This window comes from Lactuca serriola, chromosome 1 (assembly GCF_051521515.1).
Source record: "Lactuca serriola cultivar US96UC23 chromosome 1, Lser_US96UC23_V15, whole genome shotgun sequence".
Classification (NCBI taxonomy): domain Eukaryota; kingdom Viridiplantae; phylum Streptophyta; class Magnoliopsida; order Asterales; family Asteraceae; genus Lactuca; species Lactuca serriola.
Window position 1 is genome coordinate 145552900 of NC_136408.1, and position 72089 is coordinate 145624988.

Consider the following 72089-nt stretch of genomic DNA (forward strand, 5'->3'; position numbering starts at 1 on the left):
ATGACTGCCAACACCATAGTTAAAACAAATATGTTTATTATTTGAGCTTCAACTGCATTTTTCAGAGTTATTTTCTTGACAGACACTCTCACTTTTTTCAGAAGAACATGCATGAGGAATAGATTGAGAGATAAGTGAGGGTGTCTCAGTTGTTGTGACTTGTGGAATTGATGGTGTTTCATGAGTATCACAAGCATCAAAATTACCAAACAGTTCATCAAACATATCAAAGAAATTAAATTCAACAGAATCAGACGTGGAAGCATCACAAGAAACATTATCAGTCTTAACATCAGAAACATAAACATTTTCATTTGAAACACAAAATTCAGAATTAGAAACAAAAACAGAAACTGAAACAGGTCCTCCGACTCCATGCTTTGCCTGGTCTAAGGGTTGATCTGCAGGGGAAGTAGACATGTTAGTAGTTTCAACGTTAATAAATCCCCCTGAAACAAAACCAGATGGCTTGCCATAAACCATAAATGGTTCGTTGGCAATCTCCTCCTTAGACAGGGGTTGATACAGACATGTATGATTATAAGGAGGAGGTACACTATCATATCCTAAACCCTTAGACTAATTTCGTTTAAATTGCATGCAATGATCAATCATGGTGTTAACTACCTTGGTTGATCCATCAAATTTTTGAAAAGCAAAGTTTGCAGAGTCAAAATCCCTTTTTAATGTATCAAGCTTAGTAATTAACTCATGATTTTGTCTTTTAACATAATCATACAATTCACATTTTTCACTGTATTCTGTTTGAATCCTTCTAAAATCTTTTATTTTAGTTTCTAACTGGGCCTTAAGTGGTTTTTGTCCTTTCCTAAGTTGGTAGCCCTCATATCTAAGGTCCTCTACTTCTCTACGTAATAATTGAATTTCATCACGAAGAATTTTAACATATTCTTTACATGCATGAGAACAAGATGTTAGGTTTACCTTGCTTTTCTTGGGCTCGGAAGAAGTAGACACCATTAGGTCAAACTACAGCTCCATCATTTCTACTTTGGGATCAACATCATCATTCTTCAAGGTAGCATCATCAATCTGAGCTAGGTGAGCATTTTGTGGTCCTGAGATATTTAAAGCTTGAATCTGGTCCTCCCAGTCAAAGGATTGAGCGACCATAGCAATCTCACCATTAGCTACAGCACCTTCATGGTTGTTTACCACTGTTACCATATGCCTATTGTTGTTGATCCTACGATCTGGCTTAGGGCATTCACAAGAAAAATGACCCGACTCGTGGCAGTTGAAACATCTCAGCATGCCCTTGTTAACTCCCACCTTCTTATCAACATTCATGCCCTAGTTGCTCTTCCCTGTCTTCTTAGCAATCTGTTTGGCCCTGAAAATAGCCATAGCAATCTGCCAAGTAATGTCCATCTCTTCTACGTCTTCAGGATGAATTTGATCCAAATCAACAAATGATAGCTGAGGTGGAAGATCTCCAACTACAAAAGCATTGTAGCAATTAACTAGGCCAGTAGCTAGAGCCAGATTTTCATCAGAGTCTTTAGAGTTTGAAGAAGAAGCTACATCTAACACATTTGGAGCAGGGACAACTTGTGGAGCGACATATGGATGAGTTTGATGGTGAGGGATGGATGATGCAACAGTGAAGGTCTGAATCTGAGGTTGTTGAGCTGCAAAGGCTTGACCTGAGGAGGACATGATTGATGAGAAAGCATTGTTGGATGAGATTCCAAGATTTGCAGTAGAGTATGAGTTCACATGATTAATTTCTCTCTATTTGTCATCAATGTCACAAGCTTTGATGATCGCCATAACTTCAGCAAGAGTGAAGCGATTTAAATCCTTGGTTTTCTTAATTACAACAACATTCATATCCCATGATCTAGGAAGAGCATTCAGAAGCTTCTTCTTGATTTCTAACTTGGTTAAGAAAATCCGAGATATGTTCATGTCACTCATAAGAGTTGTGAATCATTGTAGCTGAGCCTCAAGAGTGTCTCCTGGAATGTAGTTGAACGTATTAAACTTTTGTCTCACATGTCCTGTCGACTTTCCTTCATATCTGCATTGCCCTCATAATCCTCAATTAGGGCTTCCCACAGATCTTTAGCTGAAGTGTACTCACGAAAACCTTGAGCATTATCGGGAGATAATGCCATGGTTAGAGTGGCTAAGGTCCTTTCCTGCTCCTCAATTTTCTCAAACTCCTCATCAGTGTAGTTTTCAACAGCCTTGTCAATCACTTGGCCACCAACTGTCATAGTGATTCTAACAGGGCCTCTAAGAATGCTTCTCCAGACATTAAAATCTTTCATCTTAATGTATTTTTCAATTCTGTACTTCCACTCGGGAAAACCATCTGCAGACATCAATCTTGGAATACGCGTAGTAGTTCCCATGACAGTATCAAGTTCATGAAAATGATTTTAACTTTGAGAATCCATTTGAAATTAAAGCAATTTAAACTCGCAAATTTAAAATCACAAAAGTATTTGTAGTTGATGAGTTTACAACCGTAAACTGGGTTTACGGTATATGAGATTACAGATCTTAATGTTCTTGAAGCCTTGTTTGCGGTTTTTGAAGATTCACAGTTTACAGTTGATGAAGATCTTGAGTTTAGAACCGTAAATGGTGTTTATGTTTGGCAGAAAATTCCATAAAGCTCTTAAACACACATTTTTGCAATAGATTCAGATCCTTTAACCACTTAGAATACAAAAACCAATGTTCGAACAATAAGAATATCAGTTTTAAGCACCCCAAATCTCGATTGAATGATGCTTGACACCAGTTATTGCTTTGATACCAATTGTAAGGTCCAAATAAGGATCTTTACCAGTAATCAAGCAATAAACAATCACAGAATAAGAACAAGATGAAAAGAAACCAAGTTTGCACACGATTATATTCAATAAATCGTCAGGTACAACTCGATGGACTGCTCTGTAACTCTATGGCACCAACAACTACAAAAGACGAACTCCTCTACTATTTATACTTGACTTAGACCGCAAACTGTGCTTGCGACCGTAAACAGGGTTTACGGCGGTATACTCTGTTTACGGTCGTGAACACACAAAATGACCAAATTCACATAAAGACCACATAAACTGTATTACAGACTCTTGCCAAAACAATATACACTGAAAGCCTAGACCAAACCATTAACTGGACTCTTTAGAAGATAGTGTCAATAATGGTCCTTAAAGGAAATATTTGGCAAAGGGGTCCTAGGCACGCATGGAGTGATGGGTTTTGAGCACTCTAACACTTCCTAAGTGTACATGTAACCCTAATAACCCTTGGATCTATGTTTGACTAAGATACATGCAAATAATTATTTTCCAAGGTTGTTATCCTATCTAGCATGGCATGGGCAACTTGAATCAAATAATGCAAGTAGAATTACTTACCTTGTAGTTGTAGTTGATTGCTTGGAGTTCTAGAGCCTAGCACCAATAGTGTGGATGCCTCAAATGGAAATCACAAATCACCACAAACTTTGGAACCTTGAGAGAATAGTCACAACTATCTGGAAATCGGCCCTCTACTTTACTCACCACAACTAGTGTGATTTCAAGAACCAAAGCCTCCTTTATATAGTGTGGTGGATTAGGGTTACATCCATGTAAACCCTAATACCCATGTCTCTTCATTTCCATGAGATCCATGGGTTAAAGCTCCATGGAGTATCCATGGACGTTCCAAGCAAGCATAGCCCATTCCAAATAAGCATTAGCCCACACTATATAAATATAAGAGCCTATATTTAATTAGTAATACTTTTGATCTCTAAATTAATCCTAGATTAATTATAGATCAATAATAATTAAATAATATGATCTTATATTAATATATTAGAACTTATAATATATTAATAAATCATATCTTATAGTATTCTCAAAAGATTATCCATAAATGGTTCGGGTGAAGTGCAACCCAAATGTACCATGTCAGGTCGGGTCAAGTACATACCAAATATAGTTATGGACTTAGACACTATATCCAACAGTCTCCCACTTGGACAAGTCTAATAACTATAGTTGCAAGTATGACTTCAGGAACCGATCAACAATCATAGCTCTTTAAACTCTGTTGAACTAGAACGCGCCATTTTAGATAAGTGATCATATAATCCTCTGTTCTAGATATCAGCCGGACAAATACATGGAACATGGTCTTGCTTATTGACCAACATTTGTTTCCCGATTTCTGATTTGTTTGACATAGAACTTAACTGAACACGTCAATTTAGTTCTGACCGGGCCCGGTACATAGGTCAAAACAAAATCATCGAGGGCCCAGATATCGCTTCTAATCCTAGAAGGAACATATAAACTTCGACTCATATGTTTGTTCTACTACTCATTGAATTATACACAAAAGCACGTTTTATAACATCGAGTTACCAATGCGTTTTCATACAATAAATGCATAACCAACTCGTAATTAACAAATCATATCTCTAGGTTTGAAGACTTATATGATATTACCGTCTCACGAGCACTCGAGATAAATTCCATGAAGTGATTCCAGTGAGCGTGGGTTGAGTCCAATGCTCAAAACATATGAGAACTCATGATTGTTGTAGCCATGTCCAACACCTTAGACCTGTGCAGCCAATCATAACAATCTTGATTCATACCTACTTCTGACATATGACCAACTGTGGAGGTTCGAATAATATGATATACCAAACATAATTATTCTGGAAGTCACAACATGCAAAAGAAATATAATAAACGATCGACAAGAGATAGCAACACTTTACTCATAAATAAAACACATCTTATTCATCATCTGATGTCAATTACACTTTACAATTTTCGAGGTTATCTAACTACTAAATCTAATATCTGTTGGATTAATGTCTAAGTCCATAACTATAGTTGGTAAGACTTGACCCGACCCGGCATGGTCCATTTGGGTTGCATTGCATCATGCATTTGGATAGACTATAATGAGAGAAATAACACTTAATGTTGATTAATATATTATAAGTTCTAATATATTAATAAGATTATTTAATTAGTATTGATCAAGAATTAATCTAGAAATAATTAAGTGATCAAAAGAAGACTAATTAAATATATGGGTTGATTGTGTAAATCATGCATACTTGTATAGTGGGCTAATGCTCCATGGATTATCAAGTTGGGCTAAAACCCATATGATGCTCCATGGTGTATTTGAACCCATGGATCCAAGGAAATGGAAAGCCATGACAATTAGGGTTTACCCTAATTGTAACAACTATATAAGATCATATTATTTGGCAAAAATCGGCCACTAAGTGTGTGAAGAAAAAGGGCTAGCCGATTTCAAGTGTTCAAGTTTCTCTCAAGGTTATTCCAAAAGCATATGATGTTGTGTGAGCCATTTGAGGTGTCACACTTGGGGCACTAGGCACTCAAGCTTCTTGAGAACATTCTACACCAAAGAGGTATGTATTCTATCTTATCATATTCATTGTTTTATATGCTAGATTAGGATAATACCTTGGATGTTCATATTTGTATGTATATTAGAGAAAACATAGATCCAAGGTATTTAGGGTTACATGTACACTTAGGAGTGTTAGAATGCTCAAAACCCAATAGTGGTATCAGAGCCTAGGCTTGTTTTCTTGTTATACTTGCAAAACTGCTCAAAAAATCAAAACTGTTTGCTGTCTGATCATCAGACTCGGTGAGTCCATCAGGAGACTCGGCGAGTCCATGACTAAAAGTGGTCAAAATCGATCCAACTCGCCGAGTTGGTTCATGCACTTGACGAGTTGGAACCCCAGACAGCATAAATTCGACTTTTTTGGCTGGAATTGGACTAGGAACATTACCCTAAGATGTTTTTGGACTTATAAACTTGTGTTTTATGTGGTAATGTGCATGCTAATCCAATTTCAAAGATAATTGTCAATAGATTCATGTTTTGTATTAGTTTAAGTGTTCTGCTAATTACATGAAAAAGTTTGATACTAATTATCTTGTTCATATGAGTTGCTTAGATTAATAGAAAATTTGTGTGAAATAGTTGATTTCAATCCATTTTAATCTAAGAGTTGATTCCAAAGTGTGTTTTTGTAACTTGTCCTCAAGTTATATGAAAAGTCACATTTAAGAATCATAAAACTCATAAAAATTGGCAAAGGTTACAAAAATGAAGAGTCTAGTTCTAATTAAATGGTTTTATGTCTCCATAACTTGTCCTCAAGTTATGGAGGTTCAAGAGTCTCTTCATTAAATAATAAATAAATAAATAAGTGTAACCTTAATTAGTTCCATAAGTTATAAAAATAAAGAAAAGTTACATTCTTTATTTGTTTAAAGTCTTCCATAACTTGTCCTCAAGTTATGGAACTTGAAGAGTCTTTTAATTAAAACTACTTTAAGCACCTAAGTTATGAAATTAATTAGTTTTGAATAGTTTCAAAACTTGCCCTCATGTTTTGGAATTTGAAAAGTTTTCTCTTATGAATACTTTAATTCCAAGTTAAGCCCTTAGAATTTTAAAGAGTTAAAATTCAACCCTTATAATTTATAATATTATAAGTTAATAATATATATATATATATATATATATATATATATATATATATATGTATAAGAGTAAAAGTCAGTCTTACCGTTAGTAGGCCTCATTCACGAAGCCGGTCTATAAGGGGGGTATAAGGTTACTGCCTATAAAATAGCAGTTTAATGCGTGTCCACTCTCACCCACTGCTTCCTTGACTGGTGGAGGGTCGTTAGCCGAACGGGTAGGACAAAGACTATAAGTTCTCCCTTCATTAAAAGTATTAATGATAAATACTAAGTAACTAAACCTTTTATAAATTCCCAATCTTAGTTACTTAGGAAAAATGTGAATAAGGTGCTAACCCATGAAATTACACTTTGTACTTTGCTTAAGTCAGTCGGTGGAGCGTGTGTGGTTTACCAGCACACTGGCTTGACTTAATCAACTATCTTGAATATCTCCCAAAAGATGTCTAGTTCAGACATCTATGATCTTACCAAATCTCTTGGAACTTCACTTCCTCCACCTCCTCCAATTATTCTCCCTAACCCACAAGTTCAAGGTCACTCAAGCCCTTTTGGAAAGGCAATGTCTAGGTGTGATCACGTCTTGGAGATGAAGTCACATATTGACAAGCCGGGAGAGTTGGGTGTCAAAGTCTTGAGAAAGTTGGTGGCTCAACTACTTTCTAAGTCACATAGGAGTTCCATTCAGACTCCTATGAAACAGACTATGACAAGACCCTTAATGATCATATCTATTTGCTAAGATCAACTTCCTAAAACTTTATGGACATTGACAATGATGACACTGGAAATCCAGAAAAAAAACATTCTCTTCCTAATGGAAAGGGATTGACCATAGTCAACTCGGTTGACCAAATGGTAAAGAGAAATACTAAGTCTGTGATAGTCCCATGTACCATTATCAAAGAGCCCATATGTTAAATTGCCAAAGGAAGGGGCATTGGTTACGAAGCTGCCAAACTTACCTAAGGATGGTAAAGTCAATGAGTTTGACTTTATTTCAGGTAAAGTCCATTGTCTAAATCTATTAAGTTCCTATTTGGAGAGTCTTATTACATGATTTGACTAGGTCACATCTTGGTGTTTTATGAATCAAAGAATAGTAAAGAAACTTAAAGAATGAATATGCTGAATCTAACTGCATAGATGGATTTCTATCGCATGTTTTGAAGATTGGATTCTTGAGCTAGTTCTTCGGAGTTATGAGATATTGCTTAGGAATAGATAACAAAAAGTTTTTCATAAGGATTGTAAGGATAAGTTCTTCCGCAAAGGTTTTTGAAATTAAAGGAAAATTTCTGATTTTATTTATTTTAAAAATATCCTTACGATGGAATTTGTGAAAAGTTGTTGCTTATAAGATTCCATTGATAGCAATATTGGAAAAAAAAAGAAAGGAAAAAAAATGGATTTCATTCTTTCAGTTGTGGTAGTTTATAATATTACCAAATAAGGAAAGATTCTCATCACCCAAGTTTCAATTGGACAGAAATTTGGAATCATGCAAGTTGTATAGTATGATGAATGAGAACTTCCAAGCATTGGTAAATTAAGACTAATTACTTGTTCACATGGATGTGTGAGTCAAGTAAAGGACTAAGGGATCGAGTACACATTCATGTGCACTTGTCAAAGTCCACCACAAAAGACGGATAAGACTATTCGTCATGGCTTACTATGGTTTAGTAAATATGGTTATACTTACAGGCTTAAGTGTAATTCTGATACATTGGAAAATTTTCAATGTATGGTAGAGCGAATAAGAAGAATCAAATTAGGCAGAAGGATAAAAGTTTCTCAAATCTGAAAAGATGGGAGTACTTTAGTATCATGTTATATGATCATCTTAATGATTAAGAGACCTTATCATAATTCATCCTCTAAGTGCATTCTGATAGCTAAGAAGAGGAGTTATGAATTGTTGAAGTGGTTAAAAATCAAGAAGATGAGTCATACTTCGTTCCAAAACAATCCTTAGAATTAAACTCTAAGATTGTAACTTGAGTGACATATCTTAAAGGAAGGTTTATTAACACTAGTCAAATGTAAGAGTAAAAGGTTATCTACTCTTGTACATTTGAAATTGGTAAGTTGTGATGTTTTGGATAAAACAGAGACCAACTTAGACCAATTGTGTGAAGTGTTTGTCTTGATAAAGAATCCGCACTATCCCTTGAATATTTGACAAGAGAGTCTTATATGTCAAGAGGACAGCGGGAGTCTTGAGGACTTGAAAAATCTCAAGATCTAATAAAACCTGGAATTATTCACTAGCACACGACTTGAGGTGTATAACCTCTCGTGTTGACATTTCTGTGCCCATTCCAGTTAAAGTTGGCTTTGCATATAAGTTCTTAGAGTCCTCAATTGGTTGCACAACTACTTGGAAGCAATGGCAGGCCCTTGTGCTGCCAAATGGCAAGAACTTAAGATTGCACAAGTTCAATCCGTATGAGTTTAGATTTGTCACTAACCTTGTCTTGTGATTATGGTTTTGACAAATTCATTGTGACAACCCGAAATTTCCATTTGTACGAACAATATCTATTTAATAGAAGCCAAACCAATTTCAGTGATTTTCAGACTTTTCTGAACAAGTTTGTGTACATTAGGGTTTACACTTTAGGAGATATCAGGAGAGTGGATGCTCCTGAGTTTGTGAAATTTGGACATTTCAAGTTTCATAATGTTATAGTCCAAGTTCGAGAATAGAAATATTTTCTGTCAAAATATTTCAGGACTATAAATAGTTTTCTGAATTAAATTAAGTCATTATTCACAATTCCAGCTAGAGAAAAGCCATTTTCTCTCTGACAGATCTTCGGGTTTTCATCCCAGATTGTGAGTAACTCTTTCTAGTAGTGTTAGAATACATGTTAGATGCTTAAAACATGATTTAGTTGGCTAAATCATTAGATCTAGGAGTTTACTCCCCAAGGTGTTCTTGGGCGGTAAACTCCCGAAACAAAGCCAAAACTGACATTGGTGCTAGGATAAGGCCTTAGAACATTAGGGATACATGTTAGAGACATGAAAACACACACAAAACCACCCAATATTGGGAGTTTACGGCCCAAAACTCTCTTAGGCCGTAAACTCCATTTCATAGGCCTAAATGGTGATTTATGGACTTAAGGACTTTAAGGCTTGCATCTAGGTTATTTTCCCAAGTAGCATAAGGTCTTAAACACATCAAATGACACAAATGAAAGTGAGTTTACGGCCCAGAACTCTCCTAGGCCGTAAACTCCATGTAAATGGTCACAATGGGTGTTTTCATGACACCTAAGGGCCTAGACCTTTACAAGAAAATGTACCCACTAAATGGAAGGACCAAACCACACCAAAATAACCTAACCAAGTGAGTTTACGGCCAAGACATGGTTCTTGGGCCGTAAACTCCTAAAAAGGGCACTAAGGTATGCCTAATGCCTTCATATGCTAGGATTAAAAGTCTAGAACACATCCCACTAGTACAAGAGACTTGAAAACAACAAAGGAAACACCCCAAGGGAGTTTACTGCCGTAAACTCCAAGGGGAAATGTCCTTGAGGCCGTAAACTCCTATTTGGAGTACTTCTAGGCCTTAAACCCTTCCAAGAACATAGCCACTAGGTTAGAATAATACTAGAAAGCATATTGGACTTCAAAACACACCAAACACACATGTTTGGGAGTTTACGGCCGTAAACTCAAGAGTTTACAACCGTAAACTCCATGTGTGATGGTTTATGGAGAGTAAACTCTCATATGGGGTCCTTTGGAAACCCTAAACTCAAGTACCCTGTCCCACAATAGCTTAGATGAAGTCCTTACGGCTTAAAACACTTATATAAAGTGTTATCTATGTCTAGGATGTCTTAAACATTATCAATTAGTCTTTTGTGTCTAATTGAGTGCATATATGTGTGATTATATGTTCATTAGGATCGTAGTGTGTGCACAAGTCCTCGCTTGACACCTAGCAATCCGATACCGTTCAGTTCATTCCAATCACCAACCACAGGTGAGTTCATACCCCTTAATCAATGTTTTAAAGGATTTTAAATGCTTTAATAGGGGGGGAATACAAGTAGAAAACAATATGTTATTAAATCAATTTTATGTATTTTATAACTGCGTTTTCACTCAGTAGATTTCACATATTTCAAAAGGAGTCACATGAAATGGTTTTCTATCTTAAAATACTTGGATAACAGAAGTATTAGTTTTGAAATGTATAAATGACTTCAAGTCACTTTAAATTATTGTTCAAAACTCCTAGATATCTTGCAAAACCAGTATATTTTACCTTTTGAATCAGACTATACTTATACGTATATGTTCATTTATATGTTAGAGATTATAGTTTTCATCCTTCGTTCAGTTTCCCGCACCCTGGCGTTGCGAGGGTGCATAAACTTACTAGAACAACCACATACTTTCCAGTTAGCTATCATAGGGATAGTCAGAAGATATCAAACAAGAGTCAGTTCATTCATGAGTCTATACTAATGCTTTACATGATACATGAGTACACGTACTTAGGATTATATGATACATGAATATGTTTACATATACTTACCCGTTACATGAACACACTTACATGAATACCATACAGGGACACTTCTTCATAGGTGCGTTATCCTGTATTTACTTACCTTGGATACTTGAACTTAGATCTAAGAGGACGATTTATTAGTATTTACTGTGTAAATTGTCTTTCATATCCCCGTTCAATGGGATGTTTCGGCGGGACTTACCATTCCGAATCTCACTGATTAGCACCAGTGGTTGATGACGTCTACGGATGTCTAAGGTAGTCACTTGATTTGTAGTCAGTGACGGGACTAACTATCCCTTTGTCCACTGTTGCAACAGTGGATGAGATGTGAATCTTCGGAGGATCATTAGGTTGACGATCTGCATCAAGAGATCGATTCAGGGACTAACCCTCCTTCCACCCTGCTGCTGCTACAGAGGATGAGGGGACACTCTTCGGATGTTCCTTAGGGTCTATCTTTCGCTTCAACGATGTCGTGTTTGTCCTGGTAATCCAAGACAATAACACTTACATGATTATATTTTCCCTGTTTACTTTATGATGTGATTACTTTCACATAAACTAGGAGTTAGACTAAGTGCTTTAGTACTAGTCAACACAAAGGAAAAACTACATTTCATTCATACAGAACATTCGAGTCTTGGTAGAAGACTACACTTTCATTCATGCAGAACATTCGAGTCTTGGTAGAAGACTACACTTCATTCATACAAAACATTCGAGTCTTGGTAGAAGACTACCCTTCATTCATACAAAACATTCGTGTCTTGGTAGAAGACTACACTTCATACATACAAAACATTCGAGTCTTGGTAGAAGACTACATTTCATACTTATAGAAAATAAGGGTTTTTCTAGGGATTTCATACTTACCTCAACATTTTCACTTAAAGGTTTACATGGCATTCATAGCAGATTTTCATAAACAAAGCAATGACACTTATATACTTATGAACTCACCAGCTTTAAAGCTGATACTCTCTTTCAAAATAACTTGTGTTCTCAGGTCGCCAGTAGACAGGTACGGAGGACAGGTTTTGAGAAGACGGAACAGTCAAGTCTCGTCTTTTATTTTGATTGTATATTTTTGGTGTCTTATTACAATGAAAGAACACACATGTATAAAACTTTACTTATAATGCAATGGATGATGTTGTTGCTTGTTTATTATATTACACTGTTGTGATACTGTACATGACGTCCTCCACCCCTGAACGTTTCCGCCGTTCGTGGTTTTGGGGTGTGACAGATTGGTATCAGAGCATTGTTTATAGTGAATATAGTATATCAACCCATAAAAGATATACTAACTATAAATACATGGGATTAAAACACTCTGTCTAAGAGTTATACTTTTAAATAATAAAATATTTAACAAAGTATACGTGCCTGCATTCATACTAAAATCAGTGTCACAACGACAAGAACAAAAGTATTACGATTGTTGAATATCACAAGTAAGCCTACGGATATATAGTCAGTCTTGGGAATGGCATAGCCTGATCAACTATGCTGGTCCGAGGAGTGATTAGAATATGCCCAAGAATGGTTGTGATATGGCAACAAGTCTAAAAACTTACCAACACAACCATAAAGGAATACCATATGGGTATTTGATCTTACTATAATTATCTTAGCTAGTTCGTCTATTTTAGCTATTTCTTATATCCCTTTTCTCGTGTAGATTAAGATGGCTGGATTTCACCATGGCGATCCGTACTTTCCGAACCAAGGCAATGCTGGTTGGCTAGAGGCAGAGCCAGAAGATGATCACCCAATCCCTTTGGATGATCACCATGCCGAGGGCTTTTCCGATAGTTCTGACTCGGAGCCAGAAGTCAACAACCTACCCCCGGCTGCTCAAAACCCAAACCTGAACCCTCGCCCTGTGTTTCAAGGACCCACACCTCTATGGGCCACTAACTTGATTACATGGAGTCATGAACAGGGTCAGCCCATTCCCTACAATGGCGACCGAAGTTTCTACAACCTCACTGAAGGAGGTTCTGCTGATAGAGTCCTACCAATCATGGTGCGTAGGATTTCTCGGAACACAATAATGGCTCAAGCGACTATCAATCAAGTTTTGGAAGTTGACGCCAACTCTGGTGTTAACACTGTCCACATTCGCCAACTAGAGTCTGCTCATGAAAGGACTCTGGTCCGCAATGCAAATCTGCAAAGGGAACTTGTTGAAGCCCGAGCTGAAGTTAGAGAACTTCGAGCTCAACAAGCAAGGTCGGACAGGCGTATAAGGGACATCGAACGCCTACTGACGGGATCGAGGACTCATGCTAGTAGTTCTCGTCGCCGATAGAATATCGTCATCTCATCTTTTGGATATAACCTAGTTTATGTAAAACTTTGGTCTAATTTCCTGTCTGTACAAATCTTAGACCTGTTAGGTCTTTGTCTAATCTTAAATCTGTCAAAATTTTCCATCTTGGTTGATGTAAGGCCTACTTCTAGGTCATTTTTCCCGAACTAGTTACATCTGTAATTCCAGTATTATTGACAGATGTCTAATCTTATGGAAACTATTATCCAAATGCTATCTTCTTCATTTAGTCATGCTATTCTTTCTGTTGTTGGACTATGGCGATTTAGTCCATGAGACACATTCATTTACCATTTATTCTTATCCATGTCGTCATCTTTTAAACGTATAGTTAAAGATGCCGCCACGCAAGAATCCTAGGAGGAACCCAAACAACGAAGCACCAATACCACCACCTCCACCACCACCTGTACCTCTTCAACCGCCAAATCCTTTTGATGCCACTATGTTCCAGGCAGCTTTCACAGCAGCAGTTGCAGCTGCTGTGTCAGCAATCAACGCTCCTGCCCCTAGTGGATCAGGAACAGGTGCACCACCCTCAAACCACGGCGAAAGCCATGGACACCCTCGGGAATGCACCTACAAGGATTTTACTAACGCCAAACCCCGCAGCTTCAATGGGACTGGGGGTGTTATGGTGTTGAGACAATGGATCAAGAAGATGGAATCTGTCTTCGAGATCTGCGCATGCCAAGAAGGCAGCAAGGTCAAGTTCGCAGCTTGTACCTTCTCTGACCGAGCACTAACATGGTGGAACAGCCATGTTAACTATCTAACTCTGGTGGTGGCGTATTCCATCAGCTGGGAAAAATTGAAAGAAATGCTCATGAAAGAATACTGTCCTCGAGGCGAAGTACAAAAACTCGAACAGGAATTCTGGGGTCTACAAATGGTGGGATCCGACATCACTACCTACACAAATAGGTTTTGTGATTTAGCAAACTTATGCCCCGACATGGTTGCTCTCCAGAGCAAAAAGATCGAGAGGTATATCTGGGGACTGTCACCCCAGATCCAGTCAAGTGTGATCGCTGCCAGGCCTATTACTTTTGATAGTGCCAAAGAGCTGGCACAATCTCTTATCGATCACCGGAAACCCCAGAACATAACAATCCCTACCCTTGTACCACAAAAGTCCAACCCCGACCACGACAAGAAGAGGTGGAATAAGAGGAAAAGAGGGGCCTCACAAGGGTCCTCTAGGAAACAACAACTTGTGGCAATCAATGCTGCCACAGTTACTCCTGTTGCCCCTGCCAACCTCTTACCAGCAAGAGCATATGTTGGAACCCTCCCGAAGTGCACCAAGTGCAACTTCCATCACCTCGGACCTTGCAGGGAGATGCAGTGCTCTAACTGCAACAAGAAGGGACACACTGTCCGCTTCTGCAAAACTCCAACAACTCAAGCTACTCAGGTTCCTAACGCTGGTATGGGCCAAGCTTGTTACGGATGTGGCGAGGTGGGCCACTACAAGAGGAACTGCCCTAAAGCAGGGAGGGCTGGAGGAGTCGGAAGAGTTATGGCTCTAGGCCACGAGGAAGCAGTAGCTGATCCAACGATAGTTACTGGTACGTTCCTCCTCGATAACTCTTATGCTTGCATACTTTTCGATAGTGGGACCGAGAAAAGTTTTGTAAGTCACAAATTTTCACACCTGCTTAAACAAAAACCATGTGCATTAGATAGTTCATTCACAGTAGAAATGGCTAATGGGAAAACAGAGAGTACAAACTGCATATACGTAGGTTGTACCTTAACTTTAGATGGCCATACTTTCAAGATAGATCTCATGCCAGTTACCATTAAATGTTTCGACGTCATCATCGGTATGGATTGGTTGAGTCTTCTGCGTGCCGACATTATGTGCTTCGAAAAAGCAGTTCGTCTTAACCTTCCTAACAACGAAACTTTAATTATCTACGGCGAAAAACCTAGTACGAGCCTTCGCATCATTTCGTGCATTCAAACACAGAAATGCTTGCGGAAGGAGTACCATGCATTTCTCGCACACGTCGTCGATACCAGCCAAGAACAGAAAGACATCCAGAAAATCCCAGAAGTACGCGACTTTCCCGACATATTCCCAGAAGAACTTCCCGGTTTACCACCACAACGCCAAGTCGAGTTCAGAATCGACTTAGTGCCAGGGGCTACCCCAGTAGCCAAATCTCCTTATCGTCTTGCACCGGCTGAAATGCAGGAACTTTCCAGTCAACTTAACGAACTTCTCAAAAAGGGATTCATTCGACCAAGCTTCTCACCATGGGGAGCACTGGTCTTGTTCGTCAAGAAGAAAGATGGATCGTTTCGCATGTGCATCGACTATAGAGAACTCAACAAACTTACCATTAAAAATCGTTATCCCTTGCCCCGCATTGACGATTTATTTGATCAACTTCAAGGAGCCAACTACTTCTCGAAGATAGATCTGCGATCCGAATACCACCAGCTACGAATGTTAGAGGAAGATGTTCCCAAGACAGCCTTCCGAACTCGTTATGGGCACTACGAGTTTGTAGTGATGCCATTCGGATTAACTAACGCGCCCGTAGTATTCATGGATCTGATGAATAGGGTGTGTCGTCCTTACTTGGATCAGTTCGTCATCGTCTTCATTGATGACATACTCATCTACTCTCGAAGTAAGGAGGAGCATGGTCAACATCTCCGTAAAATCTTAGAAACATTGCGAGCGGAGAAGCTCTACGCAAAGTTCTCGAAGTGCGAATTTTGGATTCGGCGAGTCGAATTTTTGGGCCATGTGGTTAGCGAAGAAGGTATACACGTGGACCCTTCCAAAATTAAAGCCATCGAGAACTGGTCAGCACCAAAGACACCTACTGAAATTCGTCAATTTCTAGGTCTAGCTGGCTACTATCGCAGGTTCATTCAGAACTTCTCCAGCATAGCAAAACCTCTTACAACCCTGACCCAGAAAGGCGTGGCCTTCGACTGGGAGGAGAAACAGGAAAGAGCGTTCCAAACGCTCAAACGAGCCTTGTGCACCGCCCCGATACTATCCCTTCCCGAAGGAATAGAAGACTTCATTGTCTATTGCGATGCATCCAATCAAGGACTCGGATGTGTTCTGATGCAGCGAGGTAAAGTCATCGCCTATGCCTCGAGACAGCTGAAGACACATGAGGTTAACTACACAACCCACGATCTTGAACTAGGAGCAGTTGTGTTTGCTCTGAAGATCTGGCGACATTACCTATACGGTACCAAAAGCACGATCTTTACAGACCATAAGAGTCTGCAACACATTTTCGACCAGAAAGAGCTCAACATGAGACAACGACGGTGGGTCGAGCTACTTAGTGATTTCGAATGCGAAATTCGTTATCATCCGGGTAAAGCCAATGTAGTAGCCGACGCCCTAAGTCGGAAAGAATATACTAGTCGTAGGGTCAAGTCTTTGACTCTAACTATCCATTCACACTTGTCCACGCAAATAAAGGAAGCTCAGCTCGACGCTTTGAAACCTGAAAACGTGGCGGGTGAATTCCTTAGAGGGATGGATAAGAACTTGGAAGTCAAGGGTGGCGAAGCCTTATACCTCATGGATCGGATCTGGACACCGAAACACGGTGGCTTCAGAGACTTGGTCATGACGGAAGCTCACAACACTCGTTATTCCATCCACCCGGGTTCAGATAAGATGTATCTGGATCTTAAAAAGCTATACTGGTGGCCTAACATGAAAGCAGATATTGCTACCTTCGTGAGTAAATGCCTTACTTGCGCAAAGGTCAAGGTCGAATACTAGAAACCCTCCGGTCTTCTACAACAACCGGAGATACCAGAATGGAAGTGGGAGCGGATCACTATGGACTTCATAACGAAGTTGCCCAAGACGACGGGTGGACTTGATTCCATATGGGTCATCGTCGATAGACTGACCAAGTCTGCACACTTCCTACCGATCAAGGAAACAGATAAGATGGAGAAACTTACCAGAACGTACATTAGGGAGATTGTAAGATTGCATGGTGTTCCTTTATCTATCATCTCAGACCGAGATAGTCGATTCACTTCGAGGTTCTGGTAGTCATTACAAAGTTCCCTAGGAACCAGGCTGGACATGAGTACGGCCTACCATACACAGACCGACGGGCAAAGTGAGAGAACTATCCAAACCTTAGAAGATATGTTGCGCGCTTGTGTGATAGACTTTAGAAAAGCTTGGGATACTCATTTACCCCTTGTTGAATTTTCCTACAACAACAGTTATCACACGAGCATCAAGGCAGCTCCATTCGAGGCCCTCTATGGCCGAAAGTGCAGATCCCCTCTGTGCTGGGCTGAAGTGGGTGATACCCAGTTAGCTAAGGGACGAGTTCCCGAAAGCACTCTCACGGGTCCGGAGATCATTCGGGAAACGACAGAGAAGATCGTTCAAATTCGTGAACGACTAAAAGCCTCTAGAGACCGACAGAAAAGCTACGCTGACAAGTGTAGGAAACCATTGGAGTTCCAGGTGGGTGACCGAGTCCTACTGAAAGTCTCACCCTGGAAGGGCTTGATACGCTTTGGAAAGCGTGGGAAGCTCAATCCAAGATACATAGGGCCTTTCGAGATTCTCGCAAGAATCGACCCTGTGGCTTACAAGCTCAATCTACCGAAAGAACTCAGTAACGTACATCCTACCTTCCACGTGTCAAACTTGAAAAAGTGCCTATCTGACGAGACTCTTGTTATTCCACTCGACGAGATCGAGATCAACGAGAGCCTCAACTTCGTGGAGGAACCAGTAGAGGTCATGGACCGAGAGGTCAAGCAAACAAAGCAGAGTCGTATCCCGATAGTGAAGGTGCGCTGGAACGCAAAGCGTGGACCGGAATTCACTTGGGAACGAGAGGATCAGATGAAATTGAAATACCCTCATCTTTTCGCTTAATTATTTGTAATTTCTTACTTGCTTAAATTCTAATTTCGGGACGAAATTCCTTCTAATGGGGGGATGATGTGACAACCCGAAATTTCCATTTGTACGAACACTATCTATTCAATAGAAGCCAAACCAATTTCAGTGATTTTCAGACTTTTCTGAACAAGTTTGTGTACATTAGGGTTTACACTTTAGGAGATATCAGGAGAGTGGATGCTCCTGAGTTTGTGAAATTTGGACATTTCAAGTTTCATAATGTTACAGTCCAAGTTCGAGAATAGAAATATTTTCTGTCAAAATATTTCAGGACTATAAATAGTTTTCTGAATTAAATTAAGTCATTATTCATAATTCCAGCTAGAGAAAAGCCATTTTCTCTCTGACAGATCTTCGGGTTTTCATCCCAGATTGTGAGTAACTCTTTCTAGTAGTGTTAGAATACATGTTAGATGCTTAAAACATGATTTAGTTGGCTAAATCATTAGATCTAGGAGTTTACTCCCCAAGGTGTTCTTGGGTGGTAAACTCCCGAAACAAAGCCAAAACTGACATTGGTGCTAGGATAAGGCCTTAGAACATTAGGGATACATGTTAGAGACATGAAAACACACACAAAACCACCCAATATTGGGAGTTTACAGCCCAAAACTCTCTTAGGACGTAAACTCCATTTCATAGGCCTAAATGGTGATTTATGGACTTAAGGACTTTAAGGCTTGCATCTAGGTTATTTTCCCAAGTAGCATAAGGTCTTAAACACATCAAATGACACAAATGAAAGTGATTTTACGGCCCAGAACTCTCCTAGGCCGTAAACTCCATGTAAATGGTCACAATGGGTGTTTTCATGACACCTAAGGGCCTAGACCTTTACAAGAAAATGTACCCACTAAATGGAAGGACCAAAGCACACCAAAATCACCTAACCAAGTGAGTTTACGGCCAAGACATGGTTCTTGGGCCGTAAACTCCTAAAAAGGGCACTAAGGTGTGCCTAATGCCTTCATATGCTAGGATTAAAAGTCTAGAACACATCCCACTAGTACAAGAGACTTGAAAACAACAAAGGAAACACCCCAAGGGAGTTTACGGCCGTAAACTCCAAGGGGAAATGTCCTTGAGGCCGTAAACTCCTATTTGTAGTACTTCTAGGCCTTAAACCCTTCCAAGAACATAGCCACTAGGTTAGAATAATTCTAGAAAGCATATTGGACTTCAAAACACACCAAACACACATGTTTGGGAGTTTACGGACGTAAACTCAAGAGTTTACAACCGTAAACTCCATGTGTGATGGTTTATGGAGAGTAAACTCTCATATGGGGTCCTTTGGAAACCCTAAACTCAAGTACCCTGTCCCACAATAGCTTAGATGAAGTCCTTACGGCTTAAAACACTTATATATAGTGTTATCTATGTCTAGGATGTCTTAAACATTATCAATTAGTCTTTTGTGTCTAATTGAGTGCATATATGTGTGATTATATGTTCGTTAGGATCGTAGTGTGTGCACAAGTCCTCGCTTGACACCTAGCAATCTGATACCGTTCAGTTCATTCCAATCACCAACCACAGGTGAGTTCATACCCCTTAATCAATGTTTTAAAGGATTTTAAATGCTTTAATAGGGGGGGAATACAAGTAGAAAACAATATGTTATTAAATCAATTTTATGTATTTTATAACTGCGTTTTCACTCAGTAGATTTCACATATTTCAAAAGGAGTCACATGAAATGGTTTTCTATCTTAAAATACTTGGATAACAGAAGTATTAGTTTTGAAATGTATAAATGACTTCAAGTCACTTTAAATTATTGTTCAAAACTCCTAGATTTCTTGCAAAACCAGTATATTTTACCTTTTGAATCAGACTATACTTATACGTATATGTTCATTTATATGTTAGAGATTATAGTTTTCATCCTTCGTTCAGTTTCCCGCACCCTGGCGTTGCGAGGGTACATAAACCTACTAGAACAACCACATACTTTCCAGTTAGCTATCATAGGGATAGTCAGAAGATATCAAACAAGAGTCAGTTCATTCATGAGTCTATACTAATGCCTTACATGATACATGAGTACACGTACTTAGGATTATATGATACATGAATATGTTTACATATACTTACCCGTTACATGAACACACTTACATGAATACCATACAGGGAAACTTCTTCATAGGTGCGTTATCCTGTATTTACTTACCTTGGATACTTGAACTTAGATCTAAGAGGACGATTTATTAGTATTTACTGTGTAAATTGTCTTTCCTATCCCCGTTCAATGGGATGTTTCGGCGGGACTTACCATTCCGAATCTCACTGATTAGCACCAGTGGTCGATGACGTCTACGGATGTCTAAGGTAGTCACTTGATTTGTAGTCAGTGACGGGACTAACTATCCCTCTGTCCACTGTTGCAACAGTGGATGAGATGTGAATCTTCGGAGGATCATTAGGTTGACAATCTGCATCAAGAGATCGATTCAGGGACTAACCCTCCTTCCACCCTGCTGCTGCTACAGAGGATGAGGGTACACTCTTCGGATGTTCCTTAGGGTCTATCTTTTGCTTCAACGATGTCGTGTTTGTCCTGGTAATCCAAGACAATAACACTTACATGATTATATTTTCCCTGTTTACTTTATTATGTGATTACTTTCACATAAACTAGGAGTTAGACTAAGTGCTTTAGTACTAGTCAACACAAAGGAAAAACTACATTTCATTCATACAGAAGATTCGAGTCTTGGTAGAAGACTACACTTTCATTCATACAGAACACTCGAGTCTTGGTAGAAGACTACACTTCATTCATACAAAACATTCGAGTCTTGGTAGAAGACTACCCTTCATTCATACAAAACATTCGTGTCTTGGTAGAAGACTACACTTCATACATACAAAACATTCGAGTCTTGGTAGAAGACTACATTTCATACTTATAGAAAATAAGGGTTTTCTAGGGATTTCATACTTACCTCAACATTTTCACTTAAAGGTTTACATGGCATTCATAGCAGATTTTCATAAACAAAGCAATGACACTTATATACTTATGAACTCACCAGCTTTAAAGCTGATACTCTCTTTCAAAATAACTTGTGTTCTCAGGTCGCCAGTAGATAGGTACGGAGGACAGGTTTTGAGAAGACGGAACAGTCAAGTCTCGTCTTTTATTTTGATTGTATATTTTTGGTGTCTTATTACAATGAAAGAACACACATGTATAAAACTTTACTTATAATGCAATGGATGATGTTGTTGCTTCTTTATTATATTACACTGTTGTGATACTGTACATGACGTCCTCCACCCCTGAACGTTCCTGCCGTTCGTGGTTTTGGGATGTGACATTCATATGGGTAGGAACTCATACACCATAAAAATCTAAGTGTCATAAGGTTTCTCTCCGATTCATGAAAATGATGGTGAGGAAACACTTCCACTAAGTAGATTTGTAAGTAGATAGTAATCTTTGCATTCTCAAAGTTGTTAGTAGGCACACTAACATGGACTTATGAGAAGTAGCAAAGGTCTAAACAATTAAGACTATGATTACGGAATCCGTTTTCATAGTTCTGAAATTGGTTAGACACACATGTGAGCTATCTAAGATAAGGTGTATAAGTTTAATAAAGTCTTATCAAAGCAATCTAGTATTAGAAATCTAAACCTTAGTAAAAAAAAGTCAATAGTTGATTTCTGAGAACACGTCAAAGCTAGTGGGAGCATAAGTGTTATGCTATTAATCATCATGTTATTGGGAGCATGATAATTATGATAAGTATTGCAAGTTTGCAATGTTAATTATAGAAAACAAAAAGTTTCAATTCGTGAAGTTGCAGGGGTTGAAAAAGTTGTTTAGCTATAATTAAGGGAGAGGAAATTATACTTCATTTCAATTATGAAAAGCTTAGATTGAGTTTATAATCATTCTAAAGAGCTTATATTGAGATTTTAATTACCTTTAGTCAAGAATATATATATATATATATATATATATATATATATATATATATATATATATATATATATATGAATTTCATGTTGGATTGGTTCAACTTAAGAAAATTCTATATATTGCGTTCTCAAAATTCGATTATGATTACGGCATCCCTTTTCATAGTAAAATTTTAAGAATATGGCAAACAAAAATTATTATGGCAAAAGAATGGTCTAGAACCATGTCTTTATGTGAGACATCATGAATCATGTCCCATTTACTTTGGGTACAAGACCGATTACATGTGCTATAATATTTATTCTTTCTGATTTTTCCAAATGCCTTGGGGCATTAAGGAGGAAAATGTCTAGAATTGGATATGACTAAAGTGATTAAGCAATTGTCGAGGACAATCTAAGGTTTACCAAAGATTGGTTGCTCAAGGACAGTTGGAAGTATAGTGTGAATTTTGGAAGGGCCATATTGACATAGTCTGAAAAGAGGCAACTCTTGTTCAGAAGTAGTAGTCAAAATGTGAATATAGAGTTGTCTCTATAGATGGAAGCAATCTGTGTAAGATTATAAAAAAAAACTTAGTGCAAAAAGCATGTTCAAAGCAATGCATACTTTGAACGTAAGGCTTTGTGTCCATGGAGTAGTTCTTCATTGGAATACTCTATAATGGTTGTTGACAAGTCTTTGTGACTTTGTACACATTCAGTGCAAGAGGGTAGTGAATTTAAGTTTAAAGCGAAACAAGATTTCAATTTGGGAGTGTGAAATTAGAATCATTGAAAGTTTGGTCAATTGGTTTATTTCACAAATTAAGGATCATAGATAAACATAGAGTGCATACTTGGTGTATAGAAAAGCTATTGTTTAGGAAAACATAGTGTACATGCTTGGAGCATGGGATACCTAGTGTTTTAATTCAAGTATAAATTTGATAAAACTGAAACAATGAATAATGAGTAATCAGTATGGTGACAAATAGAAGTGGTCTATTATATTCATAGGGTTTGATACCATATTTGATTCATTTCTTCTTGTGTTTCACTTTGCAAGTTTTGACTTCCATAATAACTAGGTTATTCTTCCGGAATGACTAAGTTATTTAAAACCATCCACAGTTGGTCATATGTTCGAAGTAGATATGAATCAAGACTGTCATGGGTTGGCTTGTAGAGGTCCAAGTTGGTGGACAAAGTTGTGCTACAATGCTCATGAGTGCTCATAAGTTCTGTGTATTGGATTCAACCCGCGCTCATTTGAATCACTTCATGGATTTTATCATGAGTGATCATGAGACGATAATATCTTAAATTCTTCAAACCTAGAGATATGAGTTGTTACTATGAGTTGATTATACATTGATCGCACGAAACCGCATTGGTAACTCGATGTTATAAAACGTGTCTTTGTGTATGATAAAACAAGTAGCAGAACAATCCATATGAGTCGATGTTTATCCATTCCTTTTACTTTCCGGATAAAAGCGATATCTGTGGGCCCCTCGATGATTTAGCGATGACACATGTGAGTGCTTGGCCAAGCCAGGACTGATTTGATTTGTTCAATCAGTCAGTCGTCAAAAATCGGAAATCAGGAAACAACAGATGGACAGAGAGAATGATTTACAATCCATGTCTCAGTCCATATGATATCTAGAATGGAGGAATATATGATCCCTTATCTAATGGACAAGTCATTGACAAAGGTCAGAGATCATCGACAAGGTCAGAGTTCGATGGAAGCTTTTGAGAGCTACGATTGCTAGTTGGTTCTTAAAGTCATACGCAATAATAGTTTTAGACTTATCCAAGTGGGAGACTGTTGGATTAATGTCTAAGTCCATAACTATAATTGGTAAGACTTGACCCGACCCGGCATGGTCCATTTGGGTTGCATGGCATTATGCATTTGGATAAACTATAATGAGAGAAATAACACTTAAAGCTGATTAATATATTATAAGTTCTAATATATTAATAAGATTATTTAATTAGTATTGATCAAGAATTAATCTAGAATTAATTAAGTGATCAAAAGAAGACTAATTAAATATATGGGTTGATTGTGTAAATCATCCATACTTGTATAGTGGGCTAATGCTCCATGGATTATCAAGTTGGGCTAAAACCCATATGATGCTCCATGGATGCTCCATGGTGTATTTCAACCCATGGATCCAAGGAAATGGAAAGCCATGACAATTAGGGTTTACCCTAATTGTAACAACTATATAAGATCATATTATTTGGCAAAAATCGGCCACTAAGTGGGTGAAGAAAAAGGGCTAGCCAATTTCAAGTGTTCAAGTTTCTCTCAAGGTTATTCCAAAAGCATATGATGTTGTGTGAGCCATTTGAGGTGTCACACTTGGGGCACTAGGCACTCAAGCTTCTTGAGAACATTCTGAACCAAAGAGGTATGTATTCTATCTTATCATATTCATTGTTTTATATGTTAGATTAGGATAATACCTTGGATGTTCATATTTGTATGTATAATAGAGAAAACATAGATCCAAGGTATTTAGGGTTGCATGTACACTTAGGAGTGTTAGAATGCTCAAAACCCAACAATATCATCCTTCAGCCCTATGTTTCGAGCATGCTGGAGATGCTTAACCCGAGTCAGTCCCTTCGTGAGGGGATCTGCCGGATTCTCATCCGATGATACCCACTTCGCCATGGGCATTCCTTCTTCTATTCGATGTCTGATAAAATGATATTTTTTGACAATGTGTCTGGATCTTCCATGATCTCTTGGTTCCATGGCTAAGGCAACAACACTATTGTTGTTGCAGAAAATCTCCATTGGCTCCTTTATAGCTGGTACAACTTCAAGGTCTCCGATGAAGTTCTTTAGCCATATAGCCTCCTTTGCTACCTCGCTTGCTGCTATATACTCTCATTCACAAGTGGAATCAACCACTGTCTCCTGCTTGGAACTTTTCCAAGTAATTGCCCCTCCGTTTAGGGTAAAGACCCAGCCCGATTGAGAGCAGAAATTATCCATGTCATTATGAAAGCTAGCATCACTGTACCTTACAACTCTCAAGTCATCACTCCCACCAAGGGTAAGGACCCATTCCTTAGTCCTTCGTAGGTACTTGAGGAAATTCTTTACCGCAGTCTAGTGTGTCTGGCCAGGGTTCCCCTGATACCTGCTAACCATGCTCAAAGCAAAGGCTACATCAGGTCGAGTACACGTCATAGCATACATGATCGATCCTACAGCTGAAGCATAAGGTATTCGACTCATTTCTGCTATCTCAACCTCAGTACTAGGGCTTTGTGTCTTACTCAATCTGGCGTTACTCTATATGGGTAACTCACCCTTCATGGAGTTATGCATGTTGAGTCTTTTCAACACTTTGTCCACATAGGTTCTTTGACTAAGTCCAATTAGTCTTTTACTCCTGTTTCTCAAAATCCTTATCCCTAGAATATAGGCAGCTTCACCAAGGTCCTTCATAGCGAAACACTTCCCATGCCATGACTTTACTTCCTGCAGGGTTGGGATGTCATTTCCTATGAGTAGTATGTCATCCACATACAGTACCAAAAAACTGACTATGCTCCCACTAGCCTTGATATAGACACAAGATTAATGTTCACTCCTTGAAAAGCCAAATTCTTTGACTTCCTCATCAATGCAAAGATTCCATCTGAGAGGTGCTTGTTTCAATCCATAAATGGATTTCTCGAGTTTACACACTCTATTGGGGTACCCTGTACTGACAAAACCCTCTGGCTGAACCATGTAAACATCTTCAGCCAACTTCCCATGAAAGAAAGCGGTTTTGACATCCATTTTCCATATTTCATAGTCATGAAATGCAACAATGTCTAACAGAACCCTAATAGACTTAATCTTATCCACTGGTGAAAAGGTCTCAACATAATCAACTCATGGAGTTTGAGAGTAACCCTTTGCATCCGGTCGTGCCTTATAAGTGTGTACATTACCATCCATGTTGGTCTTCTTCTTGAAGATCCATTTGCACCCAACTGTCTTACGATCAGGTACATTGTCAACCAAGTTCCAAACATGATTGTCATACATGGACTGTATCTCGCTATCCATAGCCTCTTTCCATTTAGCAGCCTCAGGGCCTGCCATGGCTTCCGTGTAGCTGTTAGGCTCATCCAGATTTACCAGTGTGTTATCACTGATAAGTGTCTCACCTTCTGCAGTAATATGGAAACCATAATAATGCTCATGTGCATTCCTGACTCTGGTGGAACGCCTCAGGGGTATAGATTCTTCAGTCGGCTCAACAGGAGTTTCCTCCTCAGGTTGAGTGCTAGGGTTTGAGGTTCCTTCACCACTTGACTCTTGAATTTCCTCAAGGTAAATTTGCCTCCCACTGTCTCCTTGACTCATGAATTCCCTCTCTCGAAATAATCCTCTTCTTGCTACAAAGACCACATTATCACTGGGTCTGTAGAAGATGTAGCCAAAGGATTTCTGTGGGTAGCCGATGAAAATACACCTTTCGCTTCAAGGTTCGAACATATCGTGAGTCTCGCGTCTCACGAAAGCCTCGCAACCCCAAATCTTGATGTGGTCTAGATTGGGAACATTTCCAGTCCACATCTCATGAGGTGTTTTGACAACCTTCTTTATAGGGACTAGATTAAGGATATGGGCGACAGTCTCTAAGGCATACCCCCAAAATGAGATTGGTAGCGAAGCTCGAATCATCATGGAACGAACCATGTCCAACAAGGTCCGATTGCGCCTCTCAGCTACACCATTCAACTATGGTGTCCTAGGAGGTGTCAATTTTGAGATAATCCCACATTCCTTTAGATAGTCAAGGAACTCAGTACTAAGATACTCACCACCACGATCGGATCGAAGCATCTTAATATTCCTGCCCAACTGATTCTCCACTCCTTGCTTAAACTCTTTGAATTTCTCAAAGGTTTCTGACTTATGATTGATTAAGTAAACATATCCATATTTACTAAAATCATCAGTAAAAGTCACATAGAACCGATTAGCATATGTTGTGGCGGTTCTGAAGGGTTCACACACATCTGTGTGTATGAGGTCCAACAAACCTTCACCCCTAGCACAAGACGCAGTAAAAGGTGACTTTGTCATTTTACCAAGAAAACAAGATTCACAACTATCATCTGATTTTAGGTCAAATGACTCCAAGACTCCATCCTTTTGGAGTTGGCCTATGCGTTTCTTGCTTACATGTCCAAGACGACAATGCCATAAAGATGCTTTATCGAAGCTAGTGGAAGAGTCAATACACAATACATTATTTCCTAGATTATCTACAATAGATACAGTTTCATACACGCCATCACAACGTAATGATTTAAAATAATGAACATTATTAAAGAAAGCATCAATACTGCTATTATTATTATCAAAATAAAAGGTAAAACCTTATTTATACAATGCATTAAAGGAAATAACATTTCTTGCCATTTCTGGAAAATAATAACACTTATTCAAATCTAATGTAAACTGACTATTTAGCACTAAGGAATAAACTCCTATCTTGGTGACAGGTGAAGCTTTCCTGTTTCCCATGATCAAGTTTATCTTTCCCTACTCCACATTCTCACTTCTTCTTAGTCCATGCAAATCACAACATATGTGAATACCACAACCTGTGTCAAGGACCCAAGACTTAGAATGAGGTGAGTTATTAGACAATATAGTGTATATACCTGCATGGTTGGGTTTTACTTTCCCATCCTTCACATCTTGCTAGTACTTTGGGCAGTTTCGCTTCCAGTGCGACTTTTAATGGCAATAGATGCATTCAGCCTCATTAGGGTTAGCAGAAGGAATGACAAAACCTTTCTTGGTTTTGCTTGAAGAGGAGTCTTCAAGGGTCTTACCCTTGGTACCCTTAGAAGGGTTCTCTCTCTTCTTCCCTTTGCCATGCCCGATTGCCAAGACATTGGCCACAGTTGGAGTAGGAGTTGGAGTAGTAACAACCGACTTACTCTTTAAACCACTTTCTGCGGTCTTCAAGAGTCCCTGAAGTTTGCTGAGGGTGACTTCTTCCTTGTTCATGTGATAGTCATGCAGAATTGATCATAACACGATCGTAAGGAGTGCAAAATGATGTCTATTGCTAACTCCTTGGGGAATTTCACATTCAGCTTCAGTAAACGGTCCACATACCATTGCATTTTCTACATATGGCCTGTGATGGGTTCACCATCCTTCATTCGGGTTGTTATCATGGAGGAGATTATTTCATATCGCTCTTGAAGAGCACTTTGATGGTAGCGCTCCATCAAGTCCTGGTGCATCTCAAAAGGATAATAGTCCTCATAGGACTTTTGGAACTCGACTGTCATGGTGGCCATCATGATGCATGCTACTTTTATAGCATCTCTTTCATGTACCGCATATTCAGCAAGCTCTTCAAGAGTAGCAGTTAGCTCGGGTACCCTTAACTCCTTGTCGAGAACATATTATTTGTTCTCATATCGAGTGACCATCCTGATGTTTCTGATCCAATCAGTAAAGTTGGATCCATCAAAGATGACTCTCCCACAAAGATTCATGAGAGAGAAGGAGCTAGTAGGGTTAGAGGCAGACGCATTGTTATTGGAAGACATCTGAAAAGAAGAAGGAATAGATTAAATTATATTTAGGGATAGTCCTTAATAAAACACCCAAATGTAGTATTAAGGCTAGGATCCAACACAATATTTTATAACTTAGAAGAGGGATGCCATAATCTAAGCTATAAGATATTTGAAGGTAGGTGAATGACGATTCACCGATTTCCACCATGAAAAACGAAATTTTTAATTAGGTTTTAATTGGTTTAGAAACTCCTAGATTCTTTGAGATTCATTGAGATTTCTTCAATGGCATGTTTCAATCTCGAGTGTGCCCTTCAAGATTTGTTACTGGGATGCCAAGGATCACAAAACAAGGTGTGAAGTAACCATGCAAATTACTTGGTACCCTTAATGTATTACCCCTCAATCGATGTGCCGGTTAACCACACGCGCTCCATCGATACTATGATAAACATTAAGTCACCTTTTACCTACGTTGTTAAGTTCAAGTTAGTGTGCCGGTTAACCACACACGCTCCACTAACGACTTAAACAAAGTGTAAAGTGTAATTTCATGGATTAGCACCTTATTCACATTTTCCTAAAATAACTAAGATTGGGAATTCAATAAAGTTTAGTTACTTTAGTATTTTCATTATACTTTTAATGAGAATTTATAAGACCTTGTCCTACCCGTTCGGCTAACAACCCTCCACCGATCAAGGAAGTGGTGGGTGAGAGTGGACGCCCATTAAGTTGCCATTTTATAGGCAACAACCTTATACCCCCTTATAGATCGACTTCGTGAATGAGGCGTACTAGCGGTAAGACAAATTGATCTTATACATATATATATTATTAACTTATGATATTATAAAGTACAAGGGTTGAATATTAACTTTTAAAATTCTAATGGTTGGAACTAAAGTGTTAATCATGACTTTACTTGTTCCAAAACTTGAGGGCAAGTTTTGTAAACTTTCAAAACTTTTCATTTCTTATAACTTATGAAGTTAATTGAGTATTAAAATGAAGACTCTTCATTTTTCTAACTCTTGTGTTCTTTTAATGGTTTTAATTCAAGTGTGACTCTTGGTTTTCCATAACTTGAGGACAAGTTATGGACTCTATTAAAACATATTATGATCAAGAATTAAACTACCAAGTAGGTTACAAACAATTCCTATGATCATCTAATCTTCATAAGTTCAAGAACATGAATATGAACATTTCAAGAATCATAAATTGCTCATAAATCTTGTAATTTTTTATTATAGCCATTGTAAATGGATTAGCATAAAAATTACACCATCTAAAACAAGTTTTATAACACCAAAACATTTTAGGGTAATGTTTCTAGTCCATTTCCAGCAACAAAAGTCGAAAATATGCATTCTGAGGCTCCTACTCGTCGAGTGCATGAACCTACTCGGCGAGTAGGATGAAGATACACATGAACTCGGCGAGTCCCCCCCATGGACTCGGCGAGTTCAGCAGGCAGACAGCAAGATTTCGACTTTTTCCAATATTTTGCATCAAGTATCAAACAAACAAGCCTGGGCTCTGATACCACTGATGGGTTTTGAGCATTCTAACACTTCCTAAGTGTATATGCAACCCTAATAAACATTGGATCTATTTTTGACTAAGATACATGCAAATAATTATTTTCCTAGGTTCTTATCCTATCTAGCATGGCAAGGGGAACTTGAATCAAATATATATAGTAGAATTACTTACCTTGTAGTTGTAGTTGATTGCTTGGAGTTATAGAGCCTAGCACCAATAGTGTGGATGCCTCAAATAGAAATCACAAATCACCACAAACTTTGGAACCTTGAGAGAATAGTCACAACTATCTTGAAAACGGCCCTCTACTTTACTCACCACAACTAGTGTGATTTCAAGAACCAAAGCCTACTTTATATAGTGTGGTGGATTAGGGTTACATCCATGTAAACCCTAATACCCATGTCACTTCATTTCTATGAGATCCATGGGTTAAAGCTCCATGGAGTATCCATGGACTTTCCAAGCAAGCCTAGCCCATTCCAAATAAGCATTAGCCCACACTATATAAATATAAGAGCCCATATTTAATTAGTAATACTTTTGATCTATAATTTAATCCTAGATTAATTATAGATCAATACTAATTAAATAATATGATCTTATAATAATATATTAGAACTTATAATATATTAATAAATCGTATCTTATACTATTCTCAAAAGATTATCCATAAAATGTTCGGGTGAAGTGCAACCCAAATGGACCATGCCGGGTCGGGTCAAGTACATACCAAATATAGTTATGGACTTAGATACTATATCCAACATGGAGTGCATGCGTGTAATTGGCTGGGTACGCCCATCGTAAGCTAGGTTACGCCCAGCGTAGAGCAGTTAAATGAACGCGGGACATGGAGGTGTACGCCCAACGTATAGGATGTACGCCCATCATACGTCCAGTGTCCAGAAACCCTAATTTTAGGGCCAATCACTATATAAGGAACATTATGGTTCCAACGCTAGCCTCCATATCTGCCCTCTTACTCCCAGAAACCCTAAGTAGCCGTTTTCTTCCATTGTTGTTGATATTTGACCTTAGGGAGCTTGGTTTGGTAAAAGAAAGCCTAGGAGAAGAAAGAAGAAGTTGTCAAGGAATGAGTTGGGTGGCTGGAGCTCGTAGATCTGGGAAGGCATCATCTTCTAGAGCCTTTTTGAGGTATAATGTCCCTTTCTTGACCTCTATTTTGTGTAGATCTTGGTATTATGAAGTTTTGGCACCATTTCTTGTCCCAAAAACCCCAATGTGATGTATGATGCGAGTTGGTTGAGAATAGCTGTCCTTTCAGACATTAGGAGAGGTCTTGTGTGAGAAAAATGAGGTCCCTATGGCTTTGATTGTCTCATGTGTGATGTAGGTGGGACTTAATGGACTAAGACCTTGAGTTAAGAGCTTTATGGACGTCCCAAGTAATAAAGTTTGAGACTTTATGAATCCTAGGCATGTTTGGTCGATGGATCTGATGTTTGGGCTTAAGAGCTTAAGCCATTAAGAACTTATGAGGAATTTTAGTTCAGCGAGATTACGCCCCGCGTAAGTTGATGTACGCCTAACGTAGTGGGTCAGTGTCCCATTTCCAGTCCACGAGAATTGAAGTACGCCCAGCATACCAAGAGGGGTACGCCCAGCGTACTCCCTCTGTTGGGTTTCCAATTTTGGGCCTTGGGTAATTGGGTTGTTTATGGACTAGTGGGCTTGGGCCACGACTGAATATTATGGATGGAGTAATTTAGACCCAATAAATATTATGGACCTTGGATCTAGGCCCATTCTGTGAGGTTGGCCCAATTTAGTAAATTGGGCCAATATTAGGCTTTGCATGAGGATTTGGTTTTGGGTCCTGGCCCAATAAGAGGATGGTAGACTTAATGAGTGTTGTGGGCCCTTGGCATAGAAAGTAAAGAGGGTTTCTAATGTGATGGTTTTCATATGATAGGTGGGATTTCCGGTGAGTCAGCGGTCAGAGATTTGCAGGATTTCGGCAGTTGCAAGGTGAGTTTTCCTCACTATACTCAAGGGTCTAAGGCACCAAGTTCGGCCCTTTGAATTGTTTTTAGAGCTTGTTATGTTATGTGATGATATGCTTGCTAGTATCCTGGTAGATAGGATAGTGATATGAGGATATGGTTTGTTAGCTTAGTATCCTAGAGAAATGTATAGTTGTTTGATGGCTAGTTCTGTTGGATCAATGCCCTGGTAGTTGGGTAGTGATTATTTATAGACTGGTAGTTGGTCTTGCTTTATGTACGCTGGTAGGAGGTTACCTGCGGGCTATGTATGTTGAGTAGTAGCAGAGGGTATTCCATCCTGGTAGGATGATAGGGCCCTAGTGTGTTGGTTCTGTAGAGTGTTATGTGGTTGCCTGTTATGTGTACATTTCTGCTAGTGTAGATTGGAATTCCAACCCGATGGTTGTGGGCCAGGAGTATTCCATCCAGGTAGGATGATCGGACTCATAGTGGTTTGGCATTCCAATCCGATAGTTGAGGGGCCTAGGGTATTCCATCCCGAGCGATGATTGGACCCATAGTAGTGGTAGTTATTGTATGTATAGGAAGTGGGGAATTCCAACCCGATGGTTGTGGGCAAGGATTATTCCATCCCGGTAGGATGATTGAACTCATAGTATGTTGGCATTCAAACCTGATGGTTGAGGGGCGTGGGGTATTCCATCCTAAGGGATGATTAGACCCATAGTAGCTATTGTTGTACGTATAGGTGGTTGGGCATTCCAACCCGATGGTTGTGGGCCGAGAGTATTCCATCCCGGTAGGATGATTGGGCTCGGTTTATGTAGGCATTCCAACCCGATGGTTGAGGGCTGGGGGTTTTCCAACCGAAAGGTTGATTGGACCCGTAGTATGTTGTTCTTTGCTGTATGCGTATGTTTATGTGTGTATGGGTACTTTGGGGGAACTCACTAAGCTTTCGGGCTTACAGTTCCGGTTTATTGTTTCAGGTGCTTCAGGAGATCGAGGCAAGGCGAAGGCGTGATCGTACCGCTCCTCATGTTTTATGCTTTATGTGATTTGGTACTAGGTAAATACTCTGATGTTTAAACTATTTTGAAAACAAGATGTATGAAAGTAATGCTTTTTGAATGAAATAAAATGTTTTAAATTGGTTGAAAATTTTTGGTCGTTACACATACGCTCCATTGATCAATGATAATTTACAAGCTACCCATTTTCATCCATTGTTAGTCCAGGATAGTGTACTAGTTAACCACACACGCTCTACTAACGACTTGACAAACAACGATGTGCAATTTCATGGATTAGCATCAAATTCACATTTTCCTAAAGTAACTAAGATTGGGAATTTTATAAAACATTTAGTTACTTTGTAGCTTTCATTATACTTATTAATGAAGATTTAATGTCCTATCCTACCTCTTCGATTAACGACCCTCCACTAGTTAAGAGTGCGGCGGGTAAGAGTGGATACCTAATGATAGTCATTTTACACACTTCCTTAAAACCTCTTATAGATAAAGTTCGTGAATGAGACCTACTAACGGTAAGACTGACCTTTTCTTATAGACACGCACAAACACACACACACACACACACATATATATATACATATATATATATATATATATATATATATATATATATATATATATATATATAAATTAAACTTTTAATTATATAATAGTATAAGGGTGTGTTTTAAACTTTTAAAATACTAGGGTTCTAGAATTTAACATTTCAAAATTAAACTTTTAATTAAATTTTAAATTCCGAAACCATATGGGTATTTTTAAAACTTTTCAAAAATTCTAGATCAAATTTTAAATTATTAAATTAATCAAATAATTTTGTCTTTATCTTTTATCTTAAAATTTGATCAAAAATCCGAATTTGATATATATATATATATATATATATATATATATATATATATATATATATATATATATATATATATATATATATATATATATATATATATAAAAGAAAGGTTATATGGAAAATGAATAAGTAGGGCAACAATTAGTTTTAAAGTAAATTACAAAAGTGGTCTCCATAGTTTAGAATATTTATCGCAATCTACCATTTGGTTTGATTACAATTTAATTGTTTCAAATTTTCGATTAGTAACTTTCTGTTTAAACAACGATGGATTATTAGTGGCGGTTAACGTTTTTCATGTAGCAATCTTCATTGATTTAAATTTCTTACTTTACCGATATTGTCTATAAGATTATACTATTAGTTTAGTTAATTATTAAATCTCAATTTTTTTACTTTGTGGATGAGAATTGATCGTAATAGTATCTAATATTTTAATGTGATTTTATTATAAATAAATAAGGAATTCTTTGATAATTGGAATAGGTTGTTTAATTTTGTTTGTCCACAAAATTCTTGAACAAGTGGTGAAAGGCCATATGCATAACAAAGCGAGAAACGGTTTTTGAAATCGTGGTTAATAAATGCGGAGTAGTAAATCTATCCTAATAAATGAAAATAACTTTTCACATGTCATTCTCTCATTTAATTTGCCACATGTCATTTTGTTATAATTTTGAAATATTTTTATTTTCCACTTGTCAATTACTTCATTATTTATTTCCACTATATAATTAATTTAGTTTCCATAAATTACACCTGCTATAATAACTATTAATTTTAAATTTGAAATTTGAAATTTCAATTTCAATTTCAAATAAATTTACACTTTAAACCTTTGTATTTAACATTTTATTATAATAACTCGTTTAGTACACGGGTCTAACAATTAAACACATAATTTTAATTAATTTATTTTTTGTATGTTTTTTTTTTCATAATTTTCACTTCTTTCATATTTTAAATTCAAATAAACTTCTCATTTAATCGCTTCTATTTAACATTATGTTTTAATTAACCCGTATAATATACGGGTTTCACAACTAGTGGTTAACAAATGCGGTTATACTATTTTCAGTTAATTAGTATACATATCTCAATTGTTCATTGGTCCTTACTTGATGCCCTAATTTTTTGTTTTCTATTGAACTCATATATATATATATATATATATATATATATATATATATATATATATATATATATATATATATATATATATATATATATATAATTCAATTTTACACAATAAAAAAGAATTTTCGTAATAATCCTAATCAAACTAAAATATGGAAATCGAAAAATCATGGATCTGACAGTTCGACTCGTCAAAGTATTGCAATGAAATCGTCGAGCCCAATGAGAAACTCGTCGAGTATGATCAACGATAAGTTATTAATTAACTTGATGATCGATTAGATCTATGTAACAGGTAAGCGATGAACATAAAAACAGTAAATAACCCAAGTATAAATCAAGATGTGTCGAATGACTAGATTACTCAATCCTCAGCAGAGCTCGACTAAGAACTTCCGCTGTAGAGGATACTTAGGGTTACAAAAACAAGAACGATAACTTTGCTGAACAAATAAACCTCTAAACGTTACTGATCGTTCTTTTTTTTTTTTAAGATGCATGGAAGCACCTATATATACAAAACCCTACTAAACTCACGGATGGACAGACCCATACCGGAGAGACATATTAGACTAACTAACGAGCCCAATAGACACAACACAAAATACGACCCAACAATCTCCCCCTTTGCGTCAAATTGGAGCGAGACTACTTCTTCTTCTTGCTTGGGCCAACAACGGGAACTTTCTTTGTTGTATCAAACAGACGCGAGATCAGCGACAGGATGGTCTGTCTGAACCGAATGTACCATTGAATCATATCATCAAAGTACTTAACATCATCCGCTGTGTTCTGCTTGCATCGATGGATGATCCCCAAAACGTGTTCCAAACAGGTAGTGGTGTAGAGATGTTTGTCTGCCAAGGCGAAAAGACATTTCTGTCCTTTGTTCCTGGTAAACATGACAAAGTTTCTCTTCGGGTCAATCTTCCCCATCTGCATCATGTTGAGATCACTGGCAGAGCCAACATGAGATATGGTAGGTTTCTTTTTAAACACGCTCGCAATCTCCTGATCCATCAAATCAACTTCCATGATGTAACAAACAAGCATCCTCTTAAAATGGTCGATGATCGGACCGTATTCAGCTTCGTTTGTAAGAAGGATGTTGTGCAGGATAATCCAATCATGGGGATTAAGGTTGGGAAGATCTGCAAGTGAGATGGCATGTTCGGTCTTGGCAGATCCCCGAAGTACCTTGAAGCGAACATTGGTGAAGTTGCCTTCCCTGTACGGCTTCAGGACCCGAACATTGACGATTTTCTGAGCGCTCCAAGTCTGATATTGGGGTTGAGCAGCCTTCAGATAAAAGTCGATTAAATCCCGATCAACCTGTGGATGAGGATGAGGGAACTCTGCAATGTTGGAAAAGGCATGAAAGATAAATGCCTTTCGGGTCAGTGGCATGTCGAACTGTGAGTCGATAGTGTTAGATCGATCTAAAGAGATCACAGGTTCTAGCCACAGGATACTTGGTGTGTCAATGGCTTCCTTAATCAGCCTCTCAAGAGTCCAGGAAGGAAAAAGAGTTTTCCTGCTCTCAAGAAGGTCGTGGGCTTCTTTCTGTTTCCTTTCGGCTTCTTCAGCCTCTCTAGTCACACGAGCACTGATGTCAGCCTCGTTGTTTCGACTTTGCCGCTTCAGAATGTCGCCAATTGTCTCTTTATCATCATCTTCACTCTCCTCAGCAATGTTTTTGCCTTTGTTTTTCACACCGGAACCGGAGGCTTGGCCTACTGGAGGAGGTTCGGTGGTGTATGTTGCTGTTGAAGTAGGAGGTGGTTGAGACACTTGTTCTTTTTCTCCCCCTTGTTTCGGAATGGACACGAAATCAAGTAGCCCTTCGATTTTGCTGAGTAGAGAGAGGGTGGGAGCGAGCTTCTCTGCAAGGTCACGCCTGACAGAATAGTTGAGAATTGGATCATGTGCTTCAAGGATGTTTGAGATAGCATAGTGGACATCCAAAACACATGACTTAACCACCTCTCTTTCAGATCGAAGAGACTCAATCTCCTGTTGAGAGTTGGAGAGTTGAATGCTCTTGACCTTTAGAGCAGTAGTTTTCCTTGCAAGAACATCCATTAGAGTGTTCTCGGCAGCCAAGTCTTCTTGAAGTTTTGAGAGATGCTCTTCAATAGTTGTTCGGAAAGCGGAGTTATCGTCCGAAATAGACTGTCTGAGGGAAGCGAACGACTTCAGCTCAGAAGCGAATGATGTAGGCAACTGGTTGATGATGGATTCCAGCGTAGTCTTGGTGGCTTCAGCACTTTCCAGTAAAGATTTCAACAGGGAAGAGGCATCAGTAAATAGTTTATCGACTTTTTCGGTCGCTGCCTGACAGGCTTTGGTTGAGGCATCGATGACGGCAGTGGCTGAATCAAGGGAAACTTGCTAAGCTTTGGATAAAGCGTCAACAATCTTCTGAATTGCAGCTTCAGATATGGATGACTGAGAAGTAGAAGAGGAGGCGATGAGCGAGTCGATTTTGTCATGTAGCTCCTTGAGATGCCTTTTGGTGACAGGAGCGTCGTCATCATCATCACTCTGTACTTGAAACGGACTATAATATACCGAGTCAAAAGTCATATTCTCCCCGCGAAGGAGTGGTTCTTCTTCCTCTGATGTGTGAGCAGGAAAAGATGGTGGTGGTGAAGCTAGTGGTTCGGTAGTAAAGGTAGGTTCGGGTTGGGTGGTGTGTTCGGTAGTTGGTGTGAGTTCGGGTGCTGAGGTGGATTTTGGTGCATCAGTATGAACCCCCATATCAGATACGTTGGTTCTTACTTGTGTAGTGGTGGTGGTTGTTGTTTCGGTAAAGATTGGTGGTGGTATTGGGATAGAAGTAGGTGGTATTTGAGTGGTGGAAGTTATGGGGGGAATAGAAAAAGGTATTGTGACAGGTGGAGAGGAGATAGGAGAAGGAGAAACATGAACTTCAGGGGTTGGAGATCGAGGTGGAGTGTTATCACGAGGAGAGCCTTCAGAATCAGGACTCTCTTCCTCAGAGTCGCTTGAGGATGAAGCGATAACCAGCTTTCGCCTCGGTTGAGTTTTTCTCCTCTTTTGCTGTGGAGTTTGATCAACTCTGGTATTTTTCCTCTTCTTGGGAGATGGGCCTTTCGCCCCCTTTGCCACCTGTTTTCCCTTGTCAGCCTTCTTGCCTCTAGCAGCAGTCTTGTCAGCATCATGGATTCATTTCAGGATCTCTGGAGTAAGATCCCTCGGACCAGAACGTTTGAATTATTTGTACATTCTGATAATCCTGCTGTCAGCTGGAACATCACCATACATCGTTTCCGGGATAGACCCGTTGAATGGAAACTTAGAAGCATCCGACACAATGATCTTCGTGGTATGGAAAGTACCAATCGAAGACATTGGAGAACCAGCGACTATGGGGCCGTGGTACTCGTCCATCACCCATTTCGTGACAACAGTTTAGAACCGGGCATATGAGATCTCTGAGTGCCGGGAGGTCGAAGAGAGACTCTGGATAAGTTGTTTCCATAGGACTGACCCGTAGTCCATGTTGATGCCATTGTAGATCCCCTACATGATGGAGAAAAACAGACGACTAGCCCCATTGGATCCAACACTTCTTTCTAATAATCCCTTGAAAAGAACAGTGAACATCCCATTCCACTGTGGGGGCAGGCAAGACTTTTTGAATTTCGTGACAGTAGTGAGCACCTTAGTGTACCCCATGTTGTAGAACATGTTGAACAGATGACCCAAAGGAATGGTTTCCGGATTAACTCTCGAAGAATCAGCGTGAAACCCTAACAACGAGCAAAACCTCTGCTTTGAAATCGACGCCTTATGCTCAAAGACATTGAAGAAAATCCTGTCGACGACCTTGTCGTAGTGTGCTGTGGCGAAAATTTGTGACAGGAACTCCATTGGAGCAGCTTCAGCCCTGGTAAGAGCAGGAGCGATGGAGGAGTACTTCAGGCATTCGATAATGGGATACATGAACGCATCGTACACCTGAGGAGTGAGATCAATGATCAAACTCTGTTGTGGGCGAATGGGCAAAATGTGAGAGGTTGCGTGAACTGATGAAGAATCCGCCATTGTTGAATGAAAGTGGGAGAGAAGATGAAAAGTAGAGGTTTAAGGATTTCTTGCGCTCTGGGAATTTAGTTGCAGTAAAGAGGTAAACGGTGGAACACGTTGCCTTTTATACTGTTGGTAAAGGAGAGAGAAAAATCTTCTTAAATCTTCGATTGAAAAACGAAGGGTTTTTCGGAGGTGACTGACGCATGACAGTTGGGGTTGCCGATGATCACCCATGAGAGAGAATGTCAGGCCCTAATTACACGCCTTCCCATCAGGCGCCGTTTGGAGATGAAACGGTTCCTATTCGCACGCTTTTCCCACTTGCGCCATTTGAAATCAAAGCGATTGGACCCCTGCCTGAGTCATCATGTCGTCATCTTATCTCTTTAGAGTAAAACGGCATCTTTTAAAGTAAAATCCCCACATGGATCAATATTAACCACAACCTTTAATACAACCAATCCAATTAAAATTCCTTAGAATTAATGAAACCTGAATTTGGAAAATCAAAAAGATTTTCGTTCTTAGTGTGTAAAAGAAAAAAAAAATAAAGCAACACTTTTTGAGGGATTATGTGATGTCAATAAAGACACGAAACAATGGATCCCGGGCACGAATCTCTTCCTTCAAAGTCAAGAGAGACCTTAAAGTGTTTGTGTGGTTTCCCGTTGAATAACGATCAGACACTTATTAAGAAGTGTTGAAAGGCTTCTTTTAATTAGGCTGATTAGGGTGGCTTTCGCTTCGATTCAGAATTTCTAATCTTGATATAAGATAGAAATCGAACGAAGTACTTGTGAGACCAATGTAGTCTGTTGAACAAGTAGGTTGGAGATAATTTAATTGGCAAGGTAAACTAATATATGTGTAAAATCTCAAAAAAAATAAAACTGGATCCCAAGGGAAGAAATGTTATTGGACTTAACAATTTCATAGGAATCACTCAAAAGAAAAAATAGAGATTTTATGTAGTACCCCCATGGAGAAGTCCGTCAATTCATTAGTGAAAGCTAGAGCAAATTAATTGTTCACCGTCAATGCATAATAGGTATTGAATTTTGGGTTTCACTTAGCACGTAGTGACACGAAGCTAAGATCATGCACACAGAATGTTTTTGTAACCATAAACCTCAGTGGTAATGTCTGAGAGTCTCAAGGGTTACGTTTGTGAAGCGAGTGTGATGGAGAAAAGTAATGTAGGTGGTGTAGAGAAACCAAAGTACCTCTGCTATAAGATAGGGACCAAGCAGACAACTCTTATCTCATGTGAGAAGAGAGTTAGGTAGCTCATGATTAGAATAATAATGAGAGCCTAATTGGGAAGACAAGGTTTGTTTGTACCAAGTCAGTAAGGCTATTATTCAGAATCAGATGAGGCTTTGGACACATACAACAACATGCTTCTAGGGACACTTAGCTAGTGAAATAATTTACCCAAAACGAGACATAAAAATAAAATAATAAAAAAATATTTTTGGAATTTTTGAATTTACGAAAGAAAAAAAAATATTTGGAATTTTTGATCGAATTGAATAGGACATAAATAAAAAAATAATAATAAAAAAAATGGTTTTGGAATTTAAAAAAAAAAATTAGACATAAAAAAAATTATACAAAAAAAATGTGGGAACCGAACCCGAGCGTTCGGTTTATTTCGGTTGAGAAAACTTTGGAACCGAACCCGAGCGTTCGGTCTATTTCGGGTGAGAAAAATTTTGGAACCGAACCTGAACGTTCAGTCCATTTCGGTTTCCCAAAAAAATAAGTTTAAAAAAGAAAAGAACTTTGACAATAAGATAAATGAATTTTGGAAAAATAGTACAAAAGATTTACAACCAAGAAAAATACCTTTGAGTGATAGGTGTAGATGTAAAATTGTAAAAGTCGAATATAGTGTATTGTATAGTTTCGCATTTTATGTTATTTTACTAAGTCATCTGTTTTGCGAAATGAAAATGTCTAGACTTAGTATATTTTTTGTACACTCATGTTCCATATAAATAGGGACTGAGGTTAGAAGTAGGAAGTGACTTTTTCATAACAGATATCTCTTCTCTGCTTATTTTGTAATAAGTCTTTATCAATATGAGATATGATTAATATTTACTCTTCGTGTTCTTAATCTTCAATCACTCAAATCTAACTTTGTTTTCTAAAATCTCGATAACAATTCTCTTCAATTGGTATCAGAGCGGGATTCAAACTGCTTAGATCTGATTTTCGTATTAGAATCATTTGCTTTTTGAGTTGCAATATTACTCAAAAATTTCCGCGCATTTTGGTTTTGTTAATCACTTTTGATCTTCATATTTGAATTGATTCTGTCTTTGAATTGTTAAGTCGAGCAATCGATTAGTGATTTGTGATCAATTCATTTGATCAAATTCTCTATTTCATCAAGTGTTCAAGCTTTCTAAAAATTTTCTGTGTTCATCAATGGCGAACTTCAACATGAATACAATGACTTCCTTCTCTCACTTGCTTGGTTCCTCAACCAAAATTCCGATGTTAATTCCAGAATACTATGATCAGTGGGCTGATAGAATGGAAGATTACTTAAATGGAATTGATGACGAACTTTGGAATTGTATCGATGGAACAGTACAAGCTCCTGCTAATGTTCAACCAATTCGACCATCCACTGCATCTACTGATGTTGATGAGCAACTAAAACGACTGAAGAATAATGAAAAGAGGTGCATGAGGGAACTAAGAGGTGCTCTACCTCCTGTAGTTTACAATTACATTCGTAGCTGTAAAACAGCCAAGGATATCTGGAACACTCTAAAAGAAAAGTATCAAGGTAGCGAAAAGACGAAGATCAACTCTGTGAAGCAATGTCTAGTTGAACTGAAGGAATTCAGACAAAAGGATGCAGAAACTCTTGAAAGTTACTATGATCGTCTGAATGAGCTTATGTTTCGCTGTAGTAGGTATTGAATCACTAGATCTCTCATGGAATTCAATTTAACTTTCATTATGGGTCTTCGCAAGGAATGGCGAAGTGTGAGCATGATGATTAAGAATCATCAAAGTTTTGATACAAGTAAATTGAATGATCTCTACAATCAACTGAAAACACATGAATATGAGGTTTCAGAAATGTATGAAGAATCAAAACAGGTTATTGGTGGTCCTTTGGCTCTTGTTTCAAAGTGTTACAACGGAAATTTTAAAACAAATTTTTAATTTATAAAAATGTATTTTCATCCAAAACAAGGCATATATATCCAACGTATCATGTCATAATACAATCATATAAATCCCAAGATCATAAATCATCCATCAGTGTGTACAGATCACGCTGGCGCCTTCCCACGGTCCTCGCTAGTACCTGATACACATACGCAACAATTGTAAGCATAAATGCTTAGTGAGTTCCCCAAAATACACTTACGCACATACGCCTTTCCAGGCCCTGACCTTCCGGTCCATGTGTCTCAGGGGACTTCCGTCCCTGCTAGGTAAACCTTCCGGTCCTACCCACGCCAACCTTACGGTCCACATTACAACGCCTTCCGGCCCATAACATAATGCCTTCCGGCCCATATCAAGCATATCATACATAGCACACATAACAATTAACTTATCACATATAGCACATATGTCTCATACCATATCCGACCTTCCAGTCACACAGTCAAAACCCTTCCGGGTATAGTATAGTGAGAAGACTCACCTCGTGAATATCGATAGCTAGCAAATCCTAGAATCACACGTGCTCGATCCTCCGAGCTACAATCTCCTTATATCATCATACGTCTCTTATTAACATTTTTACCACTAAGGTTGACTACCCTTTTAAGTCAACACTAGTCAACTCTTGGTCAACGGTCAACGGTCAACTTTGACCGGACTCGGCGAGTGCACTAGGCGACTCGGCGAGTCTAGACGTTTTCACCAATCTCTCTAGGATTCCCTTTTGACACGTCGAGTCCTCCCCCTGACTCGACGAGTTCCACCTGGAAGAATCGCGGGGCCACCCCGACTCAACTCACTGAGTTTCAAGAACAACTCGGCGAGTCCCAGCTTAACTCAGACCACCTGTCAACCCGCTCTGACTCGCCCTGACTCACTGAGTCAACCTATGACTCGACTGGACCACTCACTGGCCGATCTGAAGGCAATCTTCAAGCTACTCGCCGAGTCTGATCATCGGACTCGGCGAGTCCATGCCATGCAATCACTCAAACTTGCTTCTAAGGTCAGATCTGTTCCAACAATTCATAGATCTGGCCTTCCTAGACTGATTGAACACGTAAAGTCCTTATCTTGGTGTTCATAACACACCCCATGGCTCATAAATGGCATTTTGACCTAAGGCATAAGGATTCCACTCCAAAACCTCCATTGATTCACAAAAAGCTTGGACAAAGGGACACTCTGGACCTCCAAGGGTCCAGATCTGGTCTAAATCGCTTAAGGGACCAAGGGGGCACTCGATCTAGCCACAAAAGGGCTCAACAAGCCCTAAATCAAATGAAAACATCAACATAGCAGAGCATAGCTCGAAGATATTACCTCAAATGCGATGCTCTGGACCCCAAACTCTCAGGAAGTGGCTCCTCTTGCCTTTCCTTAGCTGATCCTCCCTTTTCCTTGCAAGATGACACCTCCAAGATCAATAATGGCCTCCTAGTATGCTCCAAACGCTCACACTCGATTAGGGTTTCACTCAAGGGACTGGTGAGCACAAATGACGGCCATAAGGCCCTTTAAATAGGTCCCAAACCCGAGAAATTAGGGTTTCATTAAACAGCGCGGACTCGCCGAGTCCATACCTTGGACTCGCAGAGTCCAGGGGCGAACCCGCGTCCAGAACCGCGGTCCTACTCGGCGAGTCTAAGCTCCAACTCGCCGAGTCCCCTCTCAAAACACCAAAACATAAACATAAAAGATACCTGGAAATCCGGGCTGTTACAACTCTCCCCCACTAGAACTAGACTTCGCCCTCGAAGTCTCGCTCTGAAAATAGCTCCGGATGCTGCTCACGCATCTCACGCTCCGGCTCCCAGGTCATCTCCGATCCTTTCCGATGTTGCCACTGAGCCAACACCAGAGGTACCTCCTTGTTCCTCAGAACCTTGATCTTCCGATCTCTGATGGCCACTGGTCTCTCGGCATAATTCAGGCTCGCATCCACCTGAATATCCTCTAATGGAACCACTGCCGACTCATCGGCTACACACTTCCTCAATTGCGACACATGAAAAGTGTCGTGCATCTGCCCCAACTCTGCTGGCAACTCTAAACGATAGGCTACCTGGCCTACCCTCGCAATCACACGAAATGGTCCAATATACCGGGGCCCCAACTTGCCCCTCTTCCTGAATCGGATCACTCCTTTCCAAGGAAAGACCTTCAGGAGAACGAGATCGCCGACCTGAAACTCAAGCTCGGATCGACGTCGGTCCGCATAACTCTTCTGTCGGCTTTGGGCGGTCAACAACCTCTGTCTGACCTGCTGAATCTGCCTTGTCGTCTGAAGCACGATCTTTGTACTGCCCATCACCCTCTGCCCAACCTCTCCCCAACAAATAGGGGTCCGACACCTCCTCCCGTACAACAGCTCAAAGGGCGGCATACCAATGCTCGAATGATGGCTGTTGTTGTAGGAAAACTCTGCCAAGGGTAAATACGCATCCCAACTACCCCCAAAATCCAACACACATGCTCGGAGCATGTCCTCAAGCGTCTGAATCGTCCGCTCACTCTGACCATCTGTCTGGGGATGATATGCGGTATTAAAATGCAGTCTAGTACCCAACTCCTCATGAAATTTCTTCCAGAATCTAGAAGTGAAACGCATATCACGGTCCGAAACAATCGAGATCGGCACCCCATGCCGAGATACCACTTCCCTCACATACACCTCTGCCAACTTTTCTGCTGAAGAACTCTCACTGATGGCAAGGAAGTGAGCGGTCTTCGTCAACCTGTCCACAATCACCCAAATTGCATCAACTCCTCTGGCAGTCCTCGACAATTTGGTGATAAAATCCATGGTGATTTGTTCCCACTTCCACTCGGGAACTTCCAATGGCTGCAACTTGCCATGCGGTCTCTGGTGCTCGGCCTTAACCCTACAGCAGGTCAAGCACCTCTTAACAAACCATGCGACGTCCCTCTTCATACAGGGCCACCAATACTCTTTCCTCAAATCCAAATACATCTTCGTAGCCCCCGGATGGATCGAAAATTTTGACCGATGAGCCTCTTCCATCAAAGTAATACACGTACCGCCCACAAACGGTACCCAAATCCGACCCTGAAAAGTCATAAGCCCTCGCCCATCCGTAATGAACTCCGAAACTAACCCAACGACTCGCTCCTTCTTCTGCATCTCCGATTGCACAGCCTCGGCCTGTGCCCCACGAATGGCATCCAATACCGGAGCTATTACGGTCAATCTCAAACATATATCCCGCAGTGGAGTGCTCTCCGCCCTGCGGCTCAATGCATCGGCTACCACATTAGCCTTGCCTGGGTGGTACAGGATCTCACAATCATAATCCTTGACCACATCCAACCACCTCCTCTGCCGCATATTTAGGTTGGGTTGATCCATCAAGTACCTCAAACGCTTATGGTCCATGTATATCGTACACCGAACCCCATACAAGTAGTGACGCCAAATCTTGAGAGCTAACACTACTGCCCCCAACTCTAGATCATGAGTGGGATATCTCGTCTCATGAGGCTTCAGCTGCCTCGATGCATATGCTATCACATGCCCTCTCTGCATCAGTACCGCTCCCAGCCCCAAAATCGATGCATCACAATATACTACAGAATCCTCCATCCCTTCCGGGAGAGCTAATACCGGGGCTTCGCACAACCTTTGGCGAAGTGTCTCAAAGGAGGTCTGCTGCTCGAGACCCCATGAAAAAGCAACACCCTTCCGGGTCAATCTGGTGAGTGGCACTGCGATCTTGGAGAAATCCTTGATAAATCTCCGATAATACCCTGCCAACCCAAGGAAACTCCTGATCTTAGAGGGTGACTTCGGCACATCCCAATTCATCACCGCCTCAACCTTGGCCGGATCGACCAATATCCCTTCCTGTTTAACAAGATGTCCTAAGAACTGGACCTCCCGTAACCAGAAATCACACTTGGAGAACTTTGCATAAAGTTTCTCCGATCTCAGGACCTCAAGGACCTCCCTCAAATGCTCCTCATGCTGCTCTCTAGATCTCGAATATACCAGAATATCATCGATAAATACAATCACTGATCGTTCCAACATCGGCCTACATACTCTGTTCATGAGATCCATGAACACCGTCGGGGCATTGGTGAGCCCAAAAGGCATCACCACAAACTCATAATGTCCATAACGCATCCTGAACGCTGTCTTCTGGACATCCTCATCCCGCACTCTCACCTGATGATATCCAGACCTCAAGTCGATCTTGGAGAACCAAGATGCACCCTGCAACTGATCGAACAAATCGTCGATCCTCGGTAATGGTTAACGGTTCTTGATCGTCAGCTTGTTCAACTCCCGGTAATCAATGCACATCCGGTGTGAACCATCCTTCTTCCTGACGAACAAAATAGGTGCTCCCCACGGCGAGCTGCCCGGCCTAATAAATCCCTTCCCCAGCAGCTCCTGAAGCTGCGAGGATAACTCTTGCATCTCTGGAGGTGCAAGACGATAAGGCACCTTAGCGATAGGCGCGGCCCCCGGGACCAATTCGATACTGAACTCCACTTGCCTCACAGGAGGCACACCCAGCAACTCGTCGGGAAAGACATCAGGAAGCTCACGCACCACCGGAACCTCCTCAACTGAACTCGGCCTCCCGGAAGTCACTCGCGTATCCATCACATACGCCACAAAACCCTTACAGCCCTGCTGTAGACACTGCCTCGCCCTAGTGGCCGAACAAAAAGCTGATCCTAAACGTGTACCCTCGCCATACACTGAAAGAACTCCCCCACTAGGGTCTCGTATAGTCACCAACTGACGCTCGCAGTCGATAACCGCGCCGAATCTGCTCAACCAGTCCATGCCCACAATAACACAGACATCACCCATCGTAATAGGAACCAGATCAATCGGAAACTCAACCCCGAAAATCTCTAACACACATCCACAGAGAACCTCCGTGGCACAAATCACTCTCTCGTCAGCTATAGAAACTCTCAGAGGCCAACTCAACGGCTCATGGCTAACACTGATATGCTGACTAAAGGTCAAAGATACAAAAGACCGACTCGCACCCGAGTCAAATAACACTAAAGCAGGTACAGAGTTCACAAGGAAAGTACCTACACATAACATAACATAAGCATAATATCTCAACATCAAAATAAATACATGAAATAAAGCATACCTGCCACAACATCAGGCGCAGCGCGGACCTCCTCCACAGTCAACTGGAAAGCTCTCCCACGAGCCCTCGGGGCCTCGGCCTTCACTGGTCGAATCTCAGTAGCCCTGGCAGCAGGTGCAGATCCTTGATGAAGCTGAGGGCACTCGGCCTTCCGATGGCCGGTCTGGTTGCAATGAAAGCAAACCATAAACCCCTTGGGGCAATCCCTAGCGATGTGCCCCTCCTTGCCACATTTGTAGCAAGCACCTGATCGACATGTCCCCTCGTGACCCTTGCCGCACTTTCCGCAAGTGCGGCCCTTCAGACCTCCCATCCTCGAATCGGCGGACTTAGTCCGCTTGGCTGCCGGCTGAGATTGAGCCGGCCGCCGATCCACCCGTTGAGACTCGGCCTCCTACCTGGCCTGGGTCTCCAACTCGATCTCGCGCTTCCTGGCATTCGCCTGAAGCTCAGAAAAGGTATGATATGTTGAGTTCGACACGAACTCCCGGATATCCCTCCTCAACACACCCAAATACCGGCTCATCCGAGCCTGCTCTGTGGACACCTGCTCGGGGCAGAACATCGCCCTCTCATGAAACTTCCGCGTGATCACCGTAACCGAATCAGTACCCTGCTTGAGGGTCAAGAACTCCTGAACCAACCGTTCCCTCTCCACCGGGGGAACGTACTCGTCTCTGAACATAGAGGTAAACCTCTCCCACGTCACAGCTGAAATCTCTGCCAAAGTGAAGTTCGCCGTCACGAACTTCCACCAATCCTTCGCTCCCAGACAGAGCTGGTTCAAGGCGAACCGTACTCTCAGATGCTCCGGACATGAACAAGTGTAGAAGCATCCCTCGATATCAGCAATCCATCTCATTGCAGGGATCGGATCCTGTGTCCCGTCAAACTCAGGTGGCTTCCTGTTGCTGAACTCCCGAAACAGCAACGAGTCACCTCCCTGTGGTCTGGCAGCGGCCACAACTGCGGTAGCTGCAGCGGCTGCAACCTCAGTCAACGCGGCATACCGCTCATCAAAGGTCTCCATCAAAGTGGTCTTAATAGACCCAAACATCTCCGGAATCTCAGCCCGGATCGCTGCAGCCACCTCCTCATGAATCATCTGACGAATCTCCTCGTCACTCACACTGCTCGTACTTGGTCTGTGGCGTGATCCAACCATGATGCCTCTAAAATACAACATAGAACTATCAGAGACTCTATCGAGCATAATCGCACTCGATAACGCAACCCTACTCAGTCTCCGATACCCAGGGATTCTTACTTGGGTCGCCCACTGACCCGGTGTCTTCGGTAGTACGGGCCTAATACTACCGACCACACCGTATCAGCATTCATCCTAAGTTCTCCTCCCCAAACCCCGGATCCTGAGTACTCTACTCTTGTTATGCACTAACCACCCGCTCGCTCACAAAGCATCTCATAGCAACAGACATCCCTAGACTAAGGCATCACAAATCAGGCCACTCTAGTCCTATCATGAATACCTAGTCTTCTAGCATGCATAACAATTCATATCGTATCATATCTCTTAACACATCATTGTAAGGGTAGTTTGGGGATCTTTACCGTTCGGGCGCTGGCTGATCGTGCACACTGCTTCATTTTTGTTTGCCACAAAATCCTTTATAAAAATTTTATGCCTTTGTTTTTAAAAGTTTTCCTCAAATCCTCAGTTTGAGTTCAGTTACGCCCGAAGGTGTACCCGAATCCCTCAAACCAAGGCTTTGATACCAAATTGTTACAACGGAAATTTTAAAACAAAATTTTAATTTATAAAAATGTATTTTCATCCAAAACAAGGCATAAATATCCAACGTATCATGTCATAATACAATCATATAAATCCCAAGATCATAAATCATCCATCAGTGTGTACAGATCATGTCGGCGCCTTCCCACGGTCCTCGCTAGTACCTGAGACACATACGCAACAAATGTAAGCATAAATACTTAGTGAGTTCCCCAAATGTCTCAGGGGACTTTCGTCCCTGCTGGGCAAACCTTCCGGTCCTACCCATGCCAACCTTACGGTCCACATTACAATGCCTTCCGGCCCATAACATAATGCATTCCGGCCCATATCAAGCATATCATACATAGCACACATAACAATTAACTTATCACATATAGCACATATGTCTCATCCCATATCCGACCTTCCGGTCACACAGTCAAAACCCTTCCAGGTATAGTATAGTGAGAAGACTCACCTCGTGAATATCGATAGCTAGCAAATCGTGGAATCACATGTGCTCGATCCTCCGAGCTACAATCTCCCTATGTCATCATACGTCTCTTATTAACATTTTTACCACTAAGGTTGACTACCCTTTTAAGTCAACACTCATCAACTCTTGGTCAACGGTCAACGGTCAAAGGTCAACTTTGACCGGACTCGGCGAGTGCACTAGGGCGACTCGGCGAGTCTAGACGTTTTCACCAATCTCTCTAGGATTCCCTTTTGACACATCGAGTACTCCCCCTGACTCGACGAGTTCCACCTAGAAGAATCGTGGGGCCACCCCGACTCAACTCGCCGAGTTTCAAGAACAACTCGGCGAGTCCCAGCTCAACTCAGACCACCTGTCAACCCTCTCTGACTCGCCCTGACTCACTGAGTCAACCTATGACTCGACTGGACCACTCACTGGCCGATCTGAAGGCAATCTTCAAGCTACTCGCCGAGTCTGATCATCGGAATCGACGAGTCCATGCCATGCAATCACTCAAACTTGCTTCTAAGGTCAGATCTGTTCCAACAATTCATAGATCTGGCCTTCCTAGACTGATTCAACACGTAAAGTCCTTATCTTGGTGCTCATAACACAACCCATGGCTCATAAATGGCATTTTGACCTAAGGCATAAGGATTCCACTCCAAAACCTCCATTGATTCACAAAAAGCTTGGACAAAGGGACACTCTGGACCTCCAAGGGTCCAGATCTGGTCTAAATCGCTTAAGGGACCAAGGGGGCACTCGATCTAGCCACAAAAGGGCTCAACAAGCCCTAAATCAAATGAAAACATCAACATAGCAGAGGATAGCTCGAAGATATTACCTAAAATGCGATGCTCTGGACCCCAAACTCTCAGGAAGTGGCTCCTCTTGCCTTTCCTTAGCTGATCCTCCCTTTTCCTTGCAAGATGACACCTCCAAGATCAATAATGGCCTCCTACTATGCTCCAAACGCTCACACTCGATTAGGGTTTCACTCAAGGGACTGGTGAGCACAAATGACGGCCATAAGTCCCTTTAAATAGATCCCAAACCCGAGAAATTAGGGTTTCATTAAACAGCGCGGACTCGCCGAGTCCATACCTTGGACTCGCCGAGTCCAGGCGCGAACCCGCGTCCAGAACCGCGGTCCTACTCGGCGAGTCTGAGCTCCAACTCGCCGAGTCCCCTCTCAAAACACCAAAACATAAACATAAAAGATACCTGGAAATCCGGGCTGTTACACGAAGGTATCAGAAACCGATGGTAATGAAAAAGATGGTTCAGATGAAGAAGGATTTTTTATGAACTCTGATGATGAAGCTGTGGCATTCTATTCAAACAACAGAGTTAAGAAGTTTTTCAAAAAGCCTTTTAATCCAAAAGGAAAGACTAGTGATGTGAAAAATGCTGTCACAAGAACTGGAGGGGAGGAGAGGAAGAAAATGGAGAAAGCAGATGAGAAACAAAAAGATGCGAAAGAAGAGAAGAAGTTGAAAGCTGATTCAGGAATTTATTGTCACTGCTGCAACGGTGCGAATCATTTCGCAGCCGATTGCATGTTGCGAAAGAAAGAAGAGAAGAAAGAAAAAGTTAAAGATGAAGCTTACTACTCTGAAAAGATTTAAGAATTACGTGCTAAGACCAAAGGAGTGTCTTTAGTTGCTAAGGGTGAATCTGTTGATGAAGAAAGTGGAACATATCAGATTTGGTCTTCAGGATCTGATGACGGGAAAATGAGGCATCCCACTCATGGAGCAATGTTCGCAAGTTTTGAAGATTGCGAAGAGAACATTTCAGGGAGATGCTTCGTATCTAAATCCACTGACAAATCACCCATGACAACCAAGGTACGTGCAATTCTTGAATCTTTTAATATTCCTTTAACTGCTTATGATGCTGAAATTGTTTCATTTGATGATACTGTGGCTTATTTTGATTCTGTTATTGTGTCTGCTAGTAATGAAGCTAAAAAATTAAATTTGCAAGTAAGTGAGACACGAAGAGATTTAGAAACAAAGAGGAGCAGAGTAGAAAAACTGGAAATGCAGATCAAAAATATAGATTATGATAGGAATAATCTTACAAATGATGTTAGGTTGTTGCTAGCACAAAGAAACATATATTGTAATTCTGCAAAACGATTGTATGCAAAATTAACTGCTTTACATCATTCCTCTGACATTAGCAAAGAACAACATAGGAAACTTTTACCTTTTCTTGAGTATGAACGTGAAAAAGTTAATGTTGTTTCTTTTAATTGCGAAAGTACAATTGCTCAATTTGACAAAATACCTGATGATAGATATTCATATGGTATTGTCAAAATTGATGAATTTTTGAATGCTGATGAGTTGGTTAACATTGTCAATGAAAGTTTGACAAAGAGTGAACAAGCAAAAATCATAAAGAAAATTGAAAATTCAACTCTTGTCTCACAATTCAATTATGCTGATATTGATGAAAATTCAGATAATGTGAGTGAAATCAGTGAAATAGAAGAGGAAGAAGAGGTTGATTGTTGTCAATTGTTAATCATTAATATCACATCTAAGATCAAAGGTAAAGAAATAATAGTTGATTTAATAGTAAAGGATGAAATTGATAAACCTTCAACTTCGCAACATTGTAAGTTTGATAATGTGGAAGTTGAAAGCTGGAAAACTGATGACACTGATGAGAACAAAGAAGAAAAGAAAGATTCAAATGAAACACCTCCAAGAGTTGTGGTTGATCAAGTGTTTGAAAATACAAAAGAATTTGACAAAATTTTAAATGACAAAGGCACACATTATTTGGAGACCAACACAGTGGTATATCCAAATTTTGTATGTACTGATAAAACTATTTTTCCAAATCAAGTTTTCGTCACTACTGGAAATACTGAGAAAGCTCATCCTGAATTCAACAAAATGATTGAAAAAGATAATCAAGAGTCCACGACAGAAGGTTTTTTCGCAAACAAAAACACATAAGAAAACAATTTAACTCAAAATCCTTATGTGTTTCAAAAACAAAAATCATTACAAAAATGGGTGGTTAAAGGAGAAAAATCAAACAAAATTTTTGAAAAAGTTGAAAAATCAAAGTTTGAAGTGAAACTAAATTCACATGAATTCAAATTAATGGTTGGAAATTATTCAACAGAAAATAATGTTTCAAAAAGAAAAGAAAGAAAAGCAATATTCTGGCAAGTTGTGTCTAATGACAAACCAAGAGATGAAAAAGAACAAATTTCAAAAACATCATCAAAATTTCAAAACAAAAATACACAAATAGATTCAAGTTTTTATAAACCAATAAACTCTGTTGACAAAGTTCCATATATTCGCAAGTATGACAACAATCGAAAATTTGAGAATTCACAAAAATTTGCAAATAATCAAAAGTTTCAAAATGTTGGCAAATTCACGAATACCTCATCAAGTTTGAAAAACTCAACTCAAGCCAAAGTGAAATTTTCACCAAAACAACCAAATTTTCCAAATCCTTCAGTCTGAAAACCAACCAAAGTTTCATATACAAAAGGAAAATATGATGTAAGTACGATCAATCATTGGTTTGAAGGGAAAGGAAGAAAATATCAAAGTGGGAAGTTTTCAGAAGAACAAATCAAGAGTGCATTTGATAAGTTCACAAATAATTCTTCAACTGCTAGTTCAACATCTGATAATTCGCAAGTTCCGGTTCAAAAATGGAAACCAGTTATCAAAAATGCGATTGTTGTGAAGGATAAGATTACAATCAATGGAAATCCAAAACTATTGAATGACTATATCTCAATATCTAGATCTGATGATGTTGATATAATGGATTCTGTTACAAACAAAGTGAAAACATGGTTTTTAAATTCCAAGAATTTGTTTCATTCTACTAATGATGGACCCAACAAGTCTTGGGTTCCTAATTGATAGTGGTTGCTCTCGTCATATGACTGGAAGAAAGGAAAAATTGCGAGATTATAGAAGCTTGGAAAATGCTGGAGTAGTCACATTTGGAAATAATCACAAGTGTCAAGTGAAAGGTTATGGGAAAGTCACAAATGGAAACTTCACTGTAAACAGAGTTGCTTATGTTGAAGGACTTCAACATAATTTGTAAGTGTGTCACAACTTGTTGTGGGTACTGGCAATCAAGTTGTATTAAATGAAGAAGGAAGTATCATTTCAAATGCAAAGTCAAATGAAATACTTCTCAAATCCAAAAGATATGGTGATATGTTTACACTGGACATCAAACCAATTGTGGGAAAACCTGCTATGTGTTTACTATCAAAAGCATCTAATGATCTCAGCTGGCTTTGGCATAGAAGATTGTCACATTTGAACTTTCGAAATATTAATAAACTTGTAACTGAAGATTTAGTTCGAGGGTTACCAGTACTAAAATTTGACAATGATTCTTTGTGTGCAGCTTGCGAACAAGGAAAACAACATCGAAAAGGTCATCCGGTTGTGATAGATTCAAAAATAGGTGATCCATTGGAACTTCTTCACATTGACTTATGTGGACCATCGACAGTTGCAACAATCAATAAAAAGCGTTATATTTTAGTTGTTGTAGATGATTTCTCTGGATTCACATGGGTGTTTTTTCTCAGGTTGAAATCTGAAGTTGCTCAAATGATGATAGATTTTATCAAAAAGATTAAACTCAGTTTGAAGAAGAATGTACGAAAAATTAAAAGTGATAATGGCTCTGAGTTTAAAAATCAAACTCTTGACATTTTTCTCACAAGCAAAGGCATTTCGCATAATTTATCATCACCATATACTCCACAACAAAATGGAGTTGTTGAAAGGAGAAATCGATCTTTATGCGAAGCAGCCAGGACCATGTTAACATATGCGAATTTATCTCAATATCTTTGGGCAGAAGCAGTATCCACTGCATGTTTTACTCAGAATCGATCATTTATTCATCGAAGATTCAATGTTACTCCATATGAAATAATCAATAATCGGAAACCTAATGTAAAATTCTTTCATGTTTTTGGTTGCAGGTGTTTTATCATGAATCTCAAAGATAATTTGTCCAAGTTCCAAGCTAAATTTGATGAAGGCATATTCTTAGGATATTCACAGAATTCAGTTGCATACAGAGTGCTTAATAAACGAACAAGAAAAGTTGAAGAAACTTTCAATTTAACATTTGATGATTACTATCTTAAACAAATGGATAGTAAATTTGAAAATAAATCAATACTTGTGGATTCAAATACTCAAATTGATAATTCTGAAATAAATGATTTTGATTATGACTTAATTTTCGGAATTCCTGACAGGGCAATTGATGCAGAAAATAATGCTCCTGATAATCAAATATCAGAATCCTCAAAACATACTGATGATTCGACAATAACTTGTGAAAGTACGCCTGCTATTCGTGTGGAGGAGGATCATACGAATATTCATGAAGAAAGTCAGCCAACTTTCGAGGGGGATAATGAAATTATGAATCATCAAGTTGAGGGGGAGCATTCGTAGAATCAACAGGAACATCATTTTGAGGGGGGGCATCAAGATGAAGAACATGTTGAGGGGGAGCATGATGAAACAGAGAAAATTAATCTTGATGAAAATGATGAGTTTCATGAACTAAATGATAATTTTTCTGTTGCAGGATCTGAAAATGAAGATATGTATGAAGATGCACCATTAGAATTTGATCCAAATTTTCCGCCACTTGAGAAATGGACAAGAAATCATCCATAAGAACAGGTAACTAGTAATCCACAAGAAGGTGTGTTGACTAGAGCTCAACTTCATGTGAAAAATGAGGTACTGAATGCGAACCAAGAACTATGTATGTTTAATGTATTTATTTTGAAAATAGAGCCAAAGACAGTAAAGGATGCTATGGAACACTTAGATTGGGTTGTTGCTATGCAATCTGAACTGGCTGAATTTGAACGAAACAAGGTCTAGAGATTAGTTTCTAAACCTTCAGATGTTTCAATTGTCGGATTAAAATGGATTTTTAAAAACAAAACTGACAAAGATGACAATATTATTCAAAATAAAGCAAGACTAGTGGTTAAAGGTTATTCGCAACAAGAAGGCATAGACTATGAAGAAACATTTGCACCTGTTGCAAGACTTGAAGCAGTTCGCATATTTTTAGCTTATGCAGCTCACAAAGACTTTGATGTTTATCAAATGGATGTTAAATGTGCATTCTTAAATGGAGAACTAGAAGAAATAGTGTATGTTGAACAACCAACAGGATTTATAAACAATGAACATCCTAATCATGTTTATATCCTAGACAAAGCTGTATATGGATTAAAACAAGCACCAAGAGCATGGTACGCAACACTTACAAATTTCTTGAAACAATCTAAATTTAAACAAGGATCAGTTGACCCCACATTATTTCGCCAGAAAGTTGGGTGTCATCTAATGCTTGTTCAAATTTATGTTGATGATATTATCTTTGGCTCAACTGATCCAACATTGTCAATTGAATTTGAAAATTTAATGAAAAGTCAGTTTGAAATGAGCATGATGGGAAAAATCAATAATTTTCTTGGTTTAAACATAAGACAAAACAGGGATGGAATCTTAATCAATCAAGAAAAATATACGAAGAACTTGCTTGAAAAGTGTGGAATGTCTAATAGCACAAAACTCAGAGTACCTATGGTAGTAGGAACAAGACTAACTCCTTCGTTAGATGCTCCTGCTGTTGATTTAACACTTTATCGAAGCATGATAGGGTCTTTATTGTACTTAACTGCAAGTAGACCTGATATTATGTTTTTGGTTTGGAATTGTGCTAGATATCAAGCTAATCCAAGAGAACCTCATTTGACTGCAGTGAAAAATATTTTTCGCTATCTAAAGGGAACTGTTTCTTTAGGACTTTGGTATCCTGCGAAAACGGGGTTTTTTATTCAAGCTTTTTCAGATTCTGATCTAGGAGGATGTAATTTGGATAGGAAAAGTATGAGTGGTGGATGTCAACTATTGGATGGGAAGTTGGTGAGTTGGCAATCAAAGAAACAGACTTGTGTGGCTCTATCAACCGCTGAGGCAGAATACATAGCTGCTGCTGCTTGCACTTCGCAAATTATTTGGATTCAGAGTCAACTTCGTGACTATACAATAAACATGAAAAAGATTCCTTTGTATTGTGATTCGCAAAGTGCAATTCGCATTTGTCATAATCCAGTACAACATTCAAAGACAAAACACATTGCTCTTCGATATCATTTTATCAAAGATCATGTGGAAGATGGGAATATTGAAATTCATTTTGTTAAAGCAACTGAACAACTTGCTGATATTTTTACAAAACCTCTTGATGAAAAATCATTTGTTCGAATTTTAGCAGGTTTGGGAATGATTAATACGAATTCAATTTCAACAAATCATGTCTAAATGTCTTGTTTGTAGCCATGCGTCAAACTTGTTCAGATGTTACTGTTCATTCAGAAGGCTTCGCATGGCTTCGCATCAACATCTTTTCGCATCTGAGATCATAACACATAAGGTAAGGTGTACTATTACTTTTCTAGTTTTTAAAATTTTCAAAAATCAAAAATCCAAAAAGATTTTATTTTGTTATGTTTTTCATTTTGAAAAATTATAAATACAAAAAGATTTTCTTTGTTGTTGTTTTGTTCTTTAATTTTGAAAAATTCAAAAATCACAAAAATATTTTTGTTTTCATTGTTCTTTAAACTTTGTGTGCTGAGATTTAAATACAGGGCTAAAATGCGAAGAGGTCTTACTTATGTGTTTCTATGGGAAGGTATCAAATTTGTTTTAAACACTAGTTAGGATGTCCCTAGAAGCATGCTGTTGTATGTAGACCACAAGCCTCAATATGACTCTATGTGTGTAAAGAAAGTCTTGATGAAATTATCTCATGAAAATTTCTTTCCAACAAGGCTTGTATTCGCATAAGTCAACAAGAGCTACTTTACTCTTCTCAAATGAGTTAAGAGTTTTCTTTTTTGTCCATTATAACAGAGGTACACTTCGATTCTTATCCAATCTTTTTATACCAAACAATTCTTACACTCCAAATTTTTGAAGCAATTTGTCCTTGAGGTCTTTGATCAAACCAATCAAAACCTAGACAAGGCACAAGTCTGTGTTTGTGATCTAACATCATGAGTCCGTGATGGAAGTGAAACCCAAAAATCATAAACCTTAAGGAATTAACGGGGAACTTTGTTCCAGTTTTCACGAAACCTTTGTTTCAGTATCAAAACTTTCGAAACTTCAAATCATATTCAATTCGCATGCGTGGTCTTGATCGAATCTTCACAACCAAGAATATTTGTTACCCAACAAGATCTAGAACAAATTTATTTTGAATATGATTTCAGTGTAAGTTTCATTCGCAAAATCCTTGTCATGATAAATATTTTCACAAGCCAACTTGTCACTGACTACACTGGTTAAACAGGTAATTTCATTTACAATTTCTCACCTTATGTGAAGGCTGATATGTAATGAAATTTTAAACCAATCCACAATGACCTTTAAAAGAAGCCCTTCGATACTTCTCTACAAGTATTCGATTGTAATTCACGGGAAACTACACAAGCTGTTGATTATCTCTCTTGATGATTAACGAAGCAACCTTTGCCTGGGGTATAACTACATTCATGTCAAATTAATATTTTTTTGACTTCACAAAATTCCAAAATTATTTTTCTTGATTCTCATCTTATTTTGTTGACACAACGCACATACGAAATCCTTGAGGTTCTGAGTAATACCAACTCAGGCTGACAATTTCGCAAATCTGGTATATGACTTCACTTTAAATCCCAAAAGTGAAAGAGCCTTGCCTCCATGCGAACTGTTTTAACGGATCAAATTATATAACGGGCAACTTGACAGGCTGTGTACTCAAGATGGTTGGTATTCTATCCGGTTTTCAAGGAGATGTGACAGTTACTTTTTGAAGCGTGATTATCTTTTTTCGTCATGATCCGATTTTCAAGGTGCCACATCGGATAACATTAAATGCATCCCGCTTTAATTTCAAATCAATTTGAGTAACCTATAAAAGGGGGATCAAGAACACTATATACGGTTACGCAAATAGAACTCTCATATACCTTCAAAGTTTCAATCTTGATCAATACTCATTTTTTTCAAACCCTAACAATGGCAGCCACTCATTCCAACACTGATGAAGTTCTTTCTCAATCTCTGATGAAGATTCAAAGCACAAATTACCAAGTCGATCCAAACGTTTCCTCTTATCCTGAAGAATTGAAGATACTTATCGTTGCTCTGAAAGGATCACCTCTGTCAACTGCTATGTTCTGTTCCTTCTCTGTTGCAATGGTATGGTTATCCCTGGCAGCTTCAATGGCATCATACAATCACACAGCGGATGTGATCACCTTCAATTTAACCAACAACAAATGGGTTAAACTATCCAAGAAGATGTTTGTTGAAATCTTGCAGATTGCAAACAACCCTCCGTTTGTCAAACCTGTCAACTCGCAGATCATTCACGTGTTCAATGAGATGGGTCATCAACCGGAGCTTGAGAAAATCAGTGTATCTGGAATTTCTTATTTGGAATTTTTCTAAGGTGCTTAACAGGAAGATCAGTTGGATGTCACTGATTTTCTCAAGCTCCGGTTGATGACCCATCTCATTAAACACGTGAATGATCTGCGAGTTGACAGGTTTGACAAACGGAGGGTTGTTTGCAATCTGCAAGATTTCAACAAACATCTTCTTGGATAGTTTAACCCATTTGTTGTTGGTTAAATTGAAGGTGATCACATCCGCTGTGTGATTGTATGATGCCATTGAAGCTGCCAGGGATAACCATACCATTGCAACAGAGAAGGAACAGAACATAGCAGTTGACAGAGGTGATCCTTTCAGAGCAACGATAAGTATCTTCAATTCTTCAGGATAAGAGGAAACGTTTGGATCGACTTGGTAATTTGTGCTTTGAATCTTCATCAGAGATTGAGAAAGAACTTCATCAGTGTTGGAATGAGTGGCTGCCAGTGTTAGGGTTTGAAAAAAATGAGTATTGATCAAGATTGAAACTTTGAAGGTATATGAGAGTTCTATTTGCGTAACCGTATATAGTGTTCTTGATCCCCCTTTTATAGGTTACTCAAATTGATTTGAAATTAAAGCGGGATGCATTTAATGTTATCCGATGTGGCACCTTGAAAATCGGATCATGACGACAAAAGATAATCATGCTTCAAAAAGTAACTGTCACATCTCCTTGAAAACCGGATAGAATACCAACCATCTTGAGTACACAGCCTGTCAAGTTGCCCGTTATATAATTTGAACCGTTAAAACCGTTCGCATGGAGGCAAGGCTCTTTCACTTTTGGGATTTAAAGTGAAGTCATATACCAGATTTGCGAAATCATCAGCCTGAGTTGGTTTTACTCAGAACCTCAAGGATTTCGTATGTGCGTTGTGTCAACAAAATAAGATGAGAATCAAGAAAAATAATTTTGGAATTTTGTGATGTCAAAAAAAAATTAATTTGACATGAATGTAGTTATACCCCAGGCAAAGGTTGCTTCGTTAATCATCAAGAGAGATAATCAACAGCTTGTGTAGTTTCCCGTGAATTACAATCGAATACTTGTAGAGAAGTATCGAAGGGCTTCTTTTAAAGGTCATTGTGGATTGGTTTAAAATTTCATTACATATCAGCCTTCACATAAGGTGAGAAATTGTAAATGAAATTACCTGTTTAACCAGTGTAGTCAGTGACAAGTTGGCTTGTGAAAATATTTATCATGACAAGGATTTTGCGAATGAAACTTACACTGAAATCATATTCAAAATAAATTTGTTCTAGATCTTGTTGGGTAACAAATATTCTTGGTTGTGAAGATTCGATCAAGACCACGCATGCGAATTGAATATGATTTGAAGTTTCGAAAGTTTTGATACTGAAACAAAGGTTTCGTGAAAACTGGAACAAAGTTCCCCGTTAATTCCTTAAGGTTTATGATTTTTGGGTTTCACTTCCATCACGGACTCATGATGTTAGATCACAAACACAGACTTGTGCCTTGTCTAGGTTTTGATTGGTTTGATCAAAGACCTCAAGGACAAATTGCTTCAAAAATTTGGAGTGTAAGAATTGTTTGGTATAAAAAGATTGGATAAGAATCGAAGTGTACCTCTGTTATAATGGACAAAAAAGAAAACTCTTAACTCATTTGAGAAGAGTAAAGTAGCTCTTGTTGACTTATGCGAATACAAGCCTTGTTGGAAAGAAATTTTCATGAGATAATTTCATCAAGACTTTCTTTACACACATAGATTCATATTGAGGCTTGTGGTCTACATACAACAGCATGCTTCTAGGGACATCCTAACTAGTGTTTAAAACAAATTTGATACCTTCCCATAGAAACACATAAGTAAGACCTCTTCGCATTTTAGCCCTGTATTTAAATCTCAGCACACAAAGTTTAAAGAACAATGAAAACAAAAATATTTTTGTGATTTTTGAATTTTTCAAAATTAAAGAACAAAACAACAACAAAGAAAATCTTTTTGTATTTATAATTTTTCAAAATGAAAAACATAACAAAATAAAATCTTTTTGGATTTTTGATTTTTGAAAATTTTAAAAACTACAAAAGTAATAGTACACCTTACCTTATTTGTTATGATCTCAGATGCGAAAAGATGTTGATGCGAAGCCATGCGAAGCCTTCTGAATGAACAGTAACATCTGAACAAGTTTGACGCATGGCTACAAACAAGACATTTAGACATGATTTGTTGAAATTGAATTCGTATTAATCATTCCCAAACCTGCTAAAATTCGAACAAATGATTTTTTATCAAGAGGTTTTGTAAAAATATCAGCAAGTTGTTCAGTTGTTTTAACAAAATGAATTTCAATATTCCTATCTTCCACATGATCTTTGATAAAATGATATCGAAGAGCAATGTGTTTTGTCTTTGAATGTTGTCCTGGATTATGACAAATGCGAATTGCACTTTGCGAATCACAATACAAAGGAATCTTTTTCATGTTTATTGTATAGTCACGAAGTTGACTCTGAATCCAAATAATTTGCGAAGTGCAAGCAGCAGCAGCTATGTATTCTGCCTCAGCGGTTGATAGAGCCACACAAGTCTGTTTCTTTGATTGCCAACTCACCAACTTCCCATCCAATAGTTGACATCCACCACTCATACTTTTCCTATCCAAATTACATCCTCCTAGATCAGAATCTGAAAAAGCTTGAATAAAAAACCCCGTTTTCGCAGGATACCAAAGTCCTAAAGAAACAGTTCCCTTTAGATAGCGAAAAATATTTTTCACTGCAGTCAAATGAGGTTCTCTTGGATTAGCTTGATATCTAGCACAATTCCAAACCAAAAACATAATATCAGGTCTACTTGCAGTTAAGTACAATAAAGACCCTATCATGCTTCGATAAAGTGTTAAATCAACAGCAGGAGCATCTAACGAAGGAGTTAGTCTTGTTCCTACTACCATAGGTACTCTGAGTTTTGTGCTATTAGACATTCCACACTTTGCAAGCAAGTTCTTCGTATATTTTTCTTGATTGATTAAGATTCCATCCCTGTTTTGTCTTATGTTTAAACCAAGAAAATTATTGATTTTTCCCATCATGCTCATTTCAAACTGACTTTTCATTAAATTTTCAAATTCAATTGACAATGCTGGATCAGTTGAGCCAAAGATAATATCATCAACATAAATTTGAACAAGCATTAGATGACACCCAACTTTCTGGCGAAATAATGTGGGGTCAACTGATCCTTGTTTAAATTTAGATTGTTTCAAGAAATTTGTAAGTGTTGCGTACCATGCTCTTGGTGCTTGTTTTAATCCATATACAGCTTTTTCTAGGATATAAACATGATTAGGATGTTCATTGTTTATAAATCCTGGTGGTTGTTCAACATACACTATTTCTTCTAGTTCTCCATTTAAGAATGCACATTTAACATCCATTTGATAAACATCAAAGTATTTGTGAGCTGCATAAGCTAAAAATATGTGAATTGCTTCAAGTCTTGCAACAGGTGCAAATGTTTCTTCATAGTCTATGCCTTCTTGTTGCGAATAACCTTTAACCACTAGTCTTGCTTTATTTTGAATAATATTGCCATCTCTGTCAGTTATGTTTTTAAAATTCCATTTTAATCCGACAATTGAAACATCTGAAGGTTTAGAAAATAGTCTCCAGACCTTGTTTCGTTCAAATTCAGCCAGTTTAGATTGCATAGCAACAACCCAATCTGAGTGTTCCATAGCATCCTTTACTGTCTTTGGCTCTATTTTCGAAATAAATACATTAAACATACATAGTTCTTGGTTCGCATTCAGTACCTCATTTTTCACTTGAAGTTGAGCTCTAGTCAACACACCTTCTTGTGGATTACTAATTACCTGTTCTTTTGGATGATTTCTTGTCCATTTCTCAAGTGGCGAAAAATTTGGATCAAATTCTAATGGTGCATCTTCATACATATCTTCATTTTCATATCCTGCAACAGAAAAATTATCATTTAGTTCATGAAACTCATCATTTTCATCAAGATTAATTTTCTCTGTTTCATCATGCTCCCCCTCAACATGTTCTTCATCTTGATGCTCCCCCTCAAAATGATATTCCTGTTGATTCTACGAAAGCTCCCCCTCAACATGATGATTCATAATTTCATTATCCCCCTCGAAAGTTGGCTGACTTTCTTCATGAATATTCATATGATCCTCCTCCACACGAATAGTAGGCGTACTTTCACAAGTTATTGTCGAATCATCAGTATGTTTTGAGGATTCTGATATTTGATTATCAGGAGCATTATTTTCTGCATCAATTGCCCTGTCAGGAATTCTGAAAATTAAGTCATAATCAAAATCATTTATTTCAGAATTATCAATTTGAGTATTTGAATCCACAAGTATTGATTTATTTTCAAATTTACTATCCATTTGTTTAAGATAGTAATCATCAAATGTTAAATTGAAAGTTTCTTCAACTTTTCTTGTTCGTTTATTAAGCACTCTATATGCAACTGAATTCTGTGAATATCCTAAGAATATGCCTTCATCAGCTTTAGCTTGGAACTTGGACAAATTATCTTTGAGATTCATGATAAAACACATGCAACCAAAAACGTGAAAGAATTTTACATTAGGTTTCCAATTATTGATTATTTCATATGGAGTAAGATTGAATCTTCGATGAATAAATGATCGATTCTGAGTAAAACATGCAGTGGATACTGCTTCTGCCCAAAGATATTGAGGTAGATTCGCATATGTTAACATGGTCCTGGCTGCTTCGCATAAAGATCGATTTCTCCTTTCAACAACTCCATTTTGTTGTGGAGTATATGGTGAAGAGAAATTATGCGAAATGCCTTTTCTTGTGAGAAAAATGTCAAGAGTTTGATTTTTAAACTCAGAGCCATTATCACTACAACAACTAAAATATACCCATGTGAATCGAGAGAAATCATCTACAACAACTAAAATATACCGCTTTTTATTGATTGTTGCAACTGTCGATGGTCCACATAAGTCAATGTGAAGAAGTTCCAATGGATCTACGATTTTTGAATCTATCACAACCGGATGACCTTTTCGATGTTGCTTTCCTTGTTCTCAAGCTGCACACAAAGAATCATTGTCAAATTTTAGTACTGGTAACCCTCGAACTAAATCTTCAGTTACAAGTTTATTAATATTTCGAAAGTTCAAATGTGACAATCTTCTATGCCAAAGCCAGCTGAGATCATTAGATGCTTTTGATAGTAAACACACAACAGGTTTTCCCACAATTGGTTTGATGTCCAGTGTAAACATATCACCATATCTTTTGGATTTGAGAAGTATTGCATTTGACTTTGCATTTGAAATGATACTTCCTTCTTCATTAAATACCACTTGATTGCCAGTACCCACAACAAGTTGTGACACACTTATCAAATTATGTTGAAGTCCTTCAACATAAGCAACTCTGTTTACAGTGAAGTTTCCATTTGTGACTTTCCCATAACCTTTCACTTGACACTTGTGATTATTTCCAAATTTGACTTCTCCAACATTTTCCAAGCTTCAATAATCTCGCAAGTTTTCCTTTCTTCCAGTCATATGACGAGAGCAACCACTATCAATATACCATTTCGTATCATATTGCTCGTCACACATCACCTGCATTTATTGAAAGAATTTAGGAACCCAAGACTTGTTGGGTCCATCATTAGTAGAATGAAACAAATTCTTGGAATTTAAAAACCATGTTTTCACTTTGTTTGTAACAGAATCCATTATATCAACATCATCAGATCTAGATATTGAGATATAGTCATTCAATAGTTTTGGATTTCCATTGATTGTAATCTTATCCTTCACAACATTCGCATTTTTGATATCTGGTTTCCATTTTTGAACCGGAAATTGCGAATTATCAGATGTTGAACTAGCAGTTGAAGAATTATTTGCGAACTTATCAAATGCACTCTTTATATTTTCTTCCTTTCCCTTCAAACCAATGATTGATCGTACTTACATCATATTTTCCTTTTGTATATGAAATTTTGGTTGGTTTTGAGACTGAAGGATTTGGAAAATTTGGTTGTTTTGGTGAAAATTTCACTTTGGCTTGAGTTGAGTTTTTCAAACTTGATGAGTTATTCGTGAATTTGCCAACATTTTGAAACTTTTGATTATTTGTAAATTTTTGCGAATTCTCAAATTTTCGATTGTTGTCATATTTGCGAATATATGGAACTTTGTCAACAGAGTTTATTGGTTTATGAAAACTGAATCTATTTATGTATTTTTGTTTTGAAATTTTGATGATGTTTTTGAAATTTGTTCTTTTTCATCTCTTGGTTTGTCATTAGACACAACTTGCCAGAATATTGCTTTTCTTGCTTTTCTTTTTGAAACATTATTTTCTGTTGAATAATTTCCAACCATCAATTTGAATTCATGTGAATTTAGTTTCACTTCAAACTTTGATTTTTCAACTTTTTCAAAAATTTTGTTTGATTTTTCTCCTTTAACCACCCATTTTTGTAATGATTTTTGTTTTTGAAACACATAAGAATTTTGAGTTAAATTGTTTTCTTCTGTGTTTTGGTTTGCGAAAAAACCTTCTGTCGTGGACTTTTGATTATCTTTTTCAATCATTTTGTTGAATTCAGGATTAACTTTCTCAACATTTCCAGTAGTGACAAAAACTTGATTTGGAAAAATAGTTTTATCAGTACATACAAAATTTGGATATACCACTGTGTTGGTTTCCAAATAATGTGCCCCTTTGTCATTTAAAATTTTGTCAAATTCTTTTGTATTTTCAAACACTTGATCAACCACAACTCTTGGAGGTGTTTCATTTGAATCTTTCTTTTCTTCTTTATTCTCATCAGTGTCATCAGTTTTCCAGCTTTCAACTTCCACATTATCAAACTTACAATGTTGCGAAGTTGAAGGTTTTTCAATTTCATCCTTTACTATTGAATCAACTATTATTTCTTTACCTTTGATCTTAGATGTGATATTAGTGATTAACAATTGACAACAATCAACCTCTTCTTCCTCTTCTATCTCACTGATTTCACTCACATTATCTGAATTTTCATCAATATCAGCATAATTGAATTGTGAGACAAGAGTTGAATTTTCAGTTTTCTTTATGATTTTTGCTTGTTCACTCTTTGTCAAACTTTCATTGACAATGTTAACCAACTCATCAGCATTCAAAAATTCATCAATTTTGAAAATACCATATGAATATCTATCATCAGGTATTTTGTCAAATTGAGCAATTGTACTTTCGCAATCATAAGAAACAACATCAACTTTTTCACGTTCATACTCAAGAAAAGGTAAAAGTTTCCTATGTTGTTCTTTGCCAGTGTCAGAGGAATGATGTAAAGTAGTTAATTTTGCATACAATCATTTTGCAGAATTACAATATATGTTTCTTTGTGCTAGCAACAACCTAACATCATTTGTAAGATTATTCCTATCACAATCTATATTTTTCATCTGCATTTGCAGTTTTTCTACTCTGCTCCTCTTTGTTTCTAAATCTCTTCGTGTCTCACTTAGTTGCAAATTTAATTTTTTAGCTTCATTACTAGCAGACACAATAACAAAATCAAAATAAGCCACAATATCATCAAATGAAGCAATTTCAGCATCATAAGCAGTTAAAGGAATATTAAAAGATTCAAGAATTGCACGTACCTTGGTTGTCATAGGTGATTTGTCAGTGGATTTAGATACGAAGCATCTCCCTGAAATGTTCTCTTCGCAATCATCAAAACTTGCAAACATTGCTCCATGAGTGGGATGCCTTATTTCCTCGTCATCAGATCCTGAAGACCAGATCTGATATGTTCCACTTTCTTCATCAGCAGATTCACCCATAGCAACTAAAGACACTCCTTTGGTCTTAGCACGTAATTCTTCAATCTTTTCAGAGTAGTAAGCTTCATATTTAACTTTTTCTTTCTTCTCTTCTTTCTTTCGCAACATGCAATCGGCTGCGAAATGATTCGCACCGTTGCAATAGTGACAATAAATTCCTGAACCACCTTTGAACTTCTTCTCTTCTTTCGCATCTTTCTGTTTCTCATCTGCTTTCTCCATTTTCTTCCTCTCCTCCCCTCCAGTTCTTGTGACAACATTTTTCACATCACTAGTCTTTCCTTTTGGATTAAAAGGCTTTTTGAAAAACTTCTTAACCTTGTTGTTTGAATAGAATGCCACAGCTTCATCATCAGAGTTCATCAAAAATGCTTCTTCATCTGAACCATCTTTTTCATTACCATCAGTTTCTGATACCTTTAAAACAAGAGCCAAAGGACCACCAATAACCTGTTTTGATTCTTCATACATTTCTGAAACCTCACATTCATGTGTTTTCAGTTGATTGTAGAGATCATTCAATTTAGTTGTATCAAAACTTTGTTGATTCTTAATCATCATGCTCACACTTCGCCATTCCTTGCGAAGACCCATAATGAAAGTTAAATTGAATTCCATGAGAGATCTAGTGATTCCATACCTATTGCAGCGAAACATAAGCTCATTCAGACGATCATAGTAATTTTCAAGAGTTTCTGCATCCTTTTGTCTGAATTCCTTCAGTTCAACTAGACATTGCTTCACAGAGTTGATCTTCGTCTTTTCGCTACCTTGATACTTTTCTTTTAGAGTGTTCCAGATATCCTTGGCTGTTTTACAACTATGGATGTAATTGTAAACTACAGGAGGTAGAGAACCTCTTAGTTCCCTCATGCACCTCTTTTCATTATTCTTCAGTCGTTTTAGTTTCTCATCAACATCAATAGATGCAGTGGATGGTCCAATTGGTTGAACATTAGCAGGAGCTTGTACTGTTCTATCGATACAATTCCAAAGTTCTTCATCAATTCCATTTAAGTAATCTTCCATTCTATCAGCCCACTGATCATAGTATTCTGGAATTAACATCGGAATTTTGGTTGAGGAACCAAGCAAGTGAGAGAAGGAAGTCATTGTATTCATGTTGAAGTTCGCCATTGATGAACACAGAAATTTTTCAGAAAGCTTGTAAACTTGATGAAATAGAGAATTTGATCAAATGAATTGATCACAAATCACTAATCGATTGCTTGACTTAACAATTCAAATAAAGAATCAATTCAAATCTGAAGATCAAAAGTGATTTTCAAAACCAAAATGCGCGGAAAATTTTGAGTAATATTACAACTCAAAAAGAAAATGATTCTAATACGAAAATCAGATCTAAGCAGTTTGAATCCCGCTCTGATACCAATTAAAGAGAATTGTTATCGACATTTTAGAAAACAAAGTTAGATTTGAGTGATTGAAGATTAAGAACACGAAGAGTAAATATTAATCAGATCTCATATTGATAAATACTGATTACAAAATAATCAGAGAAGAGATATCTGTTACGAAAAAGTCCCTTCCTACTTCTAACCTCGGTCCCTATTAATAGGGAACATGAGTGTACAAAAAATATACTAAGTCTAGACATTTTCATTTCACAAAACAGTTGACTTAGTAAAATAACATAAAATGCGAAACTATACAATACAATATATTCAACTTTTACAATTTTACATCTACACTCCAGTGGTGCTTTTCCTGTCTAGTCCACAACCTCCAAGGTCTGCATCTGAGTAGGCTTGAACGAAAAAACCTGAGTTTGATGGATACCATAAACCGAGAGAGGTAGTTCGTTTGAGATACCGGAGTATGTTCTTCACTACAAGCGTATGAGGTTCACGAGGATTCGCCTGAAATTTAGCACAATAACAAACATAAAACATTATATCAGGCCTGCTAACAGTAAGGTACATTAGAGAACCGATCATCTGGCGATATAGCGTAATATCGACTGCTGGCTTATCCAAGGATGGAGTGAGCTTCGTGCCGAACGCCATTGGAACTTTAACCTTTGAGTCTCCCATCATGCCGAATTTGGGAAGAAGAGTTTTGGTGTAAGCTTCCTGGTTAATAAAGATGCCTTCGGGTCCCTGTCTAATATTTAAACCAAGGAAAAAGTTAATTGTACCCATTGAGCTTATTTCAAATTTAGTCTCCATCAGCTTTCTGAATTCAGCTGTTAAGCTAGGATTCGTTGAGCCAAAGATGATGTCATCGACATAGATTTGAACAATCATAAGGTGGTTACCTTCCTTCTTACGAAAGGAGGTTGGATCAAACGAACCTCGTTTGAATTTGGACATCTTTAAACTGCTTTGTCCGGAATATAGCAGTGATTGGGATATTTTTCATTCACGAATCCCGGAGGTTGTTCCACATACACCGTTTCTTCAAGTTCTCCATTTAGAAATGCGCACTTTACGTCCATTTGGTAGACCTCAAAGTTCTTGTGTGCAGCGTAGGCAAGAAATATTCGAACAGATTCCAGCCTAGCTACAGGAGCAAAAGTTTCTTCATAATCGATTCCTTCCTCCTGGCAGTATCCTTTCACCACTAGTCGAGCTTTGTTTCTTATCACATTGCCTTCCTTGTCCATTTTATTTCTAAAGACCCATTTGAGACCAACAACTGAGGCATCTTGAGGAGTTGGAATGAGGCGCCAAACTTTATTACTTTCGAACTCATTAAGTTCGTCTTGCGTGGCTTGAACCCAATCAGAGTGATCAAGAGCAGTGTTCACTGTCTTTGGGTCAACTTTTGAGACGAAGGAATTAAACATACATAACTCTACTTTTGAAAATAAAGATGTTTACTTTGCCTTCAGTTGTGATCGGGTCAGGACTTTTTCAGAGATATTACCCACAACCTGTGAAATAGGATCGTCTCTAGTCCATTTGAAAAGAGGAGGGTAATTTGGATCATAGGATGGATCTAATTCAACATTTACCATCTCTTCTAATTCAGATTGACTGTCATCTTCGTAAAACATATCGGCATTCTCCCCCTCGACTAATGAGTTTTTAGGTAAATCTTGACTTTCCGGTGCTACAGGAGTTTCGGGTGGTGTCGAGCTTTCGGGTGTTGCAGTACCTTCGGGTGCAATAGATCTTTCGGGAGCTACAGTACCTTCGGGTGCAGCTGGAGAAGAGTTCTCCCCCTCAACTTGTGAACTTGGCTGTTTTGAAGAAGATGGATTCTCCCCCTCAACTGAAGCACCGTGCTGAGAAGGTTCAGATGGAACTAATTCTCCTTCACTTAGTCGTTTGGCAGCGTCATCAACGATTTGCTTCAGATGATCAACTTTGTTGTCTGCTGCATTAGCTTTTGAGAGAGTAGCCTTCTCCGGTTCATCGAACAACTCCATAAACTGCTCAAACAAATTTGTAATCGAGGCTGTGACTTGGCCCGTTTGAGAGAAGATTTTTCCAACTATTTCTTCTGTGGCCTTCAGCTTCTTGACATAGCTGTCATCGAAAGTCACATAATACGTTTCTTCAATCTTCCTCGAACGCTTGTTTAAAACCCTGTATGCTTTCGAAGTGAGAGAATATCCCAGAAAAATCCCTTCATCGGCTTTTACGTCGAACTTGTTACGATGTTCTTTAGAATTGAAGATAAAGCATCGTGAGCCGAATACGTGGAAGAATTTGACGTTTGGCTTTCTGTTGTTGATGATCTCATAAGGAGTAAGAGTGAAACGCTTATTGAGATAGGACCTGTTCTGTGTAAAACATGCTGCAGCAATAGCATCAGCCCAGAAATATAGAGGTAGAGAAGCGAAACTTAGCATAGTTCGTGCCGCCTCACACAAAAATCGGTTTCGTCTTTCGACAATCCCGTTTTGTTGAGGGGTGTAAGGAGCTGAGAAGTTGTGACTGGTCCCTTTTTCTGCTAAAAAGTCTTCAAATTCTTTATTCTTGAACTCCAGCCCATTTTCGCTTCTGATGTTGCGAACGACTTTCCTCAGCTGCACTTCAACCTGCTTGATTAACATCTTTAGCTTGAGAGTTGCTTCAGATTTGTGCTTCAGAAAGAACACCCATGTAAAACTTGAAAAGTCATCAACAATAACAAGAATATACTTGCTACCACCAATGCTTTCGATAGACGATGGACCACACAAGTCAATGTGAATCAACTCAAGTGGTTCAACGACTTTAGTGTTTATGATGGATGGATGACTTTGACGACTCTGCTTCCCCATTTCACACGCAGCACACAAATGTTCTCGATCAAACTTGAGAAATGGAAGACCCCGAACATGACCTCCAGTGACAAGTTTGTTGATATCCTTAAAGTTGAGATGGGAGAGCCTTCGGTGCCACAACCAGCTTTCGTCAGAGTGTGCTTTGGATAACAGACAGATAGCTGGATTTCCTTTGATAGGTTTGATATTAAGAGGAAACATTTCGCCTTTGCACTCCGATTTGAGAATCACTCTTTTTGTTTTCTTCTCTATAATTTCAGAACCCTCATCATCAAACGAAACTTTAAGACCGGTACCTCCAACAAGTTGAGATACATTGATGAGGTTATGCTGTAGTCCTTCAGCATATGCAACTTTTCTAATCGTGAAGTCTCCATTTGTAATCATACCATAACCTTTTATTGTGCCGTATGAGTTGTTCCCGAATTTGACATTCCCGCCATTCGGAAGAGATCGAAATTC